Source organism: Labrus bergylta, chromosome 5 (assembly GCF_963930695.1).
Source record: "Labrus bergylta chromosome 5, fLabBer1.1, whole genome shotgun sequence".
NCBI classification, from domain to species: domain Eukaryota; kingdom Metazoa; phylum Chordata; class Actinopteri; order Labriformes; family Labridae; genus Labrus; species Labrus bergylta.
This window is the reverse complement of record NC_089199.1, coordinates 5731974-5802683: the sequence shown is the minus strand read 5'-3', so window position 1 is coordinate 5802683 and position 70710 is coordinate 5731974. Positions and strand designations below refer to the sequence as shown.

General features: G+C 41.3%; 5 protein-coding genes, 1 non-coding gene and 1 pseudogene across 9 annotated transcripts in view; 5 read left to right on the top strand and 2 right to left on the bottom strand.

Moving 5' to 3' along the window:
* The window catches only part of draxina (dorsal inhibitory axon guidance protein a), a 26696-nt gene extending 21864 nt beyond the window's left edge, over positions 1 to 4832 (top strand). For 2 of the 3 annotated variants that reach the window (XM_020629341.3, XM_020629340.3), the window contains exons 4-7: positions 157 to 277; positions 1158 to 1250; positions 2578 to 2667; positions 3340 to 4832. In XM_020629341.3, coding sequence (XP_020484997.1) covers positions 157 to 277; positions 1158 to 1250; positions 2578 to 2667; positions 3340 to 3452 — 417 coding nt within the window. In that variant the 3' untranslated portion in view covers positions 3453 to 4832. The remainder of the gene's footprint in view (positions 1 to 156; positions 278 to 1157; positions 1251 to 2577; positions 2668 to 3339) is intronic. The other variant, XM_020629342.3, reaches the window with a different exon arrangement.
* A 5179-nt stretch (positions 4833 to 10011) lies between these two features.
* agtrap (angiotensin II receptor-associated protein) lies at positions 10012 to 22145 on the top strand. Of its 2 annotated transcripts, none has more exons than XM_065954637.1 (5): positions 10012 to 10160; positions 11349 to 11383; positions 11566 to 11674; positions 14257 to 14467; positions 17242 to 18021. In XM_065954637.1, the coding sequence occupies exons 1-5, from the start codon at positions 10134 to 10136 to the stop codon at positions 17313 to 17315; spliced, it is 456 nt and encodes a 151-aa protein (XP_065810709.1). In that variant the 5' UTR covers positions 10012 to 10133; the 3' UTR covers positions 17316 to 18021. The 2 variants fall into 2 exon arrangements, with proteins under 2 accessions (XP_065810709.1, XP_020484985.1); XM_020629329.3 differs by lacking the exon at positions 17242 to 18021 and adding an exon at positions 19695 to 22145 and having other exon boundaries at positions 10015 to 10160.
* Positions 22146 to 28510: 6365 nt separating this feature from the next.
* On the bottom strand, positions 28511 to 44527 carry LOC109980823 (RING finger protein 207-like; annotated as a pseudogene).
* A 9539-nt stretch (positions 44528 to 54066) lies between these two features.
* On the top strand, positions 54067 to 54139 carry trnaf-gaa (transfer RNA phenylalanine (anticodon GAA)). The gene has a single exon. It is a non-coding gene; the product is annotated as a tRNA-Phe (tRNA).
* Positions 54140 to 54686: 547 nt separating this feature from the next.
* Positions 54687 to 58767, top strand: rab7a (RAB7a, member RAS oncogene family). Its single transcript, XM_020629356.3, has 6 exons — positions 54687 to 55029; positions 56526 to 56588; positions 56739 to 56865; positions 57566 to 57784; positions 57996 to 58124; positions 58217 to 58767. Exons 2-6 carry the CDS (start codon positions 56536 to 56538, stop codon positions 58310 to 58312), a joined length of 624 nt encoding a protein of 207 aa, XP_020485012.1. The 5' UTR covers positions 54687 to 55029; positions 56526 to 56535; the 3' UTR covers positions 58313 to 58767.
* Positions 58768 to 59829: 1062 nt separating this feature from the next.
* On the bottom strand, positions 59830 to 63129 carry hmces (5-hydroxymethylcytosine binding, ES cell specific). The gene is made up of 7 exons (XM_020629354.3): positions 62969 to 63129; positions 62607 to 62815; positions 61838 to 61981; positions 61510 to 61722; positions 60563 to 60717; positions 60282 to 60474; positions 59830 to 60174 (listed from the first exon to the last, which is right to left on the bottom strand). Exons 2-7 carry the CDS (start codon positions 62793 to 62795, stop codon positions 60004 to 60006), a joined length of 1065 nt encoding a protein of 354 aa, XP_020485010.1. The 5' UTR covers positions 62796 to 62815; positions 62969 to 63129; the 3' UTR covers positions 59830 to 60003.
* ttll3 (tubulin tyrosine ligase-like family, member 3) lies at positions 62719 to 69034 on the top strand. Its single transcript, XM_029276526.2, has 15 exons — positions 62719 to 62851; positions 64028 to 64065; positions 64277 to 64440; positions 65194 to 65283; positions 65433 to 65536; positions 65639 to 65801; positions 65896 to 65951; positions 66075 to 66203; positions 66291 to 66402; positions 66525 to 66813; positions 66904 to 67052; positions 67129 to 67372; positions 67753 to 68012; positions 68152 to 68327; positions 68431 to 69034. Exons 2-15 carry the CDS (start codon positions 64046 to 64048, stop codon positions 68917 to 68919), a joined length of 2445 nt encoding a protein of 814 aa, XP_029132359.1. The 5' UTR covers positions 62719 to 62851; positions 64028 to 64045; the 3' UTR covers positions 68920 to 69034.
* Positions 69035 to 70710: the final 1676 nt, after the last annotated feature.

The window sequence follows — 70710 nt, the reverse complement described above, 5'->3', positions numbered from 1 at the left end:
AGGTGTTTACAGAGCCACACATCAGCATGTTTGAGCTCCCCTGTTCGGATTAAACATATCCAATGTGTGATTTAAGGTGATATGCAAACGATCCCGCTGAAGTGAAGATCAATAAGCAGGTTTAAAAGGATACGGTGTTGGTTCTTTTTTTTTCAGAAGTCTGGACGAGGAAAAGGACAGGGAGAGGTGATGCCAACGTTGGACATGGCGCTCTTTGATTGGACGGACTACGAGGACATGAAACCCGCAGACACCTGGCCGTCATCCAGGAAGAAAGGTTTGTGTTCAGCATGAAAGACTCTGATTGTAGACAAAATCCATATCAAACACAAATGAGGGGCTGCACGTTGGTGCTGTGGTTGCCGAGAAGGTTACTGGTTTGAATCCCTGTCGGAAAGTTTGCATGTTCTCCCCATGCATGTATTGGTTCCTCCGGCTTCCTCCCGCAGACAAAGACATGCTCGTTAGGTGACTCTAAATTGCCCATAGGTGTGAATGTGAGTGTGGCTGATCTCTATATGTCAGCCCTGTGATTGGCTGGTGATCAGTCCAGTCTCGGCTCCAGCTTCCATGACCCTGAACAGGAAAGGTGGTATAAAATGGATGGTTGGAAACATAAATCAGACTTTTTTACAGTTCAATAAATCAAAATGAAGTGTCATCATTCACTCAGTCCCTGCATGGAGAGTTTCATGTAGAGCATCTTCATCATGAAATTCAGAAACATCTTTCCTTATTATTCGTCGGAGCCAATAATCACGTCGCCTCTTCTTTTCATATGAGACGACATGATAATTTGCTCTACAGGATTCACAAATAAACAACCTGTTGGCTGATAATCGATTGCTTTTCAAAAATCTGCACATAGCTGAAATCTTTGAAGCTATTGGTCTGTGAGTGCAAGACTTTTGTTAGTTTGCTTTCTTGCGACTTCCCCTAATTGATCGAGAATTGGAGCCGTGCGTGTTTTATTCACGCTGGGATTAACATTTGAACTCATATATGACCTGAGTCCTTGTATAAATTATGTTTGCCAGAAAATAACGGACACAGAAGCAGAATTTCCTAAAGCGATTGATCTGCTTGGTGAAGGCTGTGTATCGATCAGAAGGCTTTTGGATCAAAGTTGTGTTTTTTTTTTCTGCTTTGTTCTGCAGATAAGAGGCGGAGTAAAAACCTCAGCAGTGGAAATGTGACTATAGACGCCGACGCCATCGAGCCGTGTGACCATCACCTGGACTGTCTGCCAGGTCAGTCTGCATCACATGTATCGATATTGACAGCAATGCATCTCAAATTTAATAAACCACTTTCCTCACAAACAACAGAATCAGATATTTTTCTTGTATCAAAACAGCAACAGAAGACAATTTTGACATTTATCCTCAATACTTGATTTGAGATAAACATCCACTTGCTTGCTTCATTGAGTCTTCTATGGTAGCCTGCAGGCGCAAAGGGTTGGGCAAAAACACAACATTTTCATCCACACGATTGAAAAATGTGATCATTTCATCACTAATCTAACCCCAGGAGAAGAAGGAGAACTGTTCATTGTCATAAATCTCTGAAACCCGGCTCGGCTCTCTCATCCCCAGTGACAAAATCCAGACTGGACTCTCTTTAAATCTCTGTGTTGCTGTTCTGTTAAAATGATTCTGTGTTGTTCAACGATGCAACTTTCCCATCCAAACAAAAATGTCCGTGCCTTGTCTCTCTTCCTCTCTCGTAATAAACTTACGCACACAGCGCCCCTACAGGCCTGGAGCACAGAGGCTGACATTTCTGAATATGTCTGTTTTTGACTTGTTTCGTTTTCATATTTGCAACACGTTTGTTTCATTTGCAGCCGTTTCATTTGATTTGGAAGCATGTAGAGAATATGCTGCGTGTTATTCTTGCTGTAAGTCGTTTCGGGGGGGGCTGAGGTTCAGTTGGTAGAGTCAGTAGTCTCTCAACTGAAAGGTCGGGGGTTCGATCCCCAGCTCCTGCAGCAACATGTCCGACGTGTCCTCCGGCAAGACGCTTAACCCTGATTTGCTCCTGCTGCTCGTCGGTGGTATGCATATGTATGAATGGGATTAGTTAGTTCTGATGGTCACTTTACAGACTGTAGCGACCTCTGCCATCAGTGTGTGAATGTGTAGGTGTCAGTCAGAAGACTAGAGAAGCGCTAAACAAGCTCAAGTCCATTTACCACTCAGCTGTTGTCGAGCCTTTGCACCTACAGGCCACCGTACTCTGTGCTTATTAAACAAGACTTAGTTGACAGTAATCTGGCTACACAACTGAACAACCCTCAACTCTCAACACATTTTAAAGTAAATATGACTAAACCCTGATTGGTCAACTGAACTGTGAGACTTAATCTTTTCCACCTGAGCCCCGCTCCTTAAACACCTGGAACATGATGAGTAAGAATCTGATCAATCATAAATCTATATGGGGCTTATAAAGGATGAGATCATTTTGTAATTTACATTTTTTGTGTTTATGTGACTCATATTAAACATCTTCATAGTTTTATTTCATGCTTTTTGTCTTCTGTAAAAATGTAATGTACTTGTTTCTTCAAAGGTTCTTGTTGTGACCTGAGACAACACGAGTGTAAACCTCACAACAGAGGCCTCAACAACAAATGTTACGATGACTGCATGTGTGAGGAAGGTGAGTATGGAGAAACATGTCGAATAATTCATCACAAGGCATCACTTTTAAGAAAATACGCTATATAGTTCTCCTCTTGGTGGAGAGTTGGATGAATAGATTAGTGTACAGGCTTTATATTTACATTCTGGCTGAATGAAACACACCAGCTCCCCGCCCAGAAACGTCCCGAGTCAACCAAAACAAAAGAAAACATGAAAATCCAGTCAGAGGACAGACATCGACACAGTTATAGAGGCTCAGAAGTGATGCTCGAGTGGCTTTACTTTTGTATAAGTCTATATTTTCATTTTTTAAGGACAAAGCTACTGACTCTACCTTAAATAACTGAGAATTAAAAAAACATTTTCTTGGTAAGGATCCCTAGAGTGGTCAAAATTAGTGGAAGCCAGACTTTGTGGTAAACAGAAAACGTCTCAGTGTTATAAACAAAATGTTGACTTTGTGCAATGTGGTGCTAACTTTGGAAAAGATTGATTTTAACACATAATTTATGTGCTCGAGGCAGATATCACTCCAAGGATGATTCAGATGGCTTCACTGTTTTATGAGTGTTTTATAATTCAGAGCCTGTTTACAGTCTTAGCAGCACTGAGCCCTGCAGATCGGGCTTGATGCATCTCACAACAAAACCACACCGAGTTGGATAACGGGTTATCTGTGATCTTCCAGGGTTTCGCTGTTACGCTAAATTCCACCGGAAGCGGCGCGTGACCAGGAGGAGGGGTCGCTGCGTGGTGCCGGAGTCGGTCAGCAGTGACCAGGGAGGCTTCATCACGATCTGAGGAAGAGGAGGACACAGGGAGGAGCTTTAAAGGAGGAGGAAGTGGATTAAAGACGTCAGAGAAGATAGTTCAGCCATGACATCACATGATACTGTTACGTGCTGAAAGGTGACGGCTCACTGGTTTGTCAGTTTTAAAATGTGATTCGAGATACGTTTTAATAAAACTTCAGATTAATGGATATCCTGTTAGAATGTTTCAACACGGGCTCGAGACACGAGTCGTTACTTCCAACTCAAAGAATCACAGTCTTTAAAGCTGGCTACACACTAGACGATTTTCTAATCTCCAATTTAGTTCTGGTTTGTGTGTGCCCATGTACAGGGGCTTAGTCCTCCAAGCGGGCGACCCGACCTGAGGCTCCTTTCCTGCATGTCATTCCCAACTCTCTCTCCTGTCCTGACTAGAAATAAAGGCATACAAAAGCCAAAAAATAACAACCTTTTGAAAAAACAGAAAATGAGAAAAACAATATGGATGAAATCCTGGCTGAGAAGACGGATTATGTGCATTTTTTTTATTCAATTTGCAGCACGAGCTGAGGGTGAGTTGACAGAGTACGCTTCCAAGTCTGCTCGCTCTCATTGGCTGCTGTGAGGACCTGGCATCGTAAGTATCAAACATATTTGATATTTATGATTCCAGATTTGGACAAAACATTATGTATAGGACAAGCCTCGAATCAGGCCACGCCCCCCCAGATCATTTTGGGGGCAAATCGGGCCTAAAATCGTCTATTATGTGGTCAACTTTACAAGTTAAAATGCGTACATCAGTTTTAATTCAGATCTCTTTTACTCCAGCTTCACATGCAGCACAAAGAAAACCTGAAGAGAGACTTTATCAAAGTTTACGAGGTCACCATGGAAACGTTTCTAGAAAATGTCTTATTATTTATTTTAAACTTGGCATTAAGGATACGCACGGCTGGCAGCATTTTCCCCCGTCTCTCACAGTTTTCCTCCATCTGAATGTCTCTCTGTCCTGCCTCTCTCAAAGTCAGACAATGTTTACAAGTCATCATTTTTAAGTATCAGATTCCTCTTCTTGGATTCCCAAATGGGAGGCTTTGACCGCTTCAGGATGATATCGAGGAAGCACAAAAGAAAATGACTCTCAGCTTGTTTCTGTAAACCTGTTTGAACGCAGTCTGCTGTCCTGTCCTGTAAATATGAATGTTGTTGACCCCCCCCCCCCAACTCGACTTCTCTTCAAATGTACGTTAAGAGTAGAATGATAAACAAAGATGCTTGTTTGACCTTCTTTTTACACGTCTTATTAATATATGTTTTATTTATACTCGACCTAATCATCTCGAATTGTGTTTTTCAGTATTTTTGTTTGTTTGTTTCATGATTAAAAACTTACTAGGATAAACATTTTGATGTGTATACTTTATTTTCAAAACTAATCTTTATCAACATACGGCATTATTAATATTGATCATGTTTTTAGTCCTTCCAGAGAGGGGGCGTGGTCAGACACAGCTCATTTGCATTTAAAGCTACAGACACAGAAACACCCTGTTCTGAGCAGGGCTGAAATAGAGGGGGTTATAGACATGATTGAATACAGGATCAAAGTGGTAAACAGACAGATGCTTCCTTGTGACACTTCAGTAGAAGAGTCTGTTGGGGCCCTAGACAAAAACCAATTAGGGACCCTCAAACCAGCGTTCATCACCATCATGTCTACCAGTGTCCCAACGATTACTCCTCTTCCTCTTTTTTTCCTGTTCCTGTTTTCTCTCCTATAGACGGATAATTCCTCCTCTTCTTTTGTTGACTTTCATTGACAAACTTTGGTTTTCACAGCCAATAATGCATGCAACACTTAGCAGGGCAATGAGAGTTAGTGCTGTCAGATGGGGGCCTCTTAGGGAGGTTTCCTACTGTCGTTGCAAAATTAGCACATTTTTGGACACTGTTTTGGTTTAAAGGGGGACTTAGCAAATTTGGTGAGGTTTGAAAGTTGGAGAAGTGAAACAATTCTATGCTATATTTTCTGAACTAAATACACAAACTTTATTCAAAGGAAATAATTGATCCCTGGACATTGTTTGGAGCAAAAAAGCTACCAGGAGAGGGTTAGGGTAAGTTTGTGAGCCCTCAGGGGCTGGTTTTGTCAGATAAATCTATTCCAAACATTTAATCTTGGCTTGAAAAAATAAGAGTTTCTGAGTCAGTATTCAGACTTCAATCTTTCTCCACGCCTTAAAAACGAACGCTGCAATCTCTGCAGCTCATTATCACCCAACCACCCCGAACTGCGTCAGATCCTTTTAACACAGTGCTTACGACACATTAGAGCAAGTACAAGCAATAACAGTTGGCACGTCTCTGTGAGAACACACAGGGCCTCTGAACATCTATCCGTATCAATATTTGATTAGATGGAGAAAGTGAGACTAATTTTTCTTTCCTAAACCAGCAGCTCAGTCAGACCGTGATTGTGCCATCCTGATTTACGGCTGCAGAATAAAAGCAGTGGTAATGTATTTTTAATACTTACCTCTGACAGAGTGCTCGGGTTGGAGAGCCCAACAGTTCAGAACCTGGACAACAGCCAGCCGAGTGATAGATTACACACGGCCACATCCCGGCAGAGCTGCAGCTTCGCATCACCAGCAACACAAAGGCACTTCCATCTTTCTTAAGGCTTCCCTCCAGTAATTAATTACAGAAGTTGCTGTCTTAACCTGAACTTTTCCCCATCGGCAAACTCTCAAAGGACAAAGGTACAACGGTGGGAACAATTTAAATGCAGAAATACAAAGCTGTAGGAAATTCTGCACTCTTTCCACAGCTCAGAGATGATAAAAAAAGGCAAATAATTTCATGTAAAAAAGATAACATGTTTAGAAATCAGTGCAGAAGATGATTCTTAAACATGTTGTTTTTGTGCCCTGGCCTATATGCACTCAATCCTAGACGACAAATTGCAGCAGCTGATTCCAATATGAAAGTGTTAGATTACTTGCAATAGCATTAAAACTCTGAAAATTATTACAAAAATGACATATGTTTTAGATGTGTCTCTTGCAATCAGACACACTGAAGCACACTCAGCGTTTTACGTGTTCACTTTCAAGTATTCGGTGCATCAAGTTGACAGACAGAAGCATGTTTTAATGAATGAAAAACACCAAACACTCACTCTTCCTCCTCTGACTTCACATCACTCCCTCAAACCCCTCTGTTCTTTTCCCTTCTTCTCTCATTAATTTAATACGGGAGAATGAAAAATCAAAAAAGACACGCACATCCCGCGGAGGGTGCTGGATCCAAAAACACGAATACGAGGATGAGGAAGAGCATGTTGCCTCCAAACATCACTCAGGAGCTTCTTGGTGTGCGGATCTTGATTGCTTTTCTTTAATACGGGACAAACCACTGGGGCTCCATACAGAGAGCAACGTAGCGATGCCCCCCTGCCCCACCCAACCAGAGTCTAAACCCCTCTGGTGTCCTGACGTCGTACCAGCTGAAAATAGTCCATCTGTGATGATTCTGTTTTGGTATTGTTGTAGGTTTTTTTTGTGTTCTCCCTCCTTCTTATTCTCCCCCTCCCCTTCCTGTTCTCTTTCTCCTGCAGGTATGTTTGGGGTGTGTGGGGTTGGGGGGCTTCTTCCTTTAGCAGCAGAAGAGGCCCACCTGCTTCCACTCAGCTTATTAACCTGACAATAAAAGCCTGCTCTTCACTCCACTACTCTGCACGACATCTTGATCTGTAGTGCTCTGTGTACTTTCCCTGAGTGTTTTTTGAAGTGTCTTTAGTGTTTAAGTGTTTAAGTGTTTAGCTGCCTATTTTTGTTCCTACCTGTGTTTCCTCCAGTGTTTAGATTTCCTGTGTGCCTCGCTGCTCTGCTGCGTCTTCAGTGCCTGAGTTTTTTCCTGTGCTCAAGCTCTCGTGTCATCTTTGAGTTCATCTGTTCACAGGTGATGATTCTACAAGCCATCCAGCTCCAATGTGGCCGTATGCGTTCACACATACAGCTGGCTAATATCAGGAGTTTCTCCAGAACTTTCTGCAAGCCAAACTAGAAACCTTTTGATTGTTTGAATTTTTTTTTAAAAGTGCAAGAAGTTGGAACATTAAAAAGACAATTCTGTAGGTGTACTGTAGGGAGTTACTGTGTATCATAAAACGGTTCATGTATAACACTGTGAAAATATCTAAATTGAAAAATGCAGACGCTAAGTCAAATCTGTCTAAAGTTTAACACCCACCAAAACAAGTCAACATATTCACATCTGTATTAATTTCATTCTTTTTAACACTTTGTTTCTCGTTCTGTAATAATGTGGTGACAAATGCAAAGATGATGTTGGCTTTGATACGATTCAATTCAATGAGCACTTTTACACAAAACCAAAGAGTTTTCTACCCTTATGCTTCTTAATCAAACGTATTTGATTGTCTGTGTATTAAAACAATTCATTATTGTATTTATGTAAAAACATCTGCAGGATACTTTAAGGGAAGACAATATTTAGACTTGCTCAAGGCACAAAAAGAGGGAAGTATCAGTAAAATTTGTTGTAAAAAAAAATAGGTGCAGTATCATCTCATGAAATGCAGCATTTGAATGATAACTGAGCAAAATCGAACGTTATTTTCGAAAGCCTCAAACCAGCTGACAAAGGACGTTGTGAATACGGAGTGTCAGTCAGACAATGGCCACTTCAGCACTTAATCTGATCAATTTAGAGCTAACTGAGTGAGTCTGTGTCTGTTACGATCTTCTTTACTTACAACAACCAAGACTAATATAATTAGAGAGTGAGGAGACTTTGTTGCCTTGGGGTTAAAACATCAATCTGATCACACAATTTCTCATAGGGAGTCAAAACATTCCCAGTTGTTTTTCTATGACGGTTTCTACACTCTGTTTCTATAAAGAGTTAAGAAATGTCAAAATATGCCTTGATACCTTAATGTATGATGGAATTTGGAAAAGTTGCTTCAGCCCCTCTTTGAGGAACAGATAGGCGTAGTTCCCCCTTGCTAATCACTGTTAGCATGCTAGCATTCTAAATTTAAGGTGGTAAATGTTGAAGCGGCTACATTTGAATGTTAGCATATCGTTCTGGAGTGTGTTCGCATACTGATGTTAGCGTTTAGCTCAAACCAACCTTGCTGCCTCAGAGCTGCTAGCATGGCTGTAAATTCTTACTTTGTTACATCTGTTGCTGTGCCTATTGTATGGTCATTTGAATTTTAACATTTTAAAGGTTAATCGTCCTTAAAGGCGCGTCCTGTTGGCTATACTATACTTTTACTTTACCCATCTTTAGGAAAGGAAGGTTTTGTTTTGTATTTCAAGTCCAGGCTGTTAACCCAGCTGCTAACCATGTCTTAATTTCGCTCCATGTTTAAAGGCATTAACTGTGTTTCCTTTGCCAACTAACATTGCTAATTACTTTAGCTTATAATAACAATATTATATGATTATATGATATTAGCATTTAGCTCAAAGCTGTCTGTAAAAGCAGCCTTGGAGTTATTAGCACTCTTATCTTAAAATGAAAATCTTTTAATTATCTTCCTTCCATCCTTAATTTCTTATTTCTTGATATTTTTTCTGTTTCTATCCACTATGGCGAGGTCAAGGGATGGTCTTTGAGAAACAAATATTTATCCTACTGCTTAAGAGATAAGAGGTTTGTTGTTCTTTTATATTTGCTGCTCCACAAGTAGCGCAAGTGTTGTACCACCCAGAGAATATTTGCAGAGCTATAGTTTTATATACTAGGTCTGAGAATATCCATTTATTTAACAGCTCCTTTCTAATAAAATAAATATTTTAGCCTTGCTAATTAGCCTAATAAGAAACTGTAAACATACTAACATACTATGACAGTGAACTCATGATACTCATCATGTTTGCATTTCCATTCTCTGAGCATGTTAGCATCGTACATTAGCATTAGCATTTAGCTTGAAGGCAGCTCTTTTTACAAGCCGTTAACTGTTTCATTGATTTTCTCACTTAAATTAAAACATTTTGATTCATATTTTTACTAGGTAATGTTTCTGACATTTTTACAGTCTGCAAAATATTAAAATTAATTGATGAAAGATTGGCTGCATGGATTAGAAAGGGATTCTGATAAAAACACAAACCACTGTACAAATCTTCAATTTCACACACTGGTTCCTGAGTCAAACGCTTACTTAAGCCTTTTCAAATCATGCCACTGCTATTGACATGTGATTTGTTGCGTGCAAAATCGATTAGTTCCCCTGACAAGTTGAAGAAGTCAAACTGAGCCCTTGTGAATCTTTGTAGCTTCAAAATACATTTTGATATCTGTTAGCCCAACTGAGAAACTGAGCAGGTAGTTTCATTTTTAATTGTAAAACATTAAAACAAACATGTCGCAGATCTGATCATTTACAGCTGAAAAAAAAACTGTGACCAATGTTATTTCTCATGTGGTCTCTTCCCTCTTAAGACACTGAAGGCCAGAACAGAGCAGCAGGAAGAGGAGGTGGAGGAGGAGGGTGGCAGTCACATGGGAAGCAGTCAGGCTGCTGTCACATGGTTTTTGTTTGCAGGCTGAGCTGAGGGAAGGAGGAGTTTCCACCAGAAGTTTGTGTAAAAACCTGCACTTCTCTTTCATGTAGCCCCCCTCAACAACTAGTAGAGCTGCTCCAACCAAACTTCCATTAAATATTATGGAAATTCCTGCCATAAATCTAAAGGTAAGTTAACGTTTTACATGTTTTAAGAGTTTGAAGTGTTTTTAACCAAAGACTGTTGTAAACTTGTACCTCAGCTTTCAATGGTAGTTCTTCTGTTTTGCAACTACCTCTTTCTGCTTGTGACAGATCAGCTCACTAGCGACATATCAGTGGATTTTAGAAGGTATTTAAGAGAATTCCCCTCAACAAAAGTTAATTTAAGATCAGTGAATTGAAAGTTATGTTTTCATTGCTAAGCAACAGCCCTATAGAAAGAGTATTTATCCCTTTGTGGATGTTAGAAAGCAAACATAGTGATGAAATCACCTACAAACAAGATTCTTAATGTATAACTTTCAAACCAAACAAGAGCTGTTGGAAAAGTTCATGCAATGCTTGATAAGGAAATAAAATGTATAAACAAGGAAGTAACTTTTCTGTATGTGCACACATCAGTGTGTTGATGCCTGGATGGCACACCAAAACTTTTAAAAATGGAGAACCATGACAATAAAAGAAGCCTTTGTCTTTTTCTTTGAGGCTGAAATGGCTCCAATGCAGGTTGAGCAACTTCATTTCAAAGCTCAGAAACTTTTCCCTCTCAACATGCGATGTGAGAAGTTAGAACATAAAAATGAAGGAAGTGTAGAAGTTGCTTAAGGAGAACCTACACAGTGAATCATTTCTGGTTCATAACTTTAATGAGAAGTCAGATGAGAAGTCGCTGGAGCCTTGAAATCAGACAACCTGGTGCAGCTTCACATGTTGCATCTGATGCAAGCTCATCACATGTTTTCCATTTCGCTCTGGAGTTTCTGTCATCTGATCTCAAATGAACTGGCAACGTCTCTTATCACAAATTCTCCCTGATTTTCAATTATTGTATTTACTAAGTTGCTAATGCATGAATGAACGGTTTCCTTTGTTGAATGCCAGAAAAAATATTGGAGTGTGCTCTTGTCAAGATCAGAGTTTACGCCTCATAATGTCCAAACGACATCTTTAACACAGAGAGGTTTAGTTTAGTGAAAATGTAAAATATTCAGATGTTGGAGCCTTGACTGTTTGGAGTTTGATTGATGAACTATCTGTAACCTGTCTTAAAATTTGTAGATACATTTTCTGATGTCCCAGGGTTACATTCTGGAAAATATTTCATATATTCTTTAAACTTTTTTTAAAGGCTTCTCCTTTCTCTCTATTTTCCAGGCCATAGTGCTGGTACATTGGCTGCTTACGATATGGTGAGTCCTGCACAGTGTTTTTCTTCACAAACCTGAGGAATTTCTCTCCTCTTCTTGCACAAACACATCATCACACAGAGACTCAGAGTCTTGATTCATGCCTACTTTTGAACCTGCTCGTCTCATACTGAGATGCGACGCTGTCTTGTATAATTTTTCTCTTTTTTTTTTTTATCCTGCAGGGGTTGCATGGCGTGGCTGCCCTACTCTTATTCATGGGGGAACTTCAGTGTTTTAGCAATCGGGGTTTGGGCCATTGCACAGAGGGACTCGATTGATGCCGTGCTCATGGTGAGTTTTTTTTGTGTGTGTGCCTCGATTCCTTCACACTGGCTGTAATCTTAACATCATGTGACACGTACAGGAGTCTAACTATAGGCACAGCAATGCGTATCCGTGCTAACCTATTTGTCTGAGGAATCTGGGACAATCTGTGAGCATCCCTTTGAGAAAGATAGCCTTCTCTTAATTCAGCACGGAGTACAGTAACAGCAGCGTTCACAGTGTATTAGCTAATAGCAGCAGTCACACAAAAGGTGTTTCAGGCCACTCTGGCCATGTTAGTGCTGCTTTTAGGTTAGCCTCGTTTGATTTGGCAGAAATTAAAACTGAGTTATTTTAAGCTCCAACAGGATGGAAACCCAACGACCCCTCTGAACTCTGTGGTTTCTGTGGTAACAAGCAATGGCTCCTAACTGTTCCACCATGGCTAGTGAGTCCGCCGTCCAAATGTTTAGTGGAAGTTTTAAACAATATTTAACAAAATCAAAGTATTTCATAATGCATAGTGACGATGGTGTACATCTGATAGTCACTAAAGCAGCAACCAGAATAAATTGAACTGATTGAAAACAATTGCTATGGCCAAAAAAATAAATAAAAAATTGGTCCACGAGTCCGCTAATAAGTCCTAATCAGTGGTTTCTTGAAGTTGACTTGAACCAGAGACCCTATTGTGCCCAACTCAAGTCCCTACAGACTTAACTGGTTTATACAAAGGTTCTTGAGTGGTCAGTAAAGTTTTGAACCCTGCTGAAGCCTCTCAGCTCTGCTAAGAGTCCGCACCTCATTAAGATTTATGCCACTGGAAGTTTTTGGACTAATTCAGGCCTCACTCAGTTTTCTTAGGAAAGTCCAAAGGTTCTTACTCAGAAAATCCAGTCGGTCAGTTTGAATGTAGATATTAAGGCTGACTATTGGTGCTGTGTTCCTGGAAGGTGTCGCCCTAATTGGCCCAATCAAAACTGCGCCAGTCAAACCAGATCAGCTACTGGAACCTTTCACTGCAAGATTGCTTTGATTTAATGCAAGGTGTGTCCAGTCCTCTATCCCAGCAGCTACCAGCTTTGCAGTCTGTGGTGTGCTGAAATCAGGTTTGATGCACGACTGTGTGTGACTGAGCTGGAAGTGGAAATATTTTGTGTATTTGTAAGAATAATTCCAAAAAGAATTGCAGAACTCAATGCATCAAGTCACATGATGGATTTTAAATCATTTTAAACAAGAAAAACAAAATATGTTGGTAGGCTATTTCAAATGTATTTTTTTAGATTTATTTTTAGGCTTTTTCCGCCTTTAATGTAGCGATAGGAGAGTGGATAGAGTCAGAAATCAGGGAGAGAGAGAGTGGGGAAGGGAGCCATAGGTCAGATTGAAACCCTGGCCGACATCGGCTTGGACAACTACAGCCTCCACACATGTGGCGCGTTCACCAACCACTATAGGCTACTGTATTTAATTTTTTAACTCAAACACAACTCGAATGAAAGTGTCAGTAAATAAGTCAGACATGTTTTTAAATGGAGGAAAAGCCTCAATTTAACCTGAAATCAAGTATGTCCGACATGAAGATATCAAGAACAGGTATGTGCAACAACGACAGTTCCCTTCAGTTCCACGTTTTAGGCTATCTTTGTGAAAAATGGCTTCAGGCTGTCAGAACAAATACGTGACAGCTAAGGGTCAGGAAGAAACACCTTGAGTAAGAAACCTCCTGCCCAGAGTGATTTCTAAAGACACTTTTGACAGTTATGGATTCTGACAGACGTAGCCATCGGTCAGAAAGCACAGGGGAGCCCCTCTCACCACGGGTCCGTCAGAAAGGACTCCAAGATGGAGTAAAAAAAATCCGATCTGTGAGTTATACCTGCTTCCTCATGTGCCGTATATTCTACTGTATATATATCTATATTTGAGCATTGACTCCAGGCTTTGCTCAATCTCATGAGTCTGAAGTGATTTCTCTTTGTAAACTCATCAAATATTTAACCCACATTTTCTCTTTGTTTCTGGCAAAATATGGATTTGCCTGTCCAACATGTTAAAGGCAACAGAGAAAGTGTCTGTTCTTCTACGCTGCCTTCATATTTCACTGGTGTTACTTTCCCTCTAGTGTACTGTGTGTGGGGAAATTTGTGTGAATATGAAGACGTACTCGAGAAAAACTTAAATAATGTAATGGAGACACTGGAGATATTTCTTTCACTCAGATATTTTGAGTTTGAGTTTGGTTTGAAACGTCCTCTCATTATTGACACCAAAACAATTCATATCATGCAGGAAGAACTATTAATGTTCCTAGAACCCCGTTTAGAGGAACCTGTTTAGCTCCTGCTTCAGAGCATTTAACATGGCGGTGTGAATGAAAACACAGAAAAGTCCCCAGGGTGTTTAGTTCTCAAGGGACTCTTTAGTGGATGGTTAAAAAAGTCCCCAGAACTGTTTGGTTGTAGATGGCCATGAGATAAAAAAATCACGATGGGGTTAGTAATGTCAGACTTCAAATATTCAAGAAAAACAAAAATACAATGTAGGTTGAAGAGCCTGACACTCTCTTCTCATCTAACACACCTCTCTCTGTTTATCTCCTTCAGTTCCTGATGGGGATGCTTGCCTCGATATTGACCGACATCATCCATTTCAGCATCTATTACCCGACCAATGACCTGTCGTTAGACCGGGGGAACAACGTGTTTCGCTTCAGCGCTGGCATGGCGATCCTCAGCCTGCTGATCAAACCCGTGTCCTGCTTCTTCGTCTACCAAATGTACCGCGAGCGTGGAGGCGATTACAACGTTAACTTTGGTGAGTACAGCAGCATGAAGAGTTTTGGGAGTGATCATAGATTTATCGTTTAGAAGGGGAAATAATTAGAACATGAAACTTTCCCTGGATGGGATGCACACATCTGTGGCCCAGTGACCGTCGATACAAAGCTGTTTCACACAGAAGATGATGTGTCACCTTGAAACTAAACTACTACAACCTAAGGTCATAAACTACACCTAACCAGGCGTCTCATTTCAGACAGTTTCAACAAAATACAACAAAACAAATGCAGGCTGTATGAGGTTTCAGGAAATATAACGGGGTGTAGGCTGAATTAATTATCAAAAGGCTGGAGGTGGAGTCCATGGGTGGAGATACCAGGGGAGGGGAGGGGAGGGGATTTTTTTTTTAAACCAGAATCCCACTGTGACATCACAAGGAGAGCAAATTTGAAACGGAGCATTTGTCTCTGTGTTGTAAGACTTATGCAGACCACAAACAAACGACTGGATGGGTTTATTTCACATTTTGTGGGTCAGTAGAGACTCAGGTTACCCAAATATATTTTCAAAAACACTGTAGCAGGGGATTTTTCATAATATGACCCCTTTTAAAGGGAGTTCTGGTTAGAAAGTAGAGCCACTACTGACTAGATTCAGTCTTAAAAAATACATAAAGAGGAGTATATTGTCGCGCAAACATAGAAATGTCTTCCACAATTCAGTAAGGTGTAAGAGAGGCAGATGTTGCACACAAAAAATACAACAAAACAAGGTTTCTTTGTGCAAATACACCTCTTACTAAAAGTGCAGTCTAATATCTGTACTCTGAGGTTTTCCACTCCCCACAAATATACAACCCCCTCACCCCGAGTGTGACCAAAGCAGGCTGCATGGTGTGATGTGTGTGAGTGTGTCCAGCCGGGCTTTGAGCTCCTCCCTGTGTTGTTTAATGCAGTTGGTCATGAAAGTCCAGCCAAGTGCAACACAAACTGGGAGGCCTCTGCGTTAAAGCAGCGGCAGACGATTCCACAGTCAAACTAATAAGTCAGAGTCACAAGATGTTTCAGATGCGGCAAAAAAATATCTTGTGCTGCAGCCCGGAAATGATTTCTTCACGAGTTGTTTATAACATTTAAGAGACACCGTTTTCCACTGCAGCAGGGAGGAACAAATTGAACTCCAAAGCAGGCTGGGAAACGTACAATGCACCGTGATTGAAAACGTCACAGGATTAATGTGAAAGCAGCAGAGGCGGCGTGCACAGATTCAGTAGTTTTGCGAGTTGTTGACTGTTGATACAGCTCTCGGCTTGTGTGAGCAAACAAATGATAAGTACACTTCTTCCACTGAGCAGTCAGGAGAAGCTCATGATTAAAGTGTGTGTGTGTGTGTGTCCATTGATTTTTGGACTATCTGAGAGCTTTTCCATCAGAAATCTCAGTAAGCTGCGACATCTGCTGGACCTCTTAAATACTTAAACATGTTATTCATGGCATCATCTCTGAGAAGCAGCAGCTGTATTTATCATTTATTGTGCAGAAATGCAAAAGGGATTCCTTACAGGGATAGTGTCATTAAAAAAACAACAAATGACTTAAATCAAGAAGTCTGGATCTCGTTTTTTATGAAGTGTAACGTCCTCAGATAAAACAGTCAAGTTATTAAACGACACACTGGGAGAGTAATGAAATCTCTCCTGCATTGTGACAATCTCCTGACAAAGTGCGTCTCTTGGTTTGTCTGTTTGGAGGATAATTGAATATTGATGAATCTCCTCACACACACACACACACACACACACACACACACACACACACACACACACACACACAGCAGGTTCACTCTGATTGGCTGTGTAGTGACTGATGAACGTAGCTAATGTTCGTTTCAGACAATGTTTGCTTTTAATTTCTGTCTGATTGCATAGCCAGCATTAAAAAGGTCTCCCGCTGTGCAAAGCACTCTGGGAAACCAGGCAATCAGGTGCATATAGGCGTGAATTGTTGATTCAGGCATAAAAAGGATCCCTGCGTTGTGATTGGCGGCTGTCTCATGCTTGTTCAAATCATTCTGCTTTTCTGTATTTTGTGTCATTTTAATGTTGCTTTCATACGAGAGAGAGAGCGAGCAGGGAGAACATTAAATTACCTCCCCTGAATTTTTGTCCAATCATCATTCAGCTGGTTAACGTGGCAGCATGCACGCCTGTCAGGGTTTGGATTTTTGTACATGAAGGAGCAGTGTGAGTAGGGCCTCTGCTTGAGGCTGGCTGCAAGAGCCTTAAAAGTCACATAGGCCTACACACCCAGCCAAAAAAGAAAAAGAAATTAACACATTTACAGACTGGTATAAAACATGAAAAAGGTCTGAAAGTTATTGTCCTCATGGGTAAACACTGTATGGGTGTATGTGCGACAACAATGATGTCACTGATGGCGCACAATGTGTGAGTGAGTAGTGACTGAAATTATTTATATAGTGAGTTTGGATTTAGAATGTGCAGTTCAACAGGAATAGCAACGGTAACTAAGGGAGGGCGTGGTTTGGCAAGCTAGTAAGTTAATTCCTTGCAATGAGATCTAGCTGTTAATTTGTAATCCTCATGTGTTACAGACTATAAAAAACCTTCATGCTCCTATTCTTTTTTTTTTTGCTTGTCATCATTTCTGACCTCTAAGTCTTCTTCGCTGTCACTCTGCCATGTTTTTTACTTTTGTTGTCTTGTGTTTTTTCCTGTTCTGATTTCACCATTTGCCTCTCCTTTTTTTGTTTCTGTTCTCACCTCCCCGGCTGACTCTGACCTCTCAGACTTTGAGACCTCTGTGGACAGTCGATGCACCACGGATAGTGCTGACAGTGCTTTTATTGGCCGCCGCTTTTGAACACCCCCGGCTTCTTCTTCTTCTTCTTTCACCATTTCTTTCCTCCAATCATCCTCTTCCATCCCCTGCCACACAACTCAGGCTGCAGGGCAAAATTCAAACTTTTTCCCTCTTTTATTTCTTTCCCAAATGTAATCTCAGTTCTTGATGTTTCTCTTTTTTTCTATTTGTTTTTTCAACTGTTTATTCTCGCCTCAATCAGCCCTCCTTATCGTCTCCTACCTGCCTGATTGTGTTTGTCAGATCATGATTTTTGTGTTCACCTCTGTTGTTTTATATGTGTTTGTATGTTTCTGAGAGTTTGCTTCTGTATGTATTATTTATATTCTGTCTTCTCTCCAGACACCTCATTTGTGTTTTTGTATTCTGTCTGCATATTTCAAGCAGAGCTGCATCATGATGCTGCACATTCTCATATCTGCCTAATTACGCTCGACATAACGTAGACTTTTAATAGCAATGACTGTGACCTGTTTCTAAGTGTTTCTGAATAAGCTGCAGCTCTTTTAGGGAAGTATGACTGTGACTCTATGCTTTTAAATAAAGTTAAATTTTAAATAAATCACATTTGAGTTTAGTAGAATGAACACAAACCTTTGATAAATCATCATTATGTGGTGCATGTTTGTCACAGAAAAAGGACTCGGGGCCATGCAGAGGTAAGAGTGAGCGCTCCTTTGAACTTCAAGAAAAACATGTTATTACTATTCTGGCCATGTCAGAGATGGGGGGGGGGGGGTCCTTTAAAACTTTTCAGATGGATTACGTCAGTAAATAGTCTTTATAGAATTAATTATTAAGCATATTAACATTGGCACAGAGTGTGTGCTACTCCAAATAATCCCAGATTAAAAGGTGCTGCTCACGTGAGAAGATTGTTCAAACTCTAGTTCACAGATTATTGATGTTGTTGTTCTGCTCCTGCTAATCAGACGGTCGAGGATGTAAAAAAATGATGAAATGGGAGGAACTGTTTCCGACAGTGTGTCTGTCGAGATGAGGAACAAATTCAATCAATTTAAGATTTTTAAAAAAAACTTTAGCTGTGTTGGGAATCTGAGTGTGAGAAGGATTGAGAACCTGATTCACAAAGAATCGATTGTGGCTGTGGAAAATCTTAAAAAAAAAAAAAATTTGCAAAATTTGCTCCCGTTATGCTCCGTCTCAAAGTCTGATACACAAAGTGCAGCGTGATAAGGGCTTTAGTCAACAGCGCCTGTTTTGCAAAACCAATGTAGTTCAGCGTGGTGTCAGTGTGTGTTTTTGTATCTGCGCTCAAAGCAACTATTATTAGACGTTAATGTCACTTCTCCCTCACCTACAAATCAAGAAGGGGGAGGGGGGGAGGCGTGTGATACCGGCTTTATCTTTATGTAGCTTTATGTTTTTAGTCGTACGACCAAAATTTCGAACATGCCAGAAAATCATCCGAGCAGTCAGGAGCAGCTGATTAGGTTGTGATTGGCTGCCGTGTCCGGGGGAAGGGGTCCCCGTACACTGAACAACTAACGACACACAATGGTCTGAAATTTGGCCCAAATTCAAAAAATGTTGTCATACTACCTTAAAGAAATCTGGTCAGTACAGTGTAGACCTGTCTTTAGATGTCTTCTCAATTCTGTACTGAACTTTCTCCTCTGTGTTTGTAAATTAGACATTTTTTCAGTAAGGCAGATTTGCACAGAAATGGTCCAACTTTTCCCTAAATTACTACAACAAATGGCTCATTTGAATGCATGCACAAAGACAGTGTTTGCTCTGTGGCGCAGTCAGGGGTACATTTAACCCTTTACATGTGTACTTGGAATTAGACGGTGTCTTTTGGACTGGTGCCGAAAGGCAACGCAATCCTTTTTGTGAATCAGGACCTGAGTGTAGACTATGATGGCTGTCAAGAGACAAAACATTGCAACAAGGAAAAAACCAGGCTGCAATTTCAAAAAGTTAAAAAAACACATAACGAACAACAGTAACGTGCAAACAAATACATTAACAGCAATCACACTGCAAATACAAAAAACAATACTGAAGTCCTATAAAGTATTTGCCTTCTATTTGCTGTCAGTGTATTTTCTTGCAGCTTCCGTCAGCACTTTTGTTGTTGTGTTTGTTTTGGAAATGGCATTGTGTCTCCATTTGCAGTCCTAATGGAAATCTTTTGTGCTGTTGCAGTGTGTCTGCCCTTGCCAGCCACCATAGCAATCCTTTAAAAACCAAGAAAAGGAATAGTGTTAAAGAATGGTTTGTATGCACACAGCTTTAAAAATCTCTGATTATTAGTAGATGAAGAGTGTTCATATGATTATTATGAATATTAATAATACAGAGTCATGGCGGGGGTCTTTGTGTGTTGAAGACTTTGTGGGCTTCTCTCTGCAGGTTTCCCTTCAGTAACTCGAAACAGAGACGCCTACCAGTCCATCGACCAACAGGAGGAGTCTTCCGCCCCGGCGAACCCCTTCAACCAGCAGCAGGAGGTCAAAACAGCAGCAGCTCGCTCGTACTGAGAGGAGCAGCAACAATGCAGCATTTCCCTCTCCGCCCTCTTATGCAGCAGTGCAGCTCTTCGTTTACACTTCACATAAGTATTTATATTTTGTACGGGGGGGGGGAGGGGGGGTCTGCAGAAAACAGAATTTGATACATGTATGATTGGTGTGTTTGAATAAAATGCAGAGTAGTAACCCAATTAAATTCTCCCGTCAAAGGTCAGAACATTTTTTTTGCTGAGCTGGCACATTGCTGCTGAATAAATACAGAGGAACCCCCCCCCCCCACACACTCCCATGCTGTGTTACTGTTGTGTCTGCCGACTATTTTTAGTAGAGAGTGATGAATGTGTTCATCAGTTTACTTTCCCCCAGTGAGTCAGTTTTCTAACCGTGGTACACATTAAAGGGATAGTTCTGATTTTTTTAAAGAGGTCGTATGAGGTGATTTTCTACACATAGTTTAAGAGGATGAAATAGTGCAAGCTGTATGTGGACCGAGTCTGCTTCAAAACATACTTTTGCTTCCACTCTTCAAAAGATTTCAGATTAGTTAAAGTATGCTACATTTTCTCACACTAACTTTGTATCAGTTTGGCATTTCTAAGCATGGTGTGCACGATGTTGCATCATAGAGCCTTTTTTTTTTTAACGGGTCAGAAAGTGTGATAACAAGCTAAGTAAGAAAAATTGAGATTCTGCTTTGAATTTTAAAGACAGTGCATGCTTGTGTTCTTTAGCGTTGTTAAAACAGAGAGTTGTCCGGTCATCTTGTAGATTACAAAGAAATCTGTTCAGTGATAATGGACTCACTGTGCCGTCACTCTCTCCTCTGAATATAAACGTCAACACTCCTCATGCAACACTGAGACAACTCCATGTCTGTACTTATCATTAACTCCTGATTAATATGAAAATCAAACGAGGAATGCTTCAGCTAGCATCCTGCTAAATAGCACGACTGAACCAAAACTTATGGAAAGCGAGCGCTTACAAAAAGAAACAACAAACCAAACAACCCCCAGAAGTTTCTCTCTCTCTCTCTCTCTCTCTCTCTCTCTTTCTCTCTCTCTCTCTCTCTCTCTCTCTCTCTCTCTTCGGGTCAGTCTTAGTTTTTTGTCTCTTCATTAAAGTGAACATGAGCAGCTGATTCGATACTGTGAGCTGCCTGTGTAGGGAAACAGAGTTGTCATGTGGTTAAAAACAAAGTCCCAGATGAGAGAGATAAAGCTGTAGAAATATTAAGTGCAAAAAATAAGTGTACACGTTTTTAGAAATATAGAATATTTTGCCGGTTTATGGAGAGGAAAGCTGAAGAGTGACAATAGACACTGGGAGGAGAGAGCAGGTGAAGACGTGCAGCAAAAGGCAAAGGTCGGATTTGAACCCACACCCGCTGCGACGAGGGGCTATCCAGCGCCCAGAAAAGAAGTGTCTACTTAGTTATATTCATTTTTCTGAATGGGTTGGCTGATTTTACCCAAACATGTCAAGCTAAATATCCACAGCAGAACATGGACTAGCGTCTGTGACACCTCAGCTACATCCTCACCTTTAAAAAAAAAAAAAAAAATCTGAACTATCCCTTTAAGATTAATGTCTGGTACTCTTTATGATCTGTTTACAATGAAATTCACCTTGTTATGTTGCTCCAGTTAGCTTTAAGACACAGCAGCACTTAAAACACTGGATGCTTTCTCTCCTACGAGAGCCTGAAATCACAAATAATGACAATAAACGCCGTGCCTTAGAGATCTACTTCCTGCTTTTGTACTTTTACAACACGATGTGAAGTCAAGACCTTCAAGAAATGAATACCAAACTGAGGTTAAAAGCATTTTTCCCCTCATAACTGAGCAAGAAAAAACCCGCTAGCTTCTGTTCATTTTTCTAAAAGTTTGTTTATGCACATATTAAGAGTACAATGACGTCTGTTATTATGAAATAAACCTTAAAAGTGTTCAAATATAAAACCTTAATATGATTATTATTACACTGATATGCTTAAAAACACGTTTCTTTCTCTATTCAAAACAATTTATTTTAATATTTATCATCATTTTTCTGTAAGTAGGCGACCTCTAGACTTACTGAATTTGTTTTTGTGAAGTTAAACTTCCAGAAAGTACATTTCAGTCCACATGCTGTGCAGCCTCTTTGTTCCTGCTGTATAAAAACACTGTGATGCCAAATAACACATACTATAGAGTGATTTCATTATTGAAACGTTAACAGTACATGTAGCTCCTGAAATGCCTTCACTGTGTCACATTTGTACTCCCTGAATCCTGAATATAAAGTGTGCACTTGATGAAAGCGGTCAGAGTGGCTGCAGGGTTGATTTTTCTCTCTGATTGTGTCATTTGTTTTTTTTTAAAGTAATTTCTCTTTTGAAAGTGTTTCAGGTTATGAGTTCCTGTTTTGAAATCAAATCGTGATATCCTGCAGGAGAAAAAAACCAGGATGTGTTAACCGTGTTGGTCACAGCTGCAGTATGAATGCGTCTTTTACTCGTATAGATCATAAAGGAGGGAAATTATTCTCCTACATACCTCATGTAGTTTAACTTTCATATTTGGTAATCAAATAATAAAACTGTTATTTCCAAATTGTAGGCAACCTGGAACTTTTTAAAGTTTTAATCACAGGCTGTATAAGACATGGACGTAGTGTCAGTGACGTCACACTCTGGTTTCTGAAGAAGCTTTTTGAAGCCAAACGATGGTGGTCGCCATCTTGGAAATGCTGTCTTTCCCTAACTTTTTGTCAGTCCAGGTGGAGCTAAGCCTCCTGGGAAACTGCTAAAGCATGTCCACCTATCAGTCATCTTGGCCCCGCCTCTAATTCTACACATTTATGAATAACTCTTGGATAACGCTTAATTAAAATCAACAACAGATGAGTTATAAAAAAACATGCTCTTTACAGTGTGTACCAAAAATGAAATGAAAGATAACACATTTGTATTTTGAAAGATAGTGTACAAATACACATTTAAAAAAGTTGCCCTAATGGGGGATTGACTCGCTTTGCAGCCCACCTCAAGTGGAAAAGTTGGAAAATTGTATTTAATTTTTTTTAGCTTAATTCTTTAAAAACTAGTCCAACGTCAGAATCTAAATACTCAGACAATATTCTTTACTTTTACTTTACTACGACCAGCCTGTCTGGAAACACACCTGTCTCTTCATTGGGAATGAATAGATGTGAGAGGCTCAAGTTAAGGACTTTAAATGACTGTTACTACGTCTTACAAAATCAAGGTGTTGCTACATTAAGATTGTTTGAGAAAGATGAAAATTAAAGTTGCAAGAAAAAAACGGTATATTTGCCTTAATTTCTCTTCCCCCTTTTTCATTAGTTTTTCTTATAAAAGTAGACGTAATTGTCTCATTTTTCTTTGGCTTTCTAATATTATCTTGAATTTGTTGTTTTAAGGCTGTTTTTTAATGTAAAGGTTGCCTCTGATGAAAAAGGGTTGAAAGGGCCCAACTTGGGCGCTGGTTGGGCTCAGTTGGGGAAGCAGGCGCCATATGTGGAGAGGCATGCAGCTCAGGTTCAACTATTATCATATTGTATTTTAGTATTCCTGACACCTCTACTCTCTCTCCCGACATTTTCTGTCTACCTACACGTCCTGTGAAAACCCTAAAATATATATTTGTTAGAGAACAATTATGTAAAACTTCTTCAAATTTGGTTTTAACAAATGAACCATATGCACTGAAATAAGAAGCACATTGAGGCCGACCCTTCAGTCTCGTCCATGTGAGGTTTCAGATTCCTCTCTCTTGCATTTCTTCTTTCTCTGTTTACTCTCGCCTCCCTCCTCCTCTCAGAGATTTCCTCACTGCCCTGCTTTTATTTATCCAGCCAGACAACACATTTATCTTCCTGCTCTGCGCCCATTATTTGGCACTCCACTGTGCATATTTCCCACAGCCACACAGAGAAAATGCATTCTGTTTTTGCCTTGCCTATACATAATTACATCACATCTTAACAGAAAATAAGGAACTATCTTCTTTTTCTCAAGTGGAGACAACCAAACACCACAACAAAGAGAAGACTTTAAATGCTACTGCATCAGTTTTGCATTGATTAATTCACATCTACTGAATATTGGTTGTCTGCCACACTGTAGGTCAGCCAATAGGAATGTCAGCCAAAGACTGTCAATTAAAAGTAAAAGAATCAGACACTGCACAGATTGTGCAAAACCAAAACATACAGAATGAATCAAATTTATCTGCTGCCTAATTTGCCCCCCCCCCCCCCAAAAAAAAAAAAAAAAAATATGCACCAACATTGTCCTTGATGAAATTTATGTATCTGGTTCTTTTAACTCTGGAAAATGTTCAAGGCTGTTTGCCAAATCGGTCCTAAAACATCGAAAAAGATCATACTGAAAAACTATTTATTTCAGACTTGTCTTGAGAGAAAGCGTCCCACAGGTCATCGTTAATGAGTGACCTTTGTTTATGCTCTATTTATGTGGACCTGAATGGGAGGCCTGTGGAGGAAGAGGATAATGGGGGTGAAGCCTGCTGCTTGCAGGCTTGACACGTCCGCGGGGCTCACACCTGTGATTCCTCTGAGTCAAGGACACACTCGCTCACTCTCTGGCTGCCATTGTTGGTGGAAGCAATAAAAGGAACTCAATTTGTCAGCTCTCTTATTGCGTTAGCGGCGATCCCCGGAGAGGTTTGGAAAGAATGGATTTGTGCTCCAGGACCGCAGACGTCCAACACAATGAGAACACGTCTTTGTATTTATGAAATCCTATTAGCCAGAACATATTTTAAAGGAGTATAGTCTGGTTATTATAACAACATACAGTTTGTGATTGTTTTTAGAAAAGTCACACAACATATGACAAACGACTGATGTGTCTGAGGTAAATAATGATTCAGAAATCATTGATCCTCTGCAGGTTTATTTATTTACGCTCCAAAAATATCAATACCATAATAAAAATAATGAAACCTTGAATTTAACATCTTTATCAAACACAAACGATTGTTCTGGTGTTACGGCATATAAGTGTTGGCTTAAGACTTTCAGTACTGTTTTTTCTGCACAACATTAGAAAAACTAATACTGGTACAATTTTTAAAGGAACTTGATGAAAGGTTTTAGATTTCAGGGAAGGGGGTGTGTCTGAGGTGTTTGCAGCACCGGGCTCTATGTAGACTAGTTTAGTAGAAGCGAGTTGTTTAGCTCAACGCTTCATGAGATAAGAGTCACTATTCTTGGTGGCGGACAAAGTTTCCCTCCCTGCACATTGACTTCAACCAAGTGGCAGCCTCCGGTGTTGAAAAGTCCATCCATCCATCCAATGCGGAAGTGCAAAATCCTGCAGTTCCTCGAGTGTCCACTTGAGGCTGGCTTCAGAAGCACCAGAAGTCACACACACACACCCATTCAAAAAAGGGAATTAAAAAAAAAGAAATGAACGTGTTTGCAGCCTGGTACAGAAAACTAAATAGGTCTGATTAGCTCATGTCTCATTCTGCACACACAGTGGATTATATGTGTTTACTGCACATGACAGTTTTTCTCCCAGAATGCTAGTGTAAGCTCACCAGCAAAATTTATGTCATTAAACATTAAGTTGATGTAGTTGTTGGCTATTTTGTGTAAAGTAGTGTCTATCTATCTATCTGTCTGTCTGTCTGTCTGTCTGTCTATCTATCTATCTATCTGTCTGTCTGTCTGTCTATCTATCTATCTACGTATCTATCATCCATCTATCCATCCATTTGAAAACAAGTGCTTTAAATTTCTGTAGTTATAACGACGTTATTGAATTTGAAAAGTAACTTGATACACGACTAGTTACCGGAAAAGTGGTGTAGCTGAAACGTTTTACTCCTAACATCGGTAAAAAATAAACTAAATCCAACTCCCTTGTATCATATAAGGCTCACCTCAGCAGGAGTCTGCTGTCTCTAAATGTCATGCTAGTTGTATATTTTGGTTATTTTTGAGTCATTTTGTAATTTGTCTTTATTTCTACTATACATTTTTTTGGTAAAAATGTCTTGTAATCTTTCACCATCCTTTATTTAGTCTCTCCATACACTGATAACAAAAACACCTCAGCATACTTACTGAGTACTTTTTCATTAATTTATATGGATAAAAATGCAAACAGCATGTCATCTCCTTCTCACACTTCTGCATGTAGGTCAAACAGGATGGGAGTAAAAAAATTGACCCTCAGTGCTGCCTAGGTCAAATCAAACCCTCAGCGATGACTCGAGGGTTAATTATGCAGCACGGGGTCAGTGAGCGATAAAGATTATTGACACGCTTTGATTTACACATCTATAATCGAGTTTAAGGTGCATAGAAGAAATAATTTCTAGTCTGGATGAAATCTCAGTAAATGAAGGGATAGAGAGATATTCTCCATATCCTCAACATCTCATTAAACCCTCCCCTACCTGACGGAGGTGCTCAGTGACCAACAGTTAGAAAACATGAAAACGAGGGTCATGCTAAGAAGACCCTCAGAGATTTATCTTATGTTCATATGTGAAAATTGATTCAGGAATGACATTTTTATGCCTCAAGCATCTCGAGTCCCCCTGGGAGAGCTCCCTGAACCCTCAACCTTTTCACATGGCAGCCTCGTGCATCTGTCACCGACGATAACGGCATCAGAATTGATTCCAATTACACTCCAGTCCACAGCAGTCAGCAGAGACGGGGCAACAAATCCCTCGACATTATAGGCAAAGGGGCCCTTGGTTCTTGTGGGTTTTTTTGGAAATTAAATGAAACCAAGTAAACACTGAAGAAAACACTTCCTGTTGGCTGTTAATGACATGAAGCAAGCTAGGAAAAGCCTGACTTTTTCTAATCTGAACAGCTTCAGGTGTTACACAGAAACTTTAGTTTAGTTTAGTTTAGTTTATTTGCACATTTTTCTGAAAGAAGAATCGAACAGAAAATAAAAAAATAAAAAACAAAACACATGTGCAGGTGAGGTAGAAACCCATGAGGGCTTATCTCAAAACCTAAGATTAAACAAAGTTAAAATAAAATACAGTAAAAAAATACACAGAAACTTTTCACAGCGCAAAAGACCCTAAAAATAAATCAATAGAGCAATTTTCCTGTGCAGGATTTGAAATCCAAGATGATGTGGCAAGAACACATCAAAACAGTAACTAAACTCAGGCGCCATCATGTATTTGTATATTGATTCTGCGATGGCCTTTATTTGTACAGGCTGTATTTGTACAGGCCATCGTGTCCTAGCCTATGAATTCACATTTCATTTTGGGAGAGGACACAGCTCCACATACACACACAGTCAGACATGCACGCAAACACAGCGCTGCGCTACCCATGCTAGCTCAGCTGAAACCGTCTCGCCTCTGTAATGTCTCTGTTACTACATTATGAAGACGATACAGAGGGAGGGATCACTTTATCCCCCCATTAAGTTACCCCACATTCAGATTAGGGGCGTAAATATCGCAGCTTGAAACAGCAGCCTCAATAGGGCTACTGATAGAAAATCACAGCCAAGCTAACCAGCTGCTAGCATTCCGTTTTTTGTTGTTGTTGCTGTACAGACACAAGAGTTGTTTTTTACATGTTCTGATTCAACTTAATACAAAGAGCATTTTTTAATTTTTTAAGATTTATTTTTGGGCTTTTTGTGCCTTTAATGGATAGATAGGACAGTGGATAGAGTTAGAAATCAGGGAGAGAGAGAGGGGAATGACATGCAGGAAAGAGGCCACAGGTGGGATGTGAACCCAGACCGCCCGCTTGAGACGACAGCCTCCATACATGGGACGCGCGCACTAACCACTGCGCCACCAGCGCCCCATACAAAGAGCAATTTAAGTGAAATGTCAAACTAATCCTTTTTAAACTTTTCTGGGATCAGGGGTTATGGTCAAGTTAGTTTGGTGTGATATCCCACTCAGCCGGTCACGTTTTTTCAGACTGTAAATATTAAACGGACAAAGCCTTAGTGATGTCACCCATCTGTTACTGCAGGGGGCTCTGGTGTCTCACGCTAACTTTAAGTCAAAATAACAACAGAGCTGGAGCTGAGGCAGGTTTTAAGCCTCTTGACAAACCGTTACACCGGCCCTGCGTGGATCCTCATCCAATAATACTCCCCAATGCCTCAGTTGTATTTAAAAGCTACAATCCACAGACCAAACATTATAATCTATGCAAATATATGAACCTGTAACTCTCTTAAGTCAGCATAATCTTTGGAGCCAATTGCAGTTCTTTGCACACGTGACAAAAGCAGTTTCTATGTGCAGCATAATTAAGACTCATGACTGTATTCCCGCTCTCATTATACAGCCGTTTGTGGGTTTTATCTTTAGCGTTCTATTTGCTCTAATTGTATTATTCCTACTGTCACACTTTTATGTCTTCTGTGACCCAATTTCTCTCTCTGGAGTTCATTAAACTTTTAGTTTTTCTCTTCTTTATCTCTGTCTCCTATCTCTAATGGTTTTTTTTTCTCACTTGAGTGAAAGACTTGAGAGTTTAAAAGTGAGGTCCGTCACCTGCTGTTTAACTAATCGAAAACGAGCAAAGGTTTGCTCTGCTTTAACTCTTGGAAATATAAGAATTGTCTTGATGAACTTTATCTCCAAATGTGCCGTTAAAAATAACTTTTCTTCTTGAAGTAAAATTACCTTCGGGGTGTTTTTTTCCCGTCTCCAGCAAGGACGGAAGAGAAGGAGAAGGAAGAGAGAATAATGAACGGGAGAACGTGGACCTGGTGGCTCAATGAGTGCAGATGATGAATGACTGCGGGGAGGCAGAACATGAACCAGAGCAGAGGCACAGCTATTTGTTACCGTGCTGTCACAAATGTATTTTTAATGAATGTGCACCTCTGACACCTCTGCAGAGCACAACTGTTCCTAAAGGCCGACATGACCCCGATATTTCCTGAAAAACACCATCTTTGAAACAACCCACTTTAGCTGTGAAATGTAAATAACCTTCTCCTTCAGAGCGCCTTATTATCGTCCTTACCTGTCCTGAAAATACGGGCCATTTGTGTCTCCTTGATTGCAGCAGCTCGGTTGGTTTCACCTTGAATTTCTCATATGTACTCAGAAAATATCAAATAGGCGGTTTTCTTTCTTTTCCTGGCGGTTTTCCTGGCGAGAAGTCCTTGAGAAGGCTCTATTTATTTCCTGAAATCATTTCAAATTTACATTTTTCCGTTGATGTATGGCAGCTCCTTTAGACCCTACGGCCTTTGAAGCTGATTTTCTAAATACGAATATGTTACATCTGCTGTCAGATTTATCATCCGGGCTAGTTAAAACACCGAGATTAAATAAGACAAATATATAAACGGAAAAGGAAGAGACAGGATGTAAAAGCAACCTGCTGATTCCCTGCAGGGCAAACGCTTTAAATCATTCTGCTGACTCTGATGTGCAATGAAGTCAAGAAGCAAGCCAAGAGGAAAATATTCTGATCACAAATATTAACACAACACTTAAAATTTTTGTTCAACCTAACTAAAAATACAAGACTTTTTTTTAACACATACCAAAGGCTTATTTCTCTCAATCTCTGTCCACAAATTGGTGTAAATGATCACTTCTTTTTTTCACAGGACAATACCTCCACCTTACAAGCGTGGATTATTAACGTGCTGATGAAACAGCTTGATGAAAACAAAGGTTATTCCCAGGCTGGTCACAATGAAGGGCTACTCTGTAACTCTCCCTAAATTATTTAAACAAAGAGTTCAGTCTAAACCTGCTCTTTGGGTAACGTGTCCTAAAAATAAGAGTACATGTGTAACCAAACCAGCCAATGACCTCAACATCCAGCGTCTTCACATTCAAGATGGTCTGAGACCAGACACCAGACGACTTGTGCCACTGCCGGCTTCAAATATTTATAATGCCAGACTAGTATGTCAGAAATGTTTACTTTAGTGACTTTGACACATAAATAAAGCAGAAATCCAGTCTATCCTGTGTAAATGTGTCTCTGAGTCATGACTGTCTACAATGAGTGAGAAGCTCGGGTCCTGCTGGCTGTGTTGTTGTCAGGCCAGTGTTTACATCAGGTTTACATGGACGGGACGGCCGGCTCCTCCCCTTGTGTATAAAAGCCTCAAGAACTAAAGAAAATAAAAAGAACATACTCACTGCTTATTTGGATGTCATGTAAGCGTTTATTAGATTATGTGCAATGTGAAGCTACAAGCTAACCAAAGTGTGCTAACATTAGCCTGCTAACACAACAATGCAGGCTACAGGCAATTGCAACTTGAGCCAAGGACAATTTTGTCCGCCACCTAAAACTCCTCCATGTGAACGCGAGGGGAGAGGGGTTGGAGGTGTGTCGCTGGAGGAGAGCGGAGGATTCAGAATAGCGGAGGTGTCGCTAAACAGCAGTTTGTTTTGGTTTCATGCTGGTGCTCAGGGCAACATCTGCTGGATCAAAAAGTTGCACATTCTTCCTTTAATTAATTAGGAATTAGATGATTTATTTCAGCTCATGCAAATAGCAGCAGGAACTAAAAGTGTTGCATACATTTTTTCTCTACACATTGTCTTGCTCTGCTTGTATATCGAGGATGAGTGGACTCAAAGAAACGAGAAGGATATTGAGGTCATGCCAAGGCCAGTTACATTCACACTCTCCTGTAATTCTTTTTTTTTTTTTCCCCACTTATTGCACGTGGATGTGAAACTGCAAGGGAGAAAGAAAAAAAAAATCCAACTGCAGACACATCCTGGAAGAAAAAAAAAATATATCCTCATTTTTTTTTAGAGGGGACTGGTGCATGAGATGCTACATCAACATGTGACCTACACTGACACCTAAACTGACACACACATCATTACATTTGCTGTGCTCCATCTGTGCTGTCACAACGCTTCAACAATCTTCTTGGGGGATCGGAGCTGGGCAGTCATCCATCACCAACCTCCAGCCTCCGAAATATGAAAGAATTAAGACTGGAGAAAAGCTATTCCACACAAACTGCAAACTCTTATCACTCTCATCATTTTAAAAGGCACTAAATGGATCGAACACCAAAATATAAATACAGGATAATATGATACTATTGCTCTTTTTTCTTATCAAGCAGTCCAGATCTCCAAAATACAAACACAGCATATTCTTTGTGGTGGTTATTTGGCACAAGGAGGCTATCCCTCTGACAGCAGGGGGCTTTGATCTCCATGTTTACACGTCCAGTTAGTGTCTATCCATGAAGACAGCTCCACACTGCAGAGAAATGTTTCATACTCTGGTTTCTTCCTCCCGGGCTCATTATGGTCGAATCGAGTCACACAGCTGCTCCGGAGCAGGGAGACAGAAATGTAGTGATTCGGTGTTTTATGAAGGCATTTCGTTGTGGCCGGTCGTCTCCGTGGAGACCCTCAGCCTGCACGGGCGACTCGTCTTGACAGAGCCGTCCCCCGACTTGAGCATCAGCGGGCGGTTGTTCTTGTCTCTGTCCTGCTCTGTCACACTCGTCTGGTTGTCTCTGTCAATGTGAACATGGATTAAATAAATTCAACCATCATGATGGATAATGCTTCATATACGACACGTTATGTTGCCTCTTTGGGCCTTTTGATCCTTTTGCTTTTGACCATGTTTTGTGTTTTTGTTGTAAAATGATCCAGCCTTCAATGACTTAGAAGAGATCAAATGTATGTGCAACGCGTGTTACTTGAGGATTCCTCTAGAGGGAGCACGATGTGGACGCGTAGTTAATCCTAAGGTTTAAGAAGACATGCATCCATACCTTTAATAGTAAAATAAAATGTATGGATGTTTGTCTGCTCAGGGCTTCCATAAAAGACCTGTCACTGAACATTTCAGATTCAAGATGTTTTACTAAAATGTTCATGTCTTCAATCCTCACATGTATATCAAAGTAAAAGAGACTTTTTTTTCATGGTAGGAAGATTCTACAGATAGACAATTTGAATTTAGAAGCAATTTTTTTTTTTTAAGAAATGCTCTGCATATTTAGACGGCAGTCAATAATTCAAATGCACGAGCAAAAAAAAGATATCTAATGTTTGTAATAAGGCTGTCCCAATGATTTTTTGCACACCTGCTTTTAGTTAATATACAACATACAGTAAGATGTATTTAAGTATATATGTATATTAAAATGATCAGAACCTATCTTTGCTGTCTTCAGCGTTGGTGATGTCTTCATAGACTTTCAGCATCGTCTGTGTGCGGTCGTCACGGTGATCCTTAACCTCCTCAACCCTGGAAAATACACATTAACATGTTAGTAAGTTTGACTGAAGGGTGTAAGGCGTACACATGCCTCATTATCTCATTTCTTTCTCAAGGTAGCAAAATCTGGTGTCTCAAAATTTGAATAAGGGCTTATCCAGGTTTCTGAAATCAGGATATGGATACCTAAAAAAACCTAAAAAAACAAAATCAAAACCAGGATGGAGTACATGCAAACACACTCAAGTGTCTCTGGATTGATTATTTATGAAAACAACTTTGGTAAAGTAAGTACACAACTCGTCAAAAAGTCATTTCTAAGACATTTCTAATCCTAAATGTAACAATTTATACCTTTAAAATGGTGTGAATGAACACATTTATTACATAGAGGCGCAGTCCTCTCCTAGAATCAGCTGTGAATGCAGATTCAAACAATCATTATGCAAACAGCAGGACATATTTGCATTTGTTTGGGTCTTGCTTTCAGCGGCAGATTAATAAAAACTTGCTGCTCCGGTGAGTGTGTACTGCAGCAGAACCGTGTACGAGGGATTCACTTAAGATAAAGTGTATTGTCCATGTTCACAGGTAATGAAGGAACATGTCAGCCGGAGCAACAAAGGGGCGCCATGACGGTTTGTTTTCTGGCAACAATGAAGCTCTGAGGCAGCGAGGAAAAAGCTACACGGAGAATAAAAAACTCACTGTTGTTTTTTTTTGGTCTTTTATGGGATTTGTTGACAATAAATAAATAGTTCATACGTGTTATCCTTTAGACTTATAACGCCTGCAGGCTGCAGGTTATTTTTTGAAGAAACTAGTTTAGCGTTAATAACGGTGTTGAACAGTGTTTGTGGTCATCTGTAGTCCACTTCCTTGTTTGAGCACGGTTGCGTTTACATCTCTCTTTAATTTAATGAATCGAGACAACCTCTTTAAGCGGACTCTGGAGCTCCCTTCTTATTTACGTTTCCAGATCTGGCTGTCTCCGACAGATTACCCGTAATAGCCAATCGGAGCGAGTAGATTGTGAAGCGCCACACGACTGTGCCCCCGAGCTGAGTGGAACACTGAAGCTAGAATTATGGCAACAACACGAGTTCCTCATAATGTCTCATGCAAGACAAAAGTGACCTCTGAAGTCGCTTTTGATCACTCTAGTTTCTGTGAGATCTTGTCTCTGTGGAATCGTTCCTACAAACGGCAGGTGTGTGGTTTCATGGTCGGACTGAATGATCTTGTGTGTGCATTCTGAGGATTCTAATGTGAGAAATTGTTTGTGATTTGAGAAATCGTCCAGCGTGTAGCCAGTTAGACGTCATGTGTGCTCCTCTCCTTTACGTACTTTCCCTTAAGCTGGGTTGTGACGATATGTCATGACGACATGGGCTTCCATTTCCTTCTAAAAAAGTTTCATCAGTCATCAAATATAACACTGTGTCCTAACAGCACTTGAGCTGTAGATGCTCGCAGGCATGCTGTGCTCACGGAATCCGTTAAATGTTATTGCTTTGGTATTTTCAAACTTGCACACTGACATCAAGTGTCTTTGTATTAAAGGTAGACAAAAGGATGTGTGGTACTTTGTATTGATGACATCACAACACTCAGAAGCTCGTCAAAAAAGTTTTTGTTCGCTGTTGACCCAAGTCAAAGCTCAACATTTAAACCATGGATGTGGATATTATTCATTCACCACTATCTCCACTTTGTAAAACAAGCTAACCCCGACTTCCTTGTTCCTCGTCCGTCTACACGAGCGACCCCTCAATAGTAAACAATAGAATCAAGCTGATTTTGTCACAGAGGCTCGTTTCATGTGCTGTTAGGACAGACTGTAAGGTAAAGAATCTCCTCTGGATACAGCACCTGGGCTCGAGTCTCTCTTTGACCTTGGCGATGGACAGGATGTAGGGGCTGATCTGTTTGGTGATGGTGGTCAGGTAAGAGTTCTCCTGTTTCAACTGCATCAGGTCATGAAGCTGCGCTGAAAAAAAAAACCCCACAGAGAAATAAATTAAAACCAAAGCAGCCAAAAAAAAGAATATAATTATGCTGTCTAATTAGAAGACACACCTTCATAGATCTCCTGCTCATTAGAGACCCTCTGGAAAGTCTCATCCCAGACCTGCGAGGAAATGTTGTCAGTTGATTCTCTCCAAATAAAATATGACAAAAACTCTGCAGTTATTCGGCTCATGGGACACCTTGACACTTCTCATTTTCTTTCCCCTTTGTTTACTTTTCAAGCAGATAACGGTGTCTGAAAACGATCTTGTTAGTATGCAGCAGGAGGTCCTGACTGCGAGCAAATGTGGAAATGTTGTTTGTAGTGAGCGGGGCCAGCGGAGTCAGGTACACACTGAAGGTCGAAAGCCATCACTTGACGCACATCTTCAAACATGACTCTCATAGTTTCCACAGTGGAGTGCTGCGCAGATATCTGGCTGTCAATGTGCAGAGACCTGTCCAAGATCTCTCCTATCTTATCTGTGTTGATGATGGAGTGGTGCTTGGTGAGGTCTCGGTGCAGCTCCTGGACCTTCAGGTTCTGAATCTCTGTCTGGAAAGTCACACACACACACACACACACACACACACACACACACACACACACACACACACACACACACACACACACACACACACACACACACACACACACACACACACACACACACACACACACACACACACACACACACACACACACACACACACACACACACACACACACACACACACACACACACACACACACACACACACACACACACACGATACTCAGGAGGTGTGGCGAGTACAGCTGCCAGGTGAAGTGCATCTAAGTGTGAAAACCTTGTTGCCCACTCAACAGGAGGTCCCGCTGCTGCCTTTAATGTGTTTATCACAGAGGATCAGAGACTCCTCATGGCAGGATGAAACTTGATTCCAGCGTTTTCTTCAAATGCATCTTGCTAACCTAGCATTCGTTGACAACATACTGGTCTTGGTCCCCAAGCAGTTACCTGCCTTGCCTGTTGACAAGCAGCACCTCTGCACCCTCAGAGCTGCATGCATGACCATAGATTCTCTTAACTCCTGTTTACATCTTGTTCTAGTTAAGAAAATCAGAAGAGTTTATGTTAATCTTCAACACGACAGCTGTCACACACAGCACTCACCCGGTAGGTGTTCACATAGCTGCGGCAGTGCTGGGTGAAAGGTGTCTCCCTACCCTCAGCCAGCAGGACTTTGGTGCAGATGTTTCGGTGGCAGGTGGGCCTTCACCCAAGAACTGAGCCAAGGGGCATCTCACTGAGAGACGGGGAGCGGCACAGAATGGCGAGAGGGGACTGGTACCTGAGGGGAGGAGGAAAAACAATAACTAATCCGTCGATAAAATGTTAACAGCAACGTTTCCTCTGCACCTCAGACTATTAGGGCCTCATTTTGAATGAGTTTAACTTAACCTGAAGTCATCTGTTTGGACTAGAAATATGTTACATGTATGCTTGCACTTTTAAAACAACTAGTGCAACACACTTGCATGTATTATTTATTTTAACCAGGAACCACAACTTTCTGTTACTGATGGAAATGGTACGCAAACTGTGCAAGCACTCTGGAAACCACGTCTAGATTTTCTACTACTTCAGCTCACTCCATTTACTAACCATAACTTATTATCTGCTCTACTGTCACAATTTGAAGTCAACACAAGACACTTGAGCTCTAATTGTTGCTGGGGATCAAACCCTCGACCTTCCAGTTGAGAGACGACCTACATTGAGCCACAGCCGTAAAGCTGTAACTTCTGGGTTTCTGCTGAATGCTGACTCATCAATTATTTAAAAGATGTAAATCTAAACCTTCTTCTCATGCAACTTTGTCTTCCTGTTTGTTTTTTCGTTGACAAGTTTTACTGTCAGTTTTATCCTTAATCAATCGTGCCATGTGTGATAGAGACGTCCAACTTCTAAAAGTACTCACACCAGATATTCTTTAACTGCTTGCACGTACATTTAATTTCCCAGTTTGTTGTATTCTCTGTTTTCTCTTTTTTTCCAGCCAATCATGTACTCTAGAGAGACATCCAAAACTCATCTGTTCAAACTGATTAAATAAAGGTTACGTACATCTAAATATATCTTGTGTTGACTGTAAATCTCTGCACTCGCCGTCGCTCAAATCACTCACATCTCTCCTGCATCACATTCACCAGCAGTGCTGAGGTATGTGTGCACATTACAACAAGATAAACACACATTTATCTCGGCTCCAGGAGGACCGAAGTCCTGGCTCCGTGCCTGGAGCAGCATTACTGCCCCGAGGCCATTCAACAATAAGCCATATATGTGAGTACATCCCCTCCACTTTGACATATGAATGTTGTGTCCACTGAGCATTCAGGTGGGATCCCACAACAACCAATTATAGGCTCTGCAAGCGGAGCAGAGCAGCAGCAGCAGCAGCAGCAGGAGAGAAGACAGCTGCAAACTTCACTTCAGCTCTGAGAGAGTTTGTTTTGAAAAGAAAAGGATGGTCAGCTGGACGTTAACCAATTCCCTGCACAGGATCAATCCAGCACAGGAGGCGAGTGGGGAAGGAGCTTTTAGAGGGTAAGGAGGACAAATGAGATGAATTAACACAAGAAACAGACTGAACAATGAATAAGAGAGTATTCTTAATCACAAAACAGTCAGCCATTTACAAACAGACCACACAAAAATGCGAATTTCCTCCTCTGTGTGTAAAGATTGGACTCGTACATTTGTGTCAAGCACCTTGTAGAGCAACTATCATCTTCAAGTGTCAAGATGGCAACAACAGAAGTTCGTGTAAGTGCGTAGAAAGTCTGAGTACAGCTCTATCTCTGATCCCGACTTCACTGTAAAAACTCAAATCTTGTGAGGTGTATTTGTCTTTTTTTCTCTTTCTTGAAACGAGATGTAATGCCTTAACTCAAAAAACTTAACAAGCAGGTTTAGCTTGCTGCACTGGACGATATTTTTTCCTCATTACAAGAAATTCAGGCCTCATTATTTCTTGTAATATCCTAAAAAAATGTTTTTTTTGGCTTGTAAGGTGAATCTAGCTTATAGGAATATTTTTGACAAGAATGTAGACAAATACGCATTGTAAGATTTGAGTTTTTGCAGTGTTTACTTCAACTACAATCACTATACAAAACAAAAATTAAAAAAACCCACAAAAGCTACATAGCCTACTGCAATATGAGATCAGTCCAGTTCAAACAACAGAATCAGCTGCAGTGACTATAAAATAGTCAAATTTACCTGCGTTTTGGTTAGCTCTTACTCCTTGCCTTCTCGCCCTGCGTTGATGCAACATCAGACCTGCTTAAAACACGTCTCCCTCTCTCTGCACATGTCATCCTCTGCACACCCAGCCTCCGTCCTCCCATCACTGACGCCAACTAAAGACTTCACCCGTAACTAAAGCTGTGACATCAGCGAGCCTGCCTGGAACAAAGCGGCCCGTCCACCTCCTGCATGCCAACTTCCAGATGAATCCTGCAGAGTTCTGTGAAATTATGATAAAAATAGTGCCAGCCTGCCAGACGGGCGGCCACCGATCCCTCTGCCCACTCTGCGTCTTGCACTGGCAGGGCGCTAAGCAAGTTGGAAGAGAGAGTTGTCAGTATGTTTGGCATTAGCGGTTGGGCTTAAAGACCTGTGAACAGTTGGGATAAGTGGAACGTGGGGAAGGAAAGGACAAAGCTCTTTGTTCTGATGTTGGGCTGTCAAATAAAAGTTGTTTATTTGATGTCGTTCATGAAAGAATCCATGAAGTAAAAATTCTATTCAGCATTGACAAATTGATTGCTTTTCCAGCATCACCAAATCTTAATGTAATGCGACTAAGGTTGTCAAATTTTCTGCTGCTTTTCCATACCACATGTTTTAAGTTATGATACGATACGGTACACTACGTTACGATGCGATACGTTACGATGCAATACGTTACGATGCAATACGTTACGATACGATACGATTGGGTACGATACGATAGGGTACGTTACAATATGGTATGAGAGGGTACGATACGATACGATACGTACGATCATTATGATACGTTACGATAGGGGACGGTATGATACTTTACAGTACGGTACGATACGTTACGATAGGGTACGATAAGATACGATAAGGGACGGTATGATACGGTACAATGCGTTATGGTACAATATGTTACGGTACGATACCTTACGATAGGGTACGATATGATACGTTACGTTGCGAAAGGGTTACGATACGGTACGGTACGATACGATACGGTACGATACGATACAGTACGATACGTTACGATAGGGTACGATAAGATACGATAGGGGACGGTATGATACGATACGATAGGGTACGATACAATACATACGATACGGTACAATACAATACGATACGACAGGGTACGATATGTTATGATACGTTACTGTAAAATATGTTACGATAGGGTACAATATGATACGATACGTTACGATATGGTCTGATACAGTGCGATACAATGCCGTACAATAGGGTACGATACAGTATGGTACGCTACATTTTAGATGTCCCCCCACAATAGACGCTGTGATTTCTTAACATAAAGCTGTGGGGAAAGAGAAAGAGCAGTGTCTAGATTGCACAGATGTTGGCAATTTGCATAATGGTACCGAAAGGTTGTCCACGTACTGTATCTGTGCAATTTAGACAATGTGCCTGAGTTTGCATAATGTGTTGGGTTAATAAAAACAATATATTACCAAATATTGTGGGACTAGGACTTATTTTTGTTGCAGTTGTATCAGAACAGGTCGATATCATTTGATGTTATCCTAAAGAGGTTTAGAGATCAGTTATTGTGACAACCCTAAATGCATCATCTTTAATCTAAGTGATCCAAAATATAAAAAGCTCCAAACCTCTCACACTCACTCATACATGTTATCAGGTTATCTGTTGTTTCCTGCCCTGACCACAACAAAACCAGAGCTTTCTAAATCTGGGTCAATGCCTCGCTCCGTGCCTGCGTGCAGCAAGGTGAGTTACATAAACATATCAGACTACATAGCTCGCAGACAGACAGAATAACTGCCATAGTGGGACTCAGCATGGCGCCTCTCGCTGCAGTCATCGCTGTCTACCATCTGTACTCGCAAACCATTTGGGGATTTGACTTTGGATGCTTCACAAGTGTGACATTTTCTTCCCAGACTTTCTGCTTTCTTGGAAGGATCCAGAACATGTCGTGGTAATGTTCGGGCTCATTGTGAAATAAAAACCTCAGAGGAAAAGGGATCGCTCTTGTGATGACATGTGAAGGATATTTGGCAGCAGGTTAATGATCTCACCTCGTCGCAGCACCTGCGGATCCGGAAACAGACGGAGGGCAGCGCTGACAGAGCAGCAGTAACGGCTCCAGACAGCGGGCAAACTCACTCCTGTAGTCGGTGTTGATCTGAAGACGGACAGAAATAAAGTCAAAGAGTGGGGCATTGCTTCAAGGGAAGGACAGAAATTCTAATTAAAGCCAGGAGTTGAGGTCTATTCTTGTACAATGACCCTACATATGTCGATAAAAATAGAAGCTAAAACAAAAGAAATAAGATCAATATGATGACATCCATCATCCTAAACTTAAAGGGGAATACATAGAAAAAAACACTTCCCTGCTAACTTTTCTGAAATCATTTCTTTAGTCCCCTCAGACCTGTGGACATGCATTAAAGGAGAGACGTCAGAATGGGGCTGCTACAGAGAGAGCGCAAGAGCTGTTGGGGGTTCAGTTCCTTTCTCAAGGGCACCTCAGCAGTTCTTGGAAGGTGACCTGGCACCTCTCCAGCGACCGGAAAAACGTCCATATTCTGGCCCACAACGGCACTTGAAGTGGCAACCCTCTGATTCCCTTCCCAAGTCCCTACAGGCTGAGCGACTGCCTCCCCCTCAAACATGTCTTTTGATGTAGTTCTGTTTGCACTGTCGATTCTAGAGTTTTTTTGGGCCCTCTGCAAAAACCAATTGGGGGCCTCCAACCAGTGTTCATCCCCATCATGTCTGCCAGTGTCCCGACAATTACTTCTCTTTTTCCAGTTTCTTTTTTCCCTCCTAAAGACGGATAATTCATCCTGTTTTTTAATTTATTGACTCTCATTGACAAACTTTGGTTTTCACAGCAATAATGCAACGCTTAGCAGGGCAGCAAGAGTGAGTGCTGTCAGATGGTGGCCCCTTAGGGAGGTTTCCTACTGTCGTTGCAAAATTCGCACATTTTGGGTCACTGCTTTGGGTCACTTGGGTCACTTTTGTCTCTCTCATTTCCTCTGAACTCTAACATTAACTCGCCCAAACTGATGTAAACGGATGTGTGTTGCTCCTGATAAATGACTGAATAAAGCTCCTATTACAACTCCAGGAGCTCGACTGTCTTAGGAGGAAAATTGGTTTGGGGCTTTTGGGGCCTCAGATGAAAAAAAAAAAAAAAAACTGGTGAAAGTGCACCGGGAACAAATGAAACAATCACTGCAGCAGATTTCATTCTGAGTGTAACCTTTTGCAGCTCTGCATGAGGGCTGCTTTGGACTCACTTTGCTGCTCTGCACCGGTCTCAGTCGATGAGGGAGCTTCACAATCCTCTTCAGACGCTCCATCAGTTGCTGCGTAAGCAAAAAAAGATCTGTCTGTGAATCAGTGACCTGTTTCACCTCGCTCACACCACACGGACAGCCTCAGACTTAGCCTCCATTTAAACACCAGCTATGTTACTTAAGATGTACATACAGCAGATACAGTGGTGTAAGCACCACTGAAAATAGATTTTTAATACATTTACACAGTCAGTACTCACCTTCCCGCCTCTTCTTTCTTACACTGCAGCACTGTGAATCTACATTCATCCTTGTGATGAATTCCCACATAAATTAAACATAGTCCATAGTTTAAGCGGCTGCACTCACGTAACCCATGTCCAGAAACTCAAACTTGTTGGCCGAGCTCAGAAACGCCGAACAGGTGACGAGGTGGACCTAAAAACACCAGAGATTAAAAGGATCCAATTCAAACAAGCTGCAGGGAGGACGAGACACCGTCAGACTGAGATTGCATTCATCCTGCGACTGCTCACTCAGTACATCATCGTTTTCATAAAGGCATAGGCAATTAACAAATAAGAAATGCACCCTGGAGTAACAACGCTGTGAAGTCAAACTACCCCTAGGCAGAAGTATAAATGTAGGCTACAGGTGGTCGAAATAAATGCACATTTAAGTTAGCATTTTGTGCTGTTTCATACCTCTACTGCACCAAATTAAACAGAGAAAAAGTGTTATTTTCCTCCACTTGGTTTACATCTGCATGTATTTATCAGATTAAGATAGTAAATGCAGCCTAGGGTCTGCCGTTTAAAACTAGCTCTAAGCTAACTTTGGTACAATGCATCACATGGCATCATTTAGATTAATACTGTGTGGTCCTTTTAAAGATAAAATGCATAAAAAGGAACAATAATAACCCTCTGATACACAATACACTGGTTTGAAGTACTGTCAGTGACATTTTGACGTCTGTGAAATGTGAGCAGTGAAACCCGAGAGCAACTTTCAGGCAGGCGTTCCCAACATTGGGGTCCCGACCCCATGTGGGGTCGCATGGAATTAAAATTGGGTCGTCTGAAATTGGAATTTATTGATTGGAAGTTTTACATTATTCTTTTAAAAGCAGTCTCGTTACATGACTGAACAAACTTCTTTAATGCTCACTTATATGGATTTGAAATGCAGTACTCTCACTTCAGTGAAGGATCTGAGTTCTTATTGGTTAAAAGATGCCGCTGGAAACATTTCAAGTTATTATTCGTTATCATGTCACTGTTGTTCTCTACCTGCAGGGTCGGCAGGAGGGCAGTGAGGTGGGAGAGCTGCTCCTTCAGTGCTTTCTCCTTCTCCTCATGTTGACTGCACACACACACACACACACACACACACACACACACACACACACACACACACACACACACACACACACACACACACACACACACACACACACACACACACACACACACACACACACACACACACACACAGAGACGCATAAGCATGTAACGCTACACCTTCACATCCTCGCCTGCTGAAATACTCAGAGGAGGAGGTGCAACCACAAACAACATACTCCATATTTCCAGAGGCTAATCTATCTGTCTTCTCCCTGTGCAACAAACACACACAGGCGGGGCGGACGCACAAAGACCGACATAAATAGACTTTAACACCCTTCCGGGAACATAGCCTGGACAACTTCCAGGCAATGAGAGAGAGAGAGAGATAGAGATGGGGGACAGTGGGCATGAAAAATCTCATTAAAGATCCCCACAGAGTGCAAAACGATACACTCACTCACTCACCAACGCACAAATGTTTCCCATTCAATCACGCGCGCGCGCACACACACACACGCACGCACACACGCGCGCACGCACACACGCACACGCACGCACACACAGACAATGCTGGAAATGATTCCCTCTCAGATTTGTACATTTGGAAGTCCTCCTATTTTGAAAAAAAAGTGTGAACATGATCAGACAGAACAGAGATGAAGAACCATTTTTTCGTCTTTTTATGTTCAAAAGCCATGAATTATTCATTAATCTTGTGTGATATTAAATTGATGTGCCATAATTTGATCATAGAACCTAATTAGTTTAAAACCTTAGACGACAATAAATCAAACTTTAATGATTGCTAAGGGGATGCAGGAAGAATTTGTAATTATTTTGGGTGGCTTGATTCTCGGTGGGGGTAATTCTAAATGAATTGATATCATTATCATCCTGTTTCTGTGATTTCTGGAACAGCTTCACATCCTACGTTTTGAAAAAAGCAGGTTGCAACAGAGTAAGAGACTGCAACAAGTCTGCTCTTAAAAACCAAAACATTTCAGTCGATGAAATAGAAGGTGCTAAAAGTGCTCTGGTTTTATGTAACATGTCAGGAATCAACAGTCTGTTTCCATATTTTCAGCAAGAGCTGGAAATTGTAAAATCTATATTTGACGAATTTTATATTTTTACTCTTAAGTTGGATTCAGGGACAAACTGCAAACACTGGCTCAAACTCTGTAATTCTGCAGAAGCAGTTTGGAGATTTTCCCTTCATGACATCACAAAGGGCAGTAACCCCTCCCCCAGGTGGGTGACACTCCCACAGCTAGGTGTTTGTTCTGCCCTCTGAGTCTGCCTTCTCACCTTAAACAATAGGACATGGAGCGAGAAAACCAGAGACACCCAAGAACCTTCCAGAGAGGGGGCGTGGTCAGACACAGCTCATTTATATTTAAAGGTACAGATACAGAAACAGACTGTTCTGAGCAGGGCTGAAATAGAGTGGTTTATAGACATGATCAAATACAGGATCAGAGTGGATTTAGAACAAAAAACTTCACTCACATGTTTTGGGGAGCTTATACTTATTTAAACTGGTTGAAAAGGAGGAAAATTTGTGACCTTTAAAGTAAAAATCATCCAGTTACCACAAAATATCTTCATCATAGTCAGCCTGCGACCTCATCCTCCACATGGCACTTTATATTATATTTAACTGACCCTCCAATATTCACCAATTAGTCCTCCTTTAATGCACTTCTGTTATGTCCACTTTGTGTTTTGAGTGGTGCACATGCAGGTAAAAAGACAAATTCCTGCATTTCGCATGCAAAAAGTAGACAATACAAAAGTGTTTTGTATTTTGTTCTTTTCTAAAATGTGTTCGGTGAGAAGGGGAGATTATTCCACAGCAATTATGGTTCTGCTTTTCACCACAGCATGATGGGAAAACTATGAAAAGACCCGCAGTGGCAGCAGGATAATAACATTAGGCTATATAGTAAATATTGTGACTCAAGCTTAGGGACAACAAAGAAGTGTAAATCTTGATATGAGTCTTATTTTACCTCTGAGCTGCTTTGAGCAGGATCTTCTTCCTCTCTGCGAGTTTCTCCTGTCAGGAGAGAACAGAGAGAAAACGGAGAAAACGGCCTCTTTAATTCCCCACACCGCTGTGAAAATGGCCTTGAGCTCTCTAATACCTAATGAATTTTCAACATTGAGAAGAGAAAAGAGGCGTACAATCCACAATGTGACGTCTGCTCTACTGACGCTTCATTAGGCTATACCAGGGAAATCTACGAGCTCAAAATTAAGAAAACAGAGACATCTGGTGGCTCAACAGTGCACGTGCAGCACACAGAGGTCAGAGATTGGTCATTTAAAGACGTACTCTATTAATCCCGCGAGGGGAAATTCAATTTCACGCTCTGTTGTTGAACACACACACACACACACACACACACACGATTCTGTGGACACGCACTAATAGAGAGATGTCAGAGTGGGGGGGGGGGCTTGCTTAAGGGCACATCAGCAGCACTCTGAAAATCAACAGGCACCTCTCCAGCTAACAGACCGATTTCCTGACTTGGTCTTAACCAGGACTTGAATGACGACAATCATAATTCCATGAACCAATCAAATGACTACGACCATGTTTCAAATGCCAATTATACGACTAGGACCATGTTTCAAATGCCAACTAGATAATTTGCATTTACCTGCGGAAAATGCGTGTGAATGCTGACGGCTGAAATGTTTTGCAAAACACTGCTGAATGAAGAAGAATCAGCAGAAGAAAAGTAAAGTAAAAGCAAAAAGCAGACGAACAAGAAGTAGAAGTATTAGTAGTAGTAGAAAAAGAAGAAAAAGAGAGACTAACAAGACACAGGTGAGGACAATCAGGGCAATCAATCAGGGAAACACACAGAGGCAGACAATGAGAAAAAATGGGAAAACGTCTCCCTATTGGGTGCTCATTTGAAGGGCTTAAATTAAGAGTTGGTGGCTAAGTGATGGTTTTGTGAGCAAGAGGACAAATGGCCGAACGCGTTGATGTGATTTTCATGTCTGGGATCCAAGAAATGTGGAAACCACAGCGATTTAAAAAGTTAGTCCCAAGAGGTGTGGTCAGTGAAGTCAGGCCTAAGTTTAACATTAGCCCAGATGGAGGGCTAATGGACCACCTGCCGCTTTGAAGCTCACAGTGGAAAAACTTTTTCTCCAATTGTCCTGAAAACTCAATATGTCAGAGAGGACAAGTTTTCCTACATTTTGAGGGTAAATTTATGTGTGTGTGTGAAGATTGTGGTCAGGAGAGCAATTTGTTCGGGAGATTTTGAAACTATTTCAGAACTCTGTCCCACTCTAGCGATGATGTCACGCACTCTAAAACGTGAGAAAAGTTCAAAACTTCACCCAACATTTGGAGGTACAGTTTGGAAAGTATAAAAGGTAGTGAACAAGACAAGACAAGTGAAAGTGGTATGAATAGAGGACAAGTGTGTGAACATTTTAAAGCAAAAATGGAGTCTCTAGGCAGAACACAGCCAAAGTTATGAGGCTGAGAAAAAAGTGTAAAAACGTGAAAAAGTTGGAAGTTTTCCCATTCATTTCAATGGGGCCAAATTGCTTTCAGCATTCACACCATTCACACTAATTATACGACTAGGACCCATGTTTCAAAGCCGGCCAATCATATCCCGCTGTCGAAGAAGAGTGCTTCGGTCAAAAAAAAAAAAAAAAAAAAAAAAAGGCGAAACAGGACATAGAGAAGTTAGTTTTGGTAAGTTATGTGGATATTTCATAATTAGGCTGTCAATACATAGGCTTATCAATACATAAATATGGCTTAAGATACTTTCTATTTTTATAAATAATGTGGTATGTTAGGCGGTCGTTAAGTGGCAGCTAGATTGTTACATTAAGTTGTTTAACTAACGTTAGCCAGTCGTGGAGGTCGATCATTTCTATTTTTATTTATAATTTGTGAACTTAATTTAGCTAACTAATGTCAGCTATACATACAATAACATGTATATTGCGTTGTTATATTTCCTTAATTTGAAGCATTCAATCGTTGATATTCTGGTCTCGGTTACACTTGTCGTTTCAATACAACTTTGCGAGGGGGATTCTACATAGTTTGGATGTCCATAGCAAGTTAAGAGATGGAGAAGAACACAGGAAAAATAAATGTTAATGTCAACGTTGTTGGAGCCATGGATTGGTATAATTGTCTTTGTGCTATTTATTTAAGGTTAAGGTAGTTTGTTATATATTGGTGTTTTGGGTTATTGATTATTATATCATTATTAGGATTGTGTTGAGTGAGGGGATGTCGGGTCACATGGGTATGGGCGGAGATGTGTTGATTTAACTCACCTGTTCACTTTTTGTTCTCAGTGGAAGAGAGGGGGTGAGCTGGTTTGCCGTATTTTTTGTTGACCGCAATTGTTTCGAGTTCACTGTGATTATGAGTTAATGCACGTTATTATAAGTTAAGTTGATTATCTTTTTTACGTTAATAAAAAAGTCAAACTTATTTTTACGGATCACAGTATTCTTTTGAAAGCGCGTCGGACAAATACATCAGGCCCAACCTCAGCCTCTCAGCGGCTTCAGATTCAGGAACGCCGCTACAAACGTTATAACAGTCGTTATAACAGTCATTATACCTATAGTCAAGTGTTGACACAGCAATGCTATCTCAAGAATCGGAATTAAATGACAAGTGTAACCATGGCAAAAGGAACATTTCCATTAATGTATAGCATGTTTTATTGTGAAAACCCTTTTATCCCATCATACACCATTTACTATCATTTACTAAGTCATTTACCGACTGCAGAGTTCAGATAAATGAATTAAGTGAAAAGTAGGTTTTTTTTCTTCTAGTGAAGACAAAGTACAAAGCTGCCTATAGTAATACTCAAGTAAAGTAGGCATGGCCCTATATCAAAGATGGGTCAAACTACTGTAGGCTACATGGTGCTAGTTTTACACACCTGAAAAATTGAGCTGTTAAAGGCTTTAGATGTGGTGTCATTCAGTATGTCCGGAACTACCTGTGGTATATAATTTTCAACCTGTGCACTGTTCAATAATATATATTATTTCAGATGTCCAAAATGTCACACAAAGCCATGGCAGATGCAGACTGGCTTAAGCGTCTGCAGAAGTTTGCGGACACAGGGGTTTGGCCTTCCAATGAGGGCAACAGGCCTGCTCCTCGGCAGAAGAAGTGGCACAGATATTATCAGATGGTAAAATTATAATGACAAATAGCCAACATTCTAAAAAAAAATAGAGACAGATAGAGAACTGTCCTCTTCAGCTGAGAGGGCCGGCGACCCTTGTGAGAGGACCTCAGAGCTGCTCCTGCGGATTTCATGAGGTCACCTCATTTAAATTAAACTAAAATAGATGAATGTGATTCCTATGAATGTTGACTGCTTGTGTGAGTATCTAATACTAAGATACATATTGATGTTGTCTTTTTTCAGGCAAGGGAACAACCTACAGCCAGTCCATCCACAGGTGCAAGTCCTGCAAAGAGGACCAAATTGACATTGGCAATGGTAAATGTAACCTTCACTATAAAACTAAGAACCTCACTATTGTTATTCTCAGATTTTCACATAAGCCTTTGAAATATGTATATTTCACATGGTGATATAGTTATATCATGGTTATTAATTATATTACTTTGTTGCTTTTTGTCAGTTTGAAAAATCACGGTTTACTGGTTCGCAAAACCCCAAACCAAACCTGAATGTCAAGAGAAAAGCTTCTCAGGTTAGTATAAAAAGACAATGACTTAAAGTTCACAAACCCCATTTTGTTGCTTTGCATTGCTAATTATAACTGTCTACACAGACACAAAATGACCCTGGTTTTGCTGCTGCCACACCTCCATCACCACCTCCACGCCATTCTCCATCTCCACGCCCTCAAACCCCTGTTAGTCAACCCCCATCTTCCTTCTTCCTTGCTCCACTGCAACTGTCTGTGCAAAGACCAGCACTACCTCCACCTGAGCCAGTGCCTGCTGCTGTGATGAACCCGGTAAACTGCTTTTTCAATCCTGAACATACTTACACTATGTAATGCTTGTCTTTGTTCCCTCTATAATGTTGTCGTGCAGCTGTGGTGCTTTTGAGTGACAATTCTCATTTCTTCTTATTTTCCTTAGCAATCACATATTGCCCTCTACTGGTTGCCCCTAAACTAGGATTCAAGTTGAAGTTCTAGTGCTAATAATATAATAATTACTCATAAAACACTGGACTATTTTCTTTTAGATAATAAGAAAGTGTTTATATCCTTTTCAATATTTTTTCCTTAATTCCTTAATGTGGTGGCGCAACACGGTTAAATTAATAGAGGAAACACTGCTTCTATACCGCTTCTATTCGTACTTATGCTCATATTTTTTATTAGCAGATCCCCTTTCAGCCAGAGGATCCTGTAGAGCTTCCACTCTTGTGGCCAGAGACCCTACCACAAGAGGACCACAAGTGGGTGTCTGCAGCTCTCTTTAGGGTTGGGGCAAGTGGAAAGCTAGAGCTGCGTGACAACCTGCAACTCTGGTACTACCCTCCACCACCAGCCCTGTTGTACCACCAGGCTCCCACAGCAGATAGGTTTTTTTTCCCCATCCTCTCTTGCTGTGGCTGCCATACAGGCTGTGAAAAGTGTGGCTGGTTTGTACCAAACCTACATGTACAAGACATCCACTTGCTGGGGGTGGTCTGCACAGGAGGGTACGGAAGGTTCTTGACATCGACCGTTTCTATAACCTGGTGACGGAGAACCTAATTTGCAGCAAGTGTAGAGCCAGCTACTTGTCCACCGGTCAGAACATCCTCCAACAGCTGGACCTGGCCCACCGCTCTGAGTTCAGGGTCATCATCACGCGCAAGTGAGTTATACACTGAATTAGTCATTTTGTTTTCCGTTATGTTAAGTATTTCCTTAAATAATTTATTTGAATACTCTTTCTAAGGTATGCCTGTGACTTGCAGGTCATCCGTCTGTTGCGTGATAGAAGCCTTGGCAATGGTCCTGCCCGCATCATCAGTCAGCTGAAGGAGAACCACAGTGAGGAGTGGCTTCAGCAGGTAGCAAGGTACGTACTGTAATAGCTCTGAAATAGGCATGAGCAATTGAATACTCATTTAGGCCAGAGCAATTGCTATTAATGGAAACTTCATACAATTTGTATTCATTGTGTTACCACCACATATGTCACGCCACTGTTATATTAATCAGTTAAAATACAGTTATGCAGTTAAATGAAAAGTTTTATTAATAAGTCATGCAACTGTACCTACAGGTACACCTCTGAGTGTGTGGCCTTCATGGCCAACCCTGGCCTGCTTCCGCCATGCTTCCAGGAACCCCCGCAGCTTGCAGCGGTCCCCAGCTACAAAGGGGTCCTCACTGTTTACGGCCATGATATCCTCAACAGGCTTGAGGATATCAAGGCTCGTATAACATGTATATTTGGATCCATTTTGAAATTGGATTCCACTAAAAAGGTTGGAATTACTATTTGGATAACTGCATTCTCACTTTTATTAACTAGATTTAATAAGATTTTACAAATTAAATTAAAAACTCTCGTATTTTATGATATGTAATTAGGAAGTCCAGGTGCACCTGTTGTAAGAGAACTGTTTAATCATTTGTATTTTCAGATCACCAAGAAGCTGACGGGGCCTGCTAAGGGCACTGCACAATGGCTCACTTCAGTTGGCAATGAAGTGGGTCAAATACTTGTCAGTGTCCTTACAGCCCATGAAGGACCTGGATTGGACCTCATGGCTGCAGGCCTGATGGAGAGGTACCGGAAGGCAGGTGTGGCTCCCCCCATTGTCCTGTATGTGGACTGTGGCTGCTGCAAGGCAGCAGGAGAGACCAAGCTGAAGATGCGCTTCAGCGGGTGGCCGGATCTCCTTGTTCGCCTAGACATCTGGCATTTTATGCGCCGTCTGGCAGAAGGGTGTACCACCAACGCCCATCATTTGTACCCCACTTTTATGGCACGCATGTCAGCATGCATTTTTGAGTGGGATGCAGGTGACGTGGCTCTGCTGAGAAGGGCCAAGAGGGGTCAGCTGACGCAGCAAAATTGGCCTGACATGACTGACAGGGAACTGGACCACCACATCACCAAGGCTGAGCTGGCGTTGCACTGCAGGAGGAGGACCCGAGGAGAAGAGCTTGAACAGCTTTTAGGGGAGCTCATGAGCAGCAAAGGGAATGACGCACTCAGTGTCCCTCTTGTTCACACTGAGCGGATGCAGCACATCTGGCAGACCCAGAAGCGGCATGTGGCATGTATTCAGGATCCTCGAGGTGTTCTGCTTTACACTGAGACGGGAAGCATCACCAAGGGAGGAGTGCTGCTGAAAACCTACAGATGTGCCAGGGGCTCCACATCGCTGGAATCATTTCACTGCCATCTGATTCGATTCATTCCAGGTTTGTATTCGTTATCCAACTTGTTTAATATACTTGTCGTTATGATAATTTGTTGTCAAATAAAACTTTTGTATGTCCTCAATATTTGCATCCTCCACAGAGCTAACATTTAGCCTGCTATTCTTTCTTATTGCGTGCTTTCAGGGAACAGCGCCAACAGTGTGAACTTCCAGATTTACCTCCTGGAGGGGCTGAACCGCTGGAACCAGGACCGCGCTGCTGCTGCTGTCGCAACTGAACCATCTCCCTTGCACAGCTACACGGGAGTTGGTTCATTGTGTCAACAGCATTTTCGAGAGGGTGTTTGGCAGGAAAGTGGACCCTAACTTTATGCCACCTGCAAAATACACTGGTGAGGGTATTGTGATGACTGCATTTAATATATCTGGTAGAATCATTGCATGTTCATTTAAATATAATGTTTAATTTTCTTCTGTTAATGTTTTTTCAGGGGAGCTGATTGGTGTGCAGTATTTGCTGCGGCAAAACAATGAGCCACTGCAAGACATGCAAGCCAGTTGTGAAGAGACCTCCCAGCAGCTGGAGGAGCTGGACATGGAAGGGCAAGGGGAAGAGGATGAGGGATTCGAAGAAGAAGCCACAGTGGCAGGTCTGGTGGATTTTGATGAGGTTGACCCTCACAGCACCTCTCCTCCCTCCAGCGCCACTCTACTCTCCAGCAACTGGCCCCCTCAAGCACCTCTCCTCCACCCAGCCCCTCTCCACCCTCAGGCCACGCTCCAGTCTCCAGCCCCTCTCCACCCTCAGGCCACGCTCCAGTCTCCAGCCCCTCTCCACCCTCAGGCCACGCTCCAGTCTCCAGCCACTCTCCACCCTCCAGTCCCTATCTTCCAACCAGCCCCTCTCCACCCTCAGGCCACTCTCCGCCCTCCAGCCCCTCTACACCCTACAGCCACTTTCCATACTCCAGCCTCTCTCCTCCCTCAGGCCACTCTCCACCCTGCAGCCACTCTCCATCCTCCAGCCACTCTCCAAGCTCCACCCACTCTCCACCCTCCAGCCACTCTCCAGGCTCCACCCACTCTCCATCCTCCAGCCACTCTCCAAGCTCCACCCACTCTCCACCCTCCAGCCACTCTCCAGGCTCCACCCACTCTCTATCCTCCACCCACTCTCCACCCTCCAGCTACTCTCCAGGCTCCACCCACTTGCAACCCTCAAGCCACTTTCCACCTTCCAGCCCCTTTCATACACCCAGCCCCTCTCCTCCACCCTCCAGCCAATCTCCAGCCCCCTGCACCTTTCCATGCTGTGGATGAACACAACATCCCAGGTATGGACAGAGTGGATGCACTTGCTGAGTACCTGGTGGAGCTCCGAAATCAGACAGGCCTCATCCTCAACAACCAGCAGACCTAAACAATAGTGAGTCTTTGGCAGAACCTGGAGAATTTTGACAAGCAGCGGGTGGTGTATTCTGCTCGATACCAGCCGAGGCTGTTGACTGGCCGCTTCCAGATTACCAGACAGAGATCTGATTTCACCCCTGGGTCGGAGAGCACCAAGAGGTGTGTCCTGGGCTCGACAGGCTCCCCAGCTCAGTGGCCAGACTGCTGCCGACTTATAGAGACCATCTTCGTCAGGCTATGTAACATCCATAAAAGCCCTAAAAAACAGGGAAACGGTAGCCTGTCGAGATGGTCTCTCATCTCTCATGGTCTTCAAGATTATCGAAGAATTCGGCAGCTTCTGCTCAACAATGGAGTGGTTAAGGAGCAGACCACTCTTCAGCCGGTTGAGGTGAACCAGACTACCCTTGTGCAGTGGCACAACAAACGCCTGAAGGCTCATGAGGTTGCTGTTCTGCTCAAAGGCGTCCAGCTCCCTGAGGCAAGGCCAGTGGCAGTGGAGCCTCTTTTGCCTGCCAACACACAGCCTGTTTCTATACAACCTCATCACCCTCACCATCAGCTACATATATACACGATGCCACCCAATACCGCAGGGCAGGCCAGAACCAGGCTTAGGCAGCCTCCAGCCACCTCCATCCAGCCCCCAGCCCCCCATGTCCAGCAAGGGTCAAGAGTAAGGCCCACGTTTATTGCCCCAAAGCCCATAGCTGCACAGCGGCAGCTGTTTCCTGCAGCACCACCTGCTCCTGTTGTGCCAGGGATGCGGTTGCTCCCCTGCCCTGTCGGTAGTTCTATTACCACCCCGTCCTCATTACACAGCACCACCACTGCCACCAATGAACTGACTAATGACCAATGCCAAGCTGCACCCCCCAAACGTCCCTATAACCATTCAGCCACATCCAACATATGCAAGAAATGTGGCCTGTTTTGCACTTCAGCCACTGGCCACAGCCAATACAAGGGCAAAAACGGAGACTCTGAGTAAAGAAGAGTGGTTGAGGGCCATGCAGAGAGAAGCATATGAGCAGAGTCTCAACATTAAGTTGTAGCTGTTTCATTTGTGTTTGTGGCTGCAGAAATCCTTCGTACCCAATTTGTATCCGATTCGAAAGTGGATGTTCAAGTTAAAAAAAAAAATTATTAATGAAGAGGAATTCTGTTTTTTTTAAGTATAGTTAGACCTTTTGTCAGTAGTGAGCCTCTTTTCCTAATTTTTGTGATTTGCCAGTCAGCTCTCTGTTCTTAGATTTTCTTTTTTTTATTGCTGTTTATTATCATTATTATTATTTATTATAATTTAAAAATTATTTATTATTATTTTTCCACTGTTCTTAATTTGATTTAGATTGCACTGTTTTAATTGTTTCAGTATCATTTGTGTGCACTTGATAAATATTTATTTCATTGAAATTGATTCTCTGTTCATATCTTCTTTAATACCATGGTATTGAAATGTACTACATAATACATACATATCCAATACTTTTGTACTTGACTGTAAGACCAATTAAGTTATTGTATTAGTTATCACTCATTCACTTCAATCATTACCTGTACTTTCTTTCAATTAGCCTTTAGTGCATTACCCACTTTTGTGATGTACAGTAACATTAGCCTAGATATCAATTGTCTCAAGATTTGTGTCTAGTTAGATTATTTGGAAACCTTATTTATCATTAGTCTTCATAAATGTAAACGTATACACAGTGACACCAGGCATAATTAACAGTCAAGAAAGGAGAATAACAGTTTGCCACACTCAACACTGATTTAAAGGTCAAATAAACCCTATGCAGTATCGATGCTTTAAACCACTTACATGATGTTGACCAGTGGGTATGGGCTATGTAGGCTATTTCTATACAAAATTAGAAAAGGAGTGTGCGTATCTGTGCCACAAGACATGTCATGCAAAACTGTCCACTGCTTGGTATACATAATGTTTAAAATTCCTATTTAAAGTACATACTCCCATTTTATTTCCCTATTACAACAATAAGGAGCCATTTTTAGGACTATTACATATGCTTGATGGAAATGGTCTCTTCGATTTTACAAGTTACGTTAATGTGCTGGTCCATTAAAGGTTGATCAAAACATAACAATCATACAACATTATAGTTTAATTAGAATTGAGTTTCAGTACATTGACATCATTTCAGAGCACCAAGACAATTATTGAATGGCATTTAACAAAATCAGTTATACCCGTGGCGGGGTTCGAACCTGCGCCCTTCCCTTTTTTCTTCCCCCTTTCTCCCCCTTCTTCCCCATCTTTTACGTTCACCTGCTCTGCGGGCCGAAATAGCTCAGTTGGGAGAGCGTTAGACTGAAGATCTAAAGGTCCCTGGTTCGATCCCGGGTTTCGGCAGGCAAAGGATACTTTTGATTGTTGATTCCTATAGAAGTGCAGTGTTTCCATGATTAAGAAAAAGGTAACTTTGCCCTGATATAATCACAAAGTCATCAAGGATATAGATAAAGGCAGAATCGGCCTACTTGTCTTCTAAAAACATATGTATGGGGAAAAGCCAACTTTAAGTAGGCTACGGTAAGGCTCCGTTCCGCTACTGATTCTCGGGATTTGACTGCAACTTTCGAGAGCCAAAGTAATAAGAAAATGGGGTACAAAACAGTGTATTCCGTTGGTAGATTTTCTATACATCGTAATAGAATATATTAGAGCTATGAACTTCATCTCCAATAATTTATCTATTTAGTTTTATACGGCTCTTTAAAGTAATTGGTGTTGTGTGAAATGCATGGTATATATACTGGAAGCTGTAAGAATGAAAATGAAAATATTCTGAGATATAATCTTAACCAACATGTTGATTTTGACATTTGAGTTGTTGACACTTCTCAGGTACAACAAGGCGTGTCCAGCGTGTGACGTCAGCCGTCACAGACAGAGCTTGTTTTGGAGGAAGTGAACACGGCTCGGCTAGCAGCTAGCACGTTAGCTTGACGGGAAAAGCGAGCGTCAACGGGAACAGAGCGAAACAGACCATTGTACTAAATCGCTTATATTCCACGAAGGGAGGATTATATCTGCAGTGGCAGTGTTTATTTTGATAAGCAGAGTTAGCTGCCGGCTAGCTATTGGAGATTATTTAGCTGTCGACGTGTTGTTTTCTTACGGCAGACATTTGTAGGAGCAGTTAGCCTCTAAGCTAGCCTACGCGTTAGCTAACGCTTCCAACCGAGGCAGAGGAAAAGTCCACTTTTCATATTTTATTTCACCACAGGATCATCGCCCAGGTTGGTTTACGCTGCCTCTAGTTAAATGTTTTACCTGCAATATGACTTAAGGATGTAGCTGTCGTCAACAACTTTCACAGTTTTTGATAAAGCTTGCTCAGCTGACTAAAGGTTAGCTTGAATTATGAAGTGTCAGATGGTAATCGATGATGGATACTGCATCTCAATCATGTTAGAACATGATTATATATCTAATGGATACACTGTGCCCCATTTGTTGACCTAGCTATATACAGATTGTACTTTAAATGTGTTGCTTGTTTAACCTAGCTAACCCTTTGCAGATGTTTTTGACGTGTTTTTGGCTTTGCTCGTTTGGTAAATTAGAGAGAGAGACAACTCATAGTTCTTAAAGTGGAAATATTTTCAACCAAATTGGTAGACAGGTTGATCTTAAATCAGGATTACAAAGGTTTTATTGTTGAATTCATATAGCATTTGCTGTGCTAGTCGTGCTTGCCAAGTCATGGTTCCGTTAGTCGTGTGTTTTAAACCATGTGATCAGTCCCTGACACAGTGTCATGGGGTGCAGATTATGAGAGCTGCACCGATTGCTCGATGCTAGTTTTGCTTCATAAAAAGTACTGATACGGATTCAGGCAGTGGGTTTGAGACACTTCAGTGGCTGTAGGCGTTCAGCGATGTGTGGATAATACCTGTGACTAATCTTTTTTTCAATAATGCTTTATCCAAGGTGTAACCTGAACAGAATTATGATTTAAACCCCGAAGGTTACGCTGTGTGGACTTTGGTCAGTGCAACTGTATGTGTTGGTTTATTATTACAAAGCACAGTCAGCCAAGTTCACAAATGCTTGGTGTTGATTGAGCAGGCTCAAAGATAAAGTTGTTGAATATGATGATTTAGTACAACATTCTCAGGCTCCTGTTATGAGTGAAATTTCAGCTAGTTCTATCAATTAATATGAGAGTATTACACGCTTCAGTTTAATAATGTGTACACATTACTGAACAAAAGTCGTCTGTTATTTTTGTATCTAATTTTCATTTTAAGAAATAATAGGTTGAGGCTGTTGATTTGGAGTTACAAGAAACACAGAAGTCTGAGTGTATGAACAAACTGTGTATGTGTTCAATTTTGGATTTCATTTCTTGTAAATGAAACAATGCTCTTTTCCATTAAATGTTAAACCAGCAGCATTAATATTGCAAAACAGTATTTTCTATAAAACCCAGACATAGTAGTGAGTTGTTAATTGCATTAATTGTTATTCAGGCCTCATGGTAGAATATACCTTGGACTGTATTTCCTTTGTTTGTGAAGTGAAGAAATCTCTTGTCTAAGAGACAGCTTTGCAATTATTCCTATAAGGTTCCCAGTTCCTGGAGTGTATTTCAAGAAACACTAAGGCCTTTTTAACACCTTCAAGTGAAACTGCTTGGCTTATATCACAAGGGTCACCACTGAATGGCTGCGTCCATCGCCCAATTCAATGCTTCATTTAAAATTAATTCTGTAAATGTGTGTCTCTACAGCTGTGGCACAATGACATCAAGGAAGAAAGTACTACTCAAAGTCATCATTCTGGGAGACTCTGGGTGAGTGATGTAGAGCTGTGTCAAAACTGAAGGATGCCAAATGGTTTAATGTGAAGAAAGTACTTCATTAGGAGCTTTACCCTTCAGATCATAAAGGTGACACTTTCTGGTTATATGTTCAAAAATATTGTCCTGTGATTTTGTTTTTAGAGTTGGCAAGACCTCATTGATGAACCAGTATGTGAATAAGAAGTTCAGTAACCAGTACAAAGCCACAATAGGTGCTGATTTCCTGACGAAAGAAGTGATGGTGGATGACAGACTTGTCACAATGCAGGTAATGATGAGACACAACTCACACCACACTGTCACTTTCTCTAAGAGAAGCATGATTGTCAAATCTTTAAAATCACTGAATGCAATAAAAAACAAAAAAGTTTGAAAACAAAACACTTACTCTGATTTCCACAATAACAACGGACTGCCAGTGGCTTTTAAGGAGTATCACTACAACATTGTTGTTTTAAATACTGTTTCTTAACAGCAGCTTATTAAAACATTATACCATGTTCATGTTCACTGTGTAGGCCTATTAACAATACCATCATCCCAAAAGGTCTTTTCATTACCAGTCCTTCTGTACTTTCATGTCAAATTTAACCCTCATTTTAAAATCTTTTTTTTAAGGATCAGTGATTTCAAATTGTCTTGATTATAGTGGACTCTTAACCAACTCAGGACATCCATTTTTCAATGCAGAATAACTTCTACATGTATTTAAAAAAAAAAAATCAATCAATGAAAAACTAATTGTCTTTGGAGTTTTGTGTATGGTACTTTTTTACTGCACATATCTCAAGACATGACATCTGTTATTAAATAAACCATGTTAGTGCAGATAATCAGGGAGATCTGGTTAATGTTATGAAGACTGCACTCAGGGAATTACCTTAATCTCTTTATTTACGGTAATCCCATTATTTAGTGATTGTAAACACTGTGTCGTCGTTGATGCATGCTCTCGCTCTGTTGGTCAGATTTGGGACACAGCAGGTCAGGAGAGGTTTCAGTCCTTAGGCGTCGCGTTCTACCGTGGAGCAGACTGCTGTGTCCTGGTGTTTGACGTGACTGCACCCAACACTTTCAAGACTCTAGACAGCTGGAGAGACGAGTTCTTGATCCAGGCCAGCCCCCGAGACCCAGAGAACTTCCCCTTTGTGGTACTGGGCAATAAGATCGACTTGGAGAACAGACAGGTGGGTGTAGATAATTGCAAAAGTGCACTGTAACGTGTACCATTTGTTATATTCAAAGAGATGTGTACAGTTGTGATTATCAATTTGTGAAGCCTCCAGATGAAGTTTAGACTTCAGAGTAATGCAAGTTTTTAAAAATAGATTGGATTAAGCTATCCCTCTCATGAGTGTGGTGTTTGTAAGTATAGCATCGGTTCTTCCTGTGTTTCAGGTAACAACCAAGCGAGCACAGGCTTGGTGTCAGAGCAAGAACAACATCCCTTATTTCGAAACCAGCGCCAAGGAGGCTATCAATGTGGAGCAGGCCTTCCAGACTATTGCACGCAATGCCCTTAAACAGGTAACTGAGGCCAACAAGAAATCCTAGCTGGAAGTTTGACCCACTGTCGCACATAAATAACATAATAACTCGCCTCATTTGTCTGTTTGCAGGAGACCGAGGTGGAGTTGTACAATGAGTTCCCTGAGCCGATAAAGCTGGACAGGAACGAGCGAGCCAAGCCGTCAGCTGAGACATGCAGCTGCTGAGGACTATGAAGATCTTCTGGGGTCGTCACTGCCCTCACTACCCTGTCTTGCCTTGTCTATATATCCCCTTTTCCCATGGCCCACTGTGTTAATCTCCAACGCCCAACATACAAGGAGCATCCCACTCATAGAGTATACAACTACACACAAACATGCTGCACTCACCTCCTTATGTACACAAAACACATTTTCTATAAAAGAAGAGTCTCTTAGCCCAAAGAACACCTTAAGGAAACGTGAAATTTACTTCTATGTTGCTCTTTACTTTCCAGTGTTCCACTACATAATTTTTCATGGTGATGGTGGTTTGGGCTCATCTCATTTGCAGTTCCATGTGTATCGCTGCTTCCACACCCAGTTTTGGTCCATACTGCTTTTACTTGGAAACTTTAAGTGGTAAATTGAAGCATTATCTCTACATGTATGTGTTGATGAGTAAAGTTAAAAAAAATGTTTTTTGTTTTTGTTTGTTTGAATCAAAGTTTCTTTAGCAGTGGTGGTTGTTTTTCTTACTCTCACAGCCCGCCACTGCTGCATGAAAAGAGGAAACACTGCTCTGCCCATTTTACCCAGTTGCATTGTGGCTTAAATTTGTTTCAACTCCAACACACTTTGTTTCACTTTAACTCATACAAGCCCTGATACCTGAAAAGGGAGTCAGAACTGAAGTAGTGAAGGATCAGAATAAGTGAAGGTGCATGTGTGGATCACATTAATTTGCTGCCTGCTGATTCTTGAAGATTGGCACAGATTAGAAAATCCTGATCCGGTCTGACAAGTCCGTCAGACCAATGTGTTATGATCTTTTGTTGAGGGCACTTTGCTGTCATTCATAATAACTATAGACTTGTTCAGACATCTCATTTTAGAGCCACAATAAATGCAGATGTAGCTCAGGTTGGGGGCATTGCTAGGACCCAGACTCGGCTCCCTCGTGTTAGCGCTGTTCCTATATTCGGGACACCAAGGTTCGTCTTGTAATCAGTTATTCTTGGTGCCACATCTGACATGGGAAGGAACCAAATCAAGACAGCATGTCATTCTACCTGATAGTCTTGGAGAAGAGAGATTTGCCTAGAGTATAAATATCATTCATAACTGCGTACTATTAGCTAGTACATTTCTTTTTACTGTCAACTATTGCAAGACTTTGTATATTTGCAAAACCTCTCAATCATTGTGAGGAAGGCAAAATGTTCTGTTGTAAATCTCCATATCTGACTATGCCAGTTGTTGGTGTTGGCAAACAATTTTAAGTGCTTGACATTTCTTTTAACCGATCAGATCGTTAACTGTCTGTTCATATTCTGTTAAAACTTTGAAATGCATCATAGACTACGAGATAGAAAAACATAATGTAACTTTGAAAAATAGAAAAAAAAATGTGGGGGGGAAGTATTTGCATTCATCATTATTATAATATTAATATGATAAATGCATAGCATCTACATTGTTTCAAAATGTCTTTGCGTTTCAAGTAATAAGGGTAATAAAAATCTTGAATAAAGCAGTCCGTGTTGATTTCTTCAATTTATTGAAAACATTTTGAAATGAAATATAATCTGTGTTGCATATTTTAATTATAAAAAAGGTTGCAACATATATAAACAAACAAACTTGATTTAATAGCAGTAAACTGTGAAAGGTGGATAAATAGGGCCTTGTTTTTTAGATACTGCTGAGTTTTCGGTTCAAGTTCTTCGTGTGGTTCTTGGTTTTTTACTGACTCCCTGAAGCCCTCCAGTTGGCTTGCGTTCTTTATCCTTCTTACGCTCACACGTGTCTTGCTCCTTCCTCTTCAACGGTGCACTGCTCTTCAGCCAGCTCGCCATCATCCTACTGCTGGCTGTGGGCTTGGGCTCCTTGGGGTCAAGGAACAGATTTGTCAGCTGAAAACTCTAGACTGAAACTTTACTGCTGAATTATCCAGTCAAAGTGAGTAAAATATTTACAACATTAACTCTAATACCTTTTTGCTATTGGGACCCACAGGCTGGAGGCACTCTGGGGAGTTGTTGCGTGAATTGTTGACAAGTGAAGAGACAGGATGAAAAGTCAAAATGTTTTTAGACTCCAGTAGTTTCAAGGCATCCAGAGATTTCACCTTGCCAAAATCAAGCCAGCGTCTCACTTCTTCCTCTCCATCCAGGATCGCTGGCATTCTAAAACAAAACCACATAGTAAATTAGCTTTTCATATGAACTTGGATGTAGAGAAATGGCAAGTTACCCTCCTGTTTACTATCCATACCTGTCATGGATACTTTGCAGGTTTGGAGAAGCATTCACAGTGATGACGCTGTATGTGTAAAGGGCTTCTCCACCACCTGGAGGTGTCCAGCAGTCAAACACTCCAGCCATAGTCAGCAACTTCCATCCAGTCCACTCACCTTGTGCATCTTCTTCCTGGACATGTTGCAACGAGCAGAAATAAAGGAAAAGTAAAAACATGACATATTTCATTGGTATGGTGGTCATTTTTAACCTCTTAGCCTGGCACTTACATAAAACCACAACGTTTGTATGCAGCATAAAATGTAAATGCACAGAAATGACTTGGTGAACACATGCACAGTTCTGCTTTGGCTTCTGTCCCATGAGAGATTTTCTCAACCATGGTAATTTCCGCCACAGCTGCATTCTTTCTACTTCTGTTCTGAATGAACGCACATGCTCATAGTCCTTGTATTGCAGATGTAGAGGACTTATATGCAGCTGGTTAAGGTAATACTGACTTTCTCTGAGGAGAGGTCGGTCAGGTCATGGTAGGCAGGATTATTCAAACTCTTCATTGCGGGAACTTGCAAAGGACAGGGGAAGGCATCATCTGTTATGGGTGTGTGTGTTTGTGTGTGTGTGCTTTTCTTGTCAGGGACACGCACACAAACAGAACCATAGGATGCAAATAATTCCACTTTTATTCTTATTTGTAAACTTCTATTCAGTCTACGCTTTCAACTTGGTCCAGGAGAAAGGCGAGAAAGAAGTCGTCTACCTATAAGCAATAATAAAAGAGGGAGGATCTAGTGCTGAGCAAAACATTACAGGACTATGCTATGATGGATTACTCCTGGACCAATCAAATCTAGCAAGAACAGAATTAACGGAATGGTAGTTTTACTTTTTGAGATTTCAGGGGCTCCAAAGAAATGTGACACCCAAGCATTGTTGTAAAGCTTTTGAAAAACCAAGACGAACCTCTGTCAACTCAGGTGAGGCCTGAACTTTGGAGTACATAGCCTCTGAATTGTCTTCGTTGCCAGATGAGGTTGTGGGGTCATCCTGAGCCTTGGTTTTCTCCTGACTCTGAGGGAAATAAATAAAGTAAGGCTGCTTGTTTTTCTCCTGCCTCTTCCACTCGTAAAATCCATCAGCCAGGATGACACAGCGCTGTCCCTTTATCAGGGGGTCCTTAAGGGAGACAACAGAGGTTAGACCCACTTGTGGTTACACTTCCAGCGAACAGAGTCAGATGTACAGCACTGGAAATACAACTAAGCTTAGCAGTGCCTCGAACTGTATGCACCTTGTAAGATTTCTTCTGCAATATGCTCTCACTGCGGCAGTTGTTGGTGCTGTATTGCATCTCGCTGGGGTCTTTCCCCTTGAACCAAGCAGGTACCAGACCCCAACGCATTGATGTTAACACACACTCATCCACAGCAGCATCCTAAAAAATACAACAATACAACATGGTAAGAGCATCTACTGATAAAATAATATCCATTGAGAGGCTAACAACAGCCCATATACTGCACCTTAATCTGTATATTATAATCCTAAAAATATACTTGTATTTATAGCATTTATTTATATTTATAGCATCCCATTAATCCAGCCATCCATATATACTCAATAATTCACTTTTGTTTTAGTCTACATCTGTAAATTTTGTAATTACACAAATTCTTGCACTTTCTGCTTATTGCACTTCTGGTGAGATGCCAAACCTCATTTCGTTACTCTTTACTTGTAAATGTGTAATGACAATAAAGTTGAATCTCATCTCATATGATCCTGACTGGGACTGAGAACTGTTAATGGATTGTATATGGATTGGTTAATTATTTTAGATTTAGATAAGATGTGGTGTTCTTGCATTGAATTATCGGTATCTTTTTGTTAGAGATTACAGAAAGTAGTTTAACCATCTAAACAGAAAACAATCATTTTCACTACTGTGCAATCATAATATCCTTATATCGATAACCTAACCTTCAGGTTGTTTTTGTAGTCCTTCGCCTGAAACATTTTATTAACCTCACCCAGGTAAGTAAAGGTGCACTTTTGATTACCTTGTCAAAATGTCTCCCGGACAGCAGAACTGGACTCATGGACTGAGGGCTCTTGTTGTAAGAGGGTCGATATTTGTCTGCATCTCCATCCCTCCAGCGGGGCTGTCTCCGCCGCCCTCCTCGGTTTCTGTAGACGGAGGCTCGACTTACCTCGTCGGGTGCAAGCGTGCACGCAGTTCTTCCACACATTTTACCGTCGAAACGGACGTCTACATACAACCGAGGAAGAAGTTCAACACAAGTTGGTAATGTAAACATCAACTATTCCTCAGTGTTGACAAGTAGGCGCATGGTTGGTCAGTAAACTTTTCGTTTTATGTGGCAATTAATGGCCCCGATAACATAAATAACGTTGTACTTACCTGTGGAGAGTGTTTTAATATTGCGGAGTTGTGCTAGTTAACTCTGTGGCCTCGTGGCTTTGTCGCATATTTCAGAGTAAACGAAAGTACAGAGGATTTGCCTGGGCACAGACCATCTGCACAGACTGACGGAGGGAGTAGCTAGCACTTACGTAAGACGTCAGACGCTGACGTACAGGCGCCCCAAATCACAGCGCAGCACAGGCGGGGCCATCTAAACCAAGATGGCGACAGATCCGAGACACATTTAAAGAATACAAACATTTAACACATTTTCAAAATTTATGTAAAAAAGTTATTGCATTTGTTAAGATCCGTAGCAAATAAATAAATAAACAATATCACAATGTTTTAGCAATTTATTAAATTATTTTACCAGAGTAGGCTACAGTTGGCTGCAGCTACAACAATTACATGGGCGTCAACTTTAAAAGGAGGATCTTTTCTAAACCGCGTAGACCTCATAAATAATAAAAAATAATATAACTTTGGGATAAACTTGTGCTTTCACGGTCACGTAAAGGTGAAACAAAGACGAATATTTACTTTAATTTTATTCATACATAACATACATACACAACATAACTAAGTTTTTGTAACAAACATGTTTACGTGTAGTCACCTTACGTGCATAGAGATATAAAACACTGTCTGTTGATGTAAGCGTCAGGAACGATTCAGGGGTTGCCATAGTAACAATATACAGGTCGCAAGTCACCGTGCATTCCCTCTGTGAACACAACCGGTAAACCGTGTAAACTGAGCAACTTTTCCTGTGTTGGCGAAATCCTATAATAAGGCTGAGTGACCTCTATATTGAATATGTGAATTTCTGTTATATAATGATATACCTATATAGGCTATAGTTAAAGGGTAACTAAACCCCATATTTTCAGCTGTAATGCTCGACCCTGGAATTTAAAAAAATGCATTACAATGTCAATGTATCAACTTCAAGAGGGAGGGCCACTCACTCCTAAAAGTGGTTTTAGGGTTTAGTTACTCTTTAATATGTTAAACGTCAACATATTTGTTAACATTTTGCTTTTTGTTTTACAGGTCATTGAAGGAAAGGGGATGTTAGGTACAAACCTCAGGTGTGTAGTCAAGCTGTCTCCCACACAGAAACTTGACCTACTTTATAGTCCACTGCACTTGGAGAGGCTAATCCTTCAGACCAGTAGTCAACGTTGCAAGACCACTGCAGTTGTTTATAGATTTACATCATTGTTTATGATATTTTTTACGTGTGTAAGCTATGCACTGTATGCTTGTTGCCTCAAAGCTGATACTGTGTGTCCTCTGCAGCCGTTTGTGTCTTACCAAACCACGAGACAGAGCAGAGGAAAAGCTCCCCAGGAAAACGAGGGCTGATATCAGTATGGAGGCCACCAGATCAAGTCAGTCAGTGAAGCTTGGCCAAGAGAGACACCAGGATACTGACAGACTCTGCAAATCATTTCCATACAGAGGTGAGACACAGAAATCAATACAGTCTTAATATTGCAAGGACCAGGTAAGAATTAAGGTCACTGGGTTGTATTTTCTTTAATGCAACAAACAATCAAAAAATATGTGACCCCATCATTTTATATCGCAAAAAAAGAGTCACCCAAGAGGCTGCTCCCTAGTAGGTATAAGTCCTTGAATAATTATTAAAAAAAAAATGATTTTCCACATGTCATCTCTGTTGTTTTATGATGTAATATTTTAATGGGGCCGTTATCAGATAAAAGGCTGGATTTTCTTGATGTAAGCTTCTGCTGTTGGACCAATTTCTAAACTGAAACAAGAAGGCTATGACTTCACACCTCTAAAGGACAGTATTCATCGGGGTAACTTATAGATCACAAAGCATGAATTAATCATCAGTTCACATTCAGGACAGGTGGCAAAATGTTTGAACTCAGGCCATGTATTACATTTTTATGACTTTGCTCTTTTATGCTCCGGCTGGAGATGTCCAGCTTTAAGCTTTAGATGCATTGTCTTTGGGGTCGTTGCCATGGTGTATCTGCTATTTTGCATGTTGGGAATTTCTTTTTATCTGGCATTTGTTCAAATTATTCTTCACCCCCTTACTGGACTGGTTAGTGTTGTCATGTTATCCCCTTGAAGAAGGCTAAATATATCATGCATGGTAACGTACAAGATTGGCTTCTGGCTCAACTGACAAACTAATTTAAACTAGCCATTGTACTGAAATACTCTTTGTATGATAAAAGCAAGGGAAACCAGAGGCGCATCGCTGGACCAGAAGGTCACAGCTATGGTCCAGCCATGTAACCAAGATAAATCCAGAAAGCAACAAACAAGTAGGTATACCTGAAAGTTGACAACAAACGAGCTGAGTTATTTCACTTTATGTACAGCAAAACAATATTATGTCTTATGAGTTTTACAGCCAACTAACAAGTTCCTTTTCTGCCTTATTTTTTTTGTCTGCATTTGTCTTTTGTACCAGTCAAATCTCCTGAGAGCAAAGTTCCTTGCAGTTTTGGCAGCCTACCTGTTCTAAACCCAGAGAGACTGCATACAGCCAAAGCCCGTGCAAAGAAGGCAATTAAAGTGGGTTAACTTTACTGGATGAAGGCAAATTTCTAAAATGTTCAACTAAGATGACCATTATTCCCTTTGTTTTTTTCCATTCCCCTCTTTTATTTCTTTTAGATGCATAAGATATTCTCTGTTCAGGGCCCTTACCCAGTCATTAGAGCAGCGCTGAGAGCCAGAGGCTGGGTTGAGCAGCGCACAAATCCAAACCAACGTGCTCACCGGCGACACAGGGATGAGGGCAAAGCCAGCTCTAATGACACTGGTGATGATGATGAGGGTGAGCAAGATGCAATATGATTGTTTCAGCAATCACTTTTATTCTAATTTGTTTTTAAATATCTCGCTACTGTTTCATCTCGTCTTCATTTCAGACAACTCAGATGATGTGGAACAAGAGCAAGATGAAGATAGGCTGCATGATCTTATGGTAAAAAAAAACAAAAAAAGCAAAAAACATTTTATGGTCACTTTTAAGCTAACACAAAGAAAAGAAGATATGGTGCTGACCTTAATAAGATTGAACTGTCATCGTTTTACGTGTCTCACCCAGTCTCACTTGGTGAGGAATGAAGTGGTCTATTTCTATTGGACAAGTCGTCGAGACATCATTAATGCCAGCAGTTTGCAGAAAAAAGAGATATTCAATCATTTTGTGCAGGCGGGCAGTTTCAGCACCAAGGTACATGAATGTCCCATTATCAGTGCTTTATAATTCGATGGTGCTCCAGTGGTCAGCCCACTATCATGTGTGTCTTCTGTTTGTCAGGTGGGGTTGTGTGTGAACCTGAGGAACCTGCACTGGTTTGATTCAGACCCAGATACCTTCTTCCCCCGCTGTTACAGACTAGGAGCGAAGGATGAAAAGCATGATTTTATTGGTCAGGTCTAACTTTATGGCTCATCAAACTAGATGTTTCTCCATCTTATATTTACCAGCATCTTTATGCATTTAATTCAGCTTATAATTCTTGCCTTTCTGTTTCTGTCTTCATTTGTGTAGAGGACTTCAAGCGGACAGCCTGCACCAGTCTGTTAAAGTACATAGTGGAGAGGGTCCAGGCTGTACATGCACAGACAACTGCAACAGATAGAGGTTTTGCTTTATCTGCTGCAACAACCTGCAACAGGCCGGTGGTCCTTTCCCAAATGATTGACATTGCGGTCAAAGTATGCCAGGAGTTCCTGGAGAGCCTGGAGCATAATGACATTGACAAAAGCTTGGACATGCAGCAAGTGATTTCAAAGCAGGAGTGGACGGAGTTCATTGACAGTTACTACCTGGTTGTTCAGTGAGTAGGACTAACAGGAAACTGTCCTGATTAGAGTGCACTAAGTTATCTTACAATGTGTTCTCTCTCTGCGTCTGTTCCTTCAATCAGTGGGGGAGCAGAGGTCGAGGTCAGCGATGATTTGGTGCCCACATGTAAAGCCATGCTACAGAGGCTGGAGAAAGTCAGTCCACAGCTAGACATAGAGGGCATACACAACATCTGGATCATTAAACCTGGGGCAAAGTCCAGAGGCAGAGGTGAGATAACAGGCCCTATCAGACATACAACAATTCATCTGATTGCTCTGGCTGACCTGCTGCATCTGCCCTCTAGGCATTAAATGCTTCAAACGTTTGGATCAGATCCTCAGAATCGTGGATGGGGATTCAACTCCGCTTATGGAAGACAAGTGGGTGGTGCAGAAGTACCTGGAGCGGCCCTTTCTAGTCCACGGCACCAAATTTGATATGCGGCAGTGGTTCCTGGTCACAGACTGGAACCCATTGACTGTGTGGTTTTATAAGAAGTGCTACTTGCGCTTTTCTACGCAGCCTTACTCACTAGATAAACTTGACCGGTAAGACTGTGATACTAGTAATGGAACTTAATTGTCTTGAGAGGGAGGTAGATCTTATAACTCTGTTCTTGTAATTGTCCTCTATCTTTGAGAGATGAAGGTTTACAATAGGCCCGGGGGGGGGGGGGGGGGGGGGGTTTCTTAGTCTAGTTTCTTAGTTTATTTTCCATAACCTGGTAGAATATTTAAAATGACCCTTGCCTGTTTACTTTCATGGCTAAATTGGAATTGAATAATGAGAACTTTTATGTTTTTGTACCTGTCTTTGTATTGTCGTATAGTAAAAACTAACTCAGCCAATAAGAAGTTGATTTAGGAAAGGTTTGAAGCCAATCTGTGAGGTTGATGCAGAAACAGACTTGCCTTCTATCCCCTTTCAGCTCTGTCCACCTGTGCAACAATTCAATCCAGAAGCACCTGAGGCCCTCCCGGCAACGACATCAAGGTATCCCAGCAGACAACATGTGGTCAGATGACCAGTTCAGGACCTTTCTATCCAGCCAGGGCCAGGAAGCCCAGTGGCAGGCTGTGGTAGTCCCAGGGATGAAGAAGGCTGTGATCCACACTTTACAAACAACACAGGATCTGATGAATTCGCGCAAAAACATCTTTGAGCTCTACGGTGCAGACTTCATGTTAGGTATGTGATCAATGAAAAATTATGAATGATGTGCTAAATTAGAATAACTTTGCTTTAACAAGCATTTTATTGTATTTATTTTAAAACCATTTTCACTGAATGTGTAAATTGGTTACAAACTCTGTTATTTGTTTCTAAGGCTGTGACTTCCATCCATGGCTGATAGAAATCAATGTCAGTCCCACTATGGCCCGCTCCACCCCTGTAACAGACCGACTCTGTGATGCTGTGCAGGAAGATACGCTGCGAGTCGTCCTGGACCGAAGAGCAGACTGCACTGCAAACACTGGAGACTTTGAGCTCATATATAAAGAGGTAAGAAATAGTTTAACCCTCCTCTTCATGTTACAGTGTAATTTTAAGTTTCCCAACATGTGATGGTAATATATGCTACTCTTGATGTAACTTTGGTCCCTAGGAAGTCATAAAAGTGCCTCAGTATGTAGGACAAAACCTACTTGTTAAGGGCTTCAAGATGAAATGCCCATGCACATTTCCTCCAGTGAGATCGTCCAACCTTTCAGCACTAAAACATCCAGTGCCTGCCAAGGAAAAGGAACCTGCAACAGATGAAGCAAAACCTCTATCGAAGAAGTTGTTTGCAGATGCAGAGTTAAAAACTAAAAGCAAGTGCGTTCTCCTGCCACCGCCTACCTTTAAACTTGAGCCAACCATGCCTGAACCTGTTGGGACGCTTCACCTGCCCATGACTGTGAACAAGTCCATCCACCTGCCCATAGCTGCCCATGCTCACTCTGTTATTCTGAACAATAGGAATTCAGAGTCAAAATTCTACTCAAAGAACAAACAACTCTGTTCCATAGAAAAGCAAAGTGCTTCTTTGCCTCTGGAGATAAATGTTACAAAACAATCCGCACAAGCAGCAAGCAGCAAGTTTAGTTGCTAAAGTACTTTTAAAAAAAAGAAGGATTGTCAGCAGAATCATTCACATGCTTCTTCATTAGCCTTCTTTTTGCAGGTGTATTTAAACTACCTCAAAATAAAATCCAAAATTGAATTGATTCCCATCTCTTGTTTTTTTTACTTACTTCCTTCTTTCGTTATTTTAAAGATGGGATCATCACAACATTTTGGATAATCCACAAAATGTGATATCATTAAGAACTAGATCATTTGCATTTACCTGCGGAAAATGCGTGTGAATGCTGACGGCTGAAATGTTTTGCACAACACTGCTGAATGAAGAAGAATCAGCAGAAACAGCTGAAGGAATAGCAGAAGATGAAGAAACAGCTGCAGAACTCTGTCCCACTCCAGCGATGATGTCACTCACTCTAGCCTGAACATTCCACCACACACACACCCTGGACCACCTGCCGCTTTGAAAAGTATAAACGATAGCAAGACGATTGGCCGAAGTTTCTGTTACTTTCTGATACACTCCTTGTACAGTTAAAGTTACAGTTGCTAAAAGAGTTTTGGCCTGTGCATTTATCAATCCTCACCCACCAGCCCTAACTTGATAAATGCACAGGCCAAAAGAAAGTTGTCAAAAAACACTCTGAAACTTGTTATCACTGTACCAAAATGGAGACAGGTCCATCAGATTTCCAGTTGAGAAGGAGTACTCTGGTCCTCACCCCCCCCCCCCCCCCCCCCCCCCCAGCCTCGCTGAGACTGACGCAGCCTGGCAAGGTGTTGCAGCCGGACCGCAGAGCTTCCTCCATCTGAAAAATACTTGAGAATTGCATTGTTTTTACTGTATTTACTCTTAATATTTACAAGTTTAATAAAACAGCCAAGTTTTCCTTTTCTTAATCTTGAAAATCATCAAGCTGACTTCTTTACGAGCTGTTAGAGGACAGCACACAGTAAACAGGGTTGTGGTAACTGTAATAGGTCTGCATGACACCTGAGTGGAGACATTGCTATGGTCGTGAGATAAAAATGGGGTCCGGGAGGGTGCTCTTATCTGTTGTGGCAGCGGTGATCAGTTGAGCATAACCCTTGGACTGAAAGAGCTCCAGAATCGGCTTCCTGGTGTTTGAAAACAGGTTCTCGTTGAAATCGCCACACACAATGATGGGATGGCAGTCCATGATCTCCAGTGAGTCCAAAAGACATCCCAGGTTGGTCAGAAATGCTGCAACACTGTAGTTGGGAGGTCTGTACACGGCAGCAATCAGTGCCCTCACCGGAGCTTCAACCTTCAAAGCCACAAACTCAAGGTCAGTTACATTATTTATGTACCTTTTTTCGTGCGCCTGCAAGTGGTTTTTCACATAAACGGCGACTCCACCACATCCTCCACACACACGATTTCTGGAAAATTTGCATATAACGTGTCTGGTGCGTGTGAACATCCTGTAGCCCTCTGAGAGGAGACTGTCTGCAACTGAGGAACCTTGAAGGTGTGTTTCTGTGAGACACAAAATATCCGCAAGATGCAGTTCATGATGGCTCTTGACGTCGTTGACATGAGATGGCAATCCTTCTGTGTTGTGGTGAACAATGCTCACAGTGTCACCGCTGCTCAGTGTCTGCTGAATCTGAAGAAGCGGCATCATATGGTCCAAGTTGACTTGTCTCATGGCCTCTAAAGCTGCATTGACTTGTTGGTTTGCATAGATTTTGCTCTCATCCAAGAGAGGTCACTCTACTGATAGCAACATACGCCATGCCTGGTTCAAAAATGTGTTTCAGTGAAACGACAGCCGATTCCCTCGTCATTCCTTGC

What these genes read in the sequence shown, in the direction of transcription:
- agtrap (XM_020629329.3), top strand. Translation starts at nt 10,134, where the DNA reads ATGGAAATTCCTGCCATAAATCTAAAG. An exon ending in CATTGGCTGCTTACGATATG is followed by an intron (nt 11,384 to 11,565) that starts GTGAGTCCTGCA and finishes TTTATCCTGCAG; the next exon opens with GGGTTGCATGGCGTGGCTGC. An exon ending in CGATTACAACGTTAACTTTG is followed by an intron (nt 14,468 to 19,694) that starts GTGAGTACAGCA and finishes TTCTCTCTGCAG; the next exon opens with GTTTCCCTTCAGTAACTCGA.
- rab7a (XM_020629356.3), top strand. Translation starts at nt 56,536, where the DNA reads ATGACATCAAGGAAGAAAGTACTACTCAAAGTCATCATTCTGGGAGAC. An exon ending in TCGACTTGGAGAACAGACAG is followed by an intron (nt 57,785 to 57,995) that starts GTGGGTGTAGAT and finishes CCTGTGTTTCAG; the next exon opens with GTAACAACCAAGCGAGCACA. An exon ending in CACGCAATGCCCTTAAACAG is followed by an intron (nt 58,125 to 58,216) that starts GTAACTGAGGCC and finishes GTCTGTTTGCAG; the next exon opens with GAGACCGAGGTGGAGTTGTA.
- hmces (XM_020629354.3), bottom strand. Translation starts at nt 62,795, where the DNA reads ATGTGTGGAAGAACTGCGTGCACGCTTGCACCCGACGAGGTAAGTCGA. An exon ending in CCGGGAGACATTTTGACAAG is followed by an intron (nt 61,982 to 62,606) that starts GTAATCAAAAGT and finishes TGTATTTTTTAG; the next exon opens with GATGCTGCTGTGGATGAGTG. An exon ending in CTGCAAAGTATCCATGACAG is followed by an intron (nt 60,475 to 60,562) that starts GTATGGATAGTA and finishes GTTTTGTTTTAG; the next exon opens with AATGCCAGCGATCCTGGATG.
- ttll3 (XM_029276526.2), top strand. Translation starts at nt 64,046, where the DNA reads ATGTTAGGTACAAACCTCAG. An exon ending in ATCCAGAAAGCAACAAACAA is followed by an intron (nt 65,284 to 65,432) that starts GTAGGTATACCT and finishes CTTTTGTACCAG; the next exon opens with TCAAATCTCCTGAGAGCAAA. An exon ending in TCACTAGATAAACTTGACCG is followed by an intron (nt 67,373 to 67,752) that starts GTAAGACTGTGA and finishes ATCCCCTTTCAG; the next exon opens with CTCTGTCCACCTGTGCAACA.